Source organism: Salmo trutta, chromosome 39 (genome assembly GCF_901001165.1).
Source record: "Salmo trutta chromosome 39, fSalTru1.1, whole genome shotgun sequence".
In the NCBI taxonomy this organism is placed as follows: domain Eukaryota; kingdom Metazoa; phylum Chordata; class Actinopteri; order Salmoniformes; family Salmonidae; genus Salmo; species Salmo trutta.
The window spans coordinates 21,379,969-21,452,057 of NC_042995.1; the positions used below are offsets into that span (position 1 = coordinate 21,379,969).

Consider the following 72,089-nt stretch of genomic DNA (forward strand, 5'->3'; position numbering starts at 1 on the left):
TTTCATTTTTATTAATTTATAAAAATGTCTAAAAACATAATTCCACTGACATTATGGGGTATTGTGTGTAGATCAGTGACACAATCTAAATTGAATAAATTTTAAATTCAGGTTTTAATACAACATAATGTGGAAAAGGTCAAGAGATGTGAATATTTTCTGAAGGCACTGTAATTGTCTTCAGCATTACAAATGAAACAGACACAAACTAGTCTGTAGCTGCAACACTTCCAGTCCATGTTTAGCCACAGACCTGACTGATTGTCTAGCCACCACTCGAAGTGACAAATAACAGTCCATGAAAATAATAACCAATGATCATATAGAAAAAAACTGCAACTCTTAAGCGCTATCCGGCGTAAGACAAGGATATGGTGATATACAGTATCCTGTCACGTCCTGACCATAGAGAGCTCGCATTTTTCTATGGTAGAGTAGGTCAGGGCGTGATTGGGGGGTTTTGTCTAGTTTCATTTTTTCTATGTTGGGGTTTTCGTATGATTCCCAATTAGAGGCAGCTGGTCATCGTTGTCTCTAATTGGGGATCATATTTAAGTAGTTGTTTTTCCCACTTGTGTTTGTGGGAGATTATTTTGAGTTAGTGCATGTTGCACCTCTGTCGTCACGGTTTGTTGTTTTGTTTAATGTATGTCTTGCATAGTTTCACATATTAATAAAGATGTGGAACGATATGCACGCTGCGCCTTGGTCTCCTTCCTACGACGAACGTGACATATCCGCAAAACATCAAAGATATTTGCCGGAGTCTGGTCTAGTGGTAAGGCTGCCGACTCCGAACCACGTATTCCCTTGACGATGCAAATTCGAGTCTTGAGTTCGGTCTCAGCCACTTTCTGTTTGTGGCCCTCATTCCTGTGTATCTCCTGCTCTACCTTCCCTCTGTCCTGTCATTCAAAAAATATAAAACACAATTGTTGTCAGCTGTACATTCCCACTTTCCCTCTACTCTCTCTCTACAGTGTCTCCTCCAAGTCCTCTCCTATACTGTTGGTATTCACCACAGGTAAGGACTCTCGGAGGGAGATGTCGTCCACCTGTTTGGCTCTCTCGTCTGGCTCCTCTAGGATGGATGGGGGCAGGCTATCCACCTCAGAGTTGCTGAACACGTAGCCGGGCAAGGTGGTGTGGGTGCTGACGCTGTGCCTGGCTTGGCTACTGCGGTACACGTGGCTGGAGAAGAGAGAGGAGGTGCCCGAGATCACGGCCAGCGGCTGGGGCTGACTGGTAGTGGTCTGGTTGAGGCCGTACCGGTAGTTGGCACATGCTGCCGGTCCCTTCCCGTCGAACACCAGGTTCCAGCGGGTCCAGGTCTTCTTGATCTCTGCCTGGACCTGAAGAGAACAAGAGGATTTGAATACCTATTTTTGCCAATGCCAAAGTTCCTATTGTGTTGTGGTGCAAACAAATGTCATATTCGCTTTCACCACTTTTTCAGAGGTTTTAAAAGCTATCAAAAATAAACAGCCCAACCCAGAAGCGTCACTTAGCAACGAACATGGACGAGAGTAGGGGTGCTCTCGGAACATTATGTTCTAAATGACCAAACTCTCTAAATATTGTATATAGGACTAATAAATGTAGAAATTATTGGGGGAAAAGTAGCACTTTATTTTACAGTAGCTACTGTTTTTACAGTGGTATTTACCTGGTATTGACCAGCAAGTTATGCGGTAGCAACGATGGGTATTTTCTGGTAGCCTACTTACTTACCCACAAACAGGGTTTGAAGTATTGTATCACGGTTTGAAGTATTGTATCACTGATGGGTACAATGCGTACGCACAGCATGAGTGTTCTATTGTTCTAATAAATTACATCACTAAGTTCCATTAGTTCTAATAACATCTCCCCCCCTCGCTCTCTCATTATGGTTAGTTCCTAGAACACTTATAAATGGGCAACAAATGAGCATGAGACTTTGGTTTAATTAGAGAGTCCAGCATGATAGATTCTTGAACGCAGCAGCTCTAGAGTGGAGAAGACCTTAAACCTTCTGGCCGGGTCTGGTGAACAGTACTCACCTCTCCATTGCAGTAGCAGTAGATAATGGACACGAAGAAACCCTGCGAAGAGATGAAAGTGAGGAAGGTTAGAGGAATGTGTTGAAAGCTCAAATTCCCGCTAACAGTATAAATGACGTGACATTCTCTACGAATGAGAGGTGTCCATGACCTTCGGAGAATAATATCGACAAGATGTGCTCAGGAAAGAGAGCTCTTAAAGAAAAACAAAGACAATGGATTGTATTTTTAGTGTTTTTCAAAGGCAGTGTTAATGTTAAGATAAAACCATGTCCCACGACATCAGTTGTGTTGTGTATATCCAGCTATACACTTCAATCCCAAATGAATGGAAAAGATGAGCACCATCTACTTTCCTGGCTTTATCTGGTGCTCATCTTTTCATTCATTTATTCATAGTTGGATTTGCACATGTCATGAGATTTGGTTTCATCTTGACATAAGACTACATTAGAGGTCAGAAAACATCTGAAAGAATTGAAATGTCCCTTTACGCTATAATGCTCAAATTCTCACATTTAAAATCGTATCAATATTGCTTTCTAGTGCTGAACGATTAACTGAAATTTCGGTTATTTTTTTTAAACAAATAATTGACTAATTAGTTCAATTATTTGAATTTGATTACGTTCCGTTTTTTGTTCTGTGAGCTCAATGCACATTTTCTCACTCTAGTTTCTCGAATAGAGAAAAATTAGATCAAGCCCAAACTGTGCAATGTAGTAGGGAGTTGTAGTTTTCAACAAGCCAATATTCTACATAGTTTAGAGCAGACAAAGTGGTAATTAACTACAATGACCATAATCCATTGTGCGCCTACTTGTCCGGAGACCGAGAGAAGAATGCACAATCAAGAGGGATGGAGCAGTTGCTTCGCGAGGTATCTCTACCTGAAAATACATGATCTAAGTGATTGATAGTATTCAGCATTCATCATTTTTTATTTTTTTTATAATTTAACCGATTTGACCTCAAAAAGCACTAATTGCTCAGCACTATTGCTTTCTACAGTTTTAAAGCTATTAGCAATGGGCTATAAAGTGCATTCGGAAAGTGTTCAGACCTCTTGAATAAAATTGATTACATTTCTTTTTCCCCCTCATCAAGCTACACACAATACCCCATAATGACAAAGCAAAAACAGGTCTAGACATTTTAGCAAATGTATAACATTTAAAAAAAAGATATCACATTTACATAAGTATTCAGACCCTTTACTCAGTACTTTGTTGAAGCACCTTTTGCAGTGATTACAGCCTCGACTCTCCTTGGGTATGACGCTACAAGCTTGGAACACCTGTATTTGGGGAGTTTCTCCCATTCTTCTCTGCAAATCCTCAAGCTCTGTCAAGTTGGATGGAGAGCGTCGCTGCAGAGCTATGTTTGATCGGGATCAAATCCAGGCTCTGGCTGGGCCACTCAAGAACATTGAGTCATGTCCCGTAGCCACTCCTGCGTTGTCGTGGCTGTGTGCTTAGGATCATTGTCCTGTTGAAAGGTGAACCTTCGTTCCAGTCTGAGGTCCTGAGCGCTCTGGAGCAGGTTATCAAGGACTTCTCTGTACTTTGCTCTGTTCATCTTTCCCTTGATCTTGACTAGTGTCAGTCCCTGACCCTGAAAAATCCCCACAGCATGAGTCACATGCGCCGAATACAACAGGTGTAGACTTTACAGTGAAATGCTTACTTACAAGCTCTTAAAAAACAATGCTGTTAAGAAAAGTGTTAAGTAAAAAATATAAAAGTAACAAGTAATTAAAAGAGCAGCAGTAAAATAACAATAGCGAGGCTATGTACAGGGAGTACCGGTACAGAGACAATGTGCGGGGGCACCGGTTAGTCGAGGTAATTGAGGTAATATGTACATGATGTAGGTACAGTGGGGGAAAAAATTATTTGATCCCCTGCTGATTTTGTACGTTTGCCCACTGATAAAGAAAGGATCAGTCTATAATTTTAATGGTAGGTTTATTTGAACAGTGAGAGACAGAATAACAACAAAAATATCCAGAAAAACGCATGTCAAAAATGTTATAAATTGATTTGCATTTTAATGAGGGAAATAAGTATTTGACCCCCTCTCAATCAGAAAGATTTCTGGCTCCCAGGTGTCTTTTATACAGGTAACGAGCTGAGATTAGGAGCACACTCTTAAAGGGAGTGCTCCTATCCGCAGCTTGTTACCTGTATAAAAGACACCTGTCCACAGAAGCAATCAATCAATCAGATTCCAAACTCTCCACCATGGCCAAGATCAAAGAGCTCTCCAAGGATGTCAGGGACAAAATTGTAGACCTACACAAGGCTGGAATGGGCAACAAGACCATCGCCAAGCAGCTTGGTGAGAAGGTGACAACATTTGGTGCGATTATTCGCAAATGGAAGAAACACAAAATAACTGTCAATATCCCTCGGCCTGGTGCTCCATGCAAGATCTCACCTCGTGGGGTTGCAATGATCATGAGAACGGTGAAGAATCAGCCCAGAACTACACGGGAGGATCTTGTCAATGACCTCAAGGCAGCTGGAACCATAGTCACCAAGAAAACAATTGGTGACACACTCCGCCGTGAAGGACTGAAATCCTGCAGCGCCCGCAAGGTCCCCCTGCTCAAGAATACATATACATGCCCGTCTGAAGTTTGCAAATGAACATCTAAATGATTCAGATGACAACTGGTGAAAGTGTTGTGGTCAGATGAGACCAAAATGGAGCTCTTTGGCATCAACTCAACTCGCCGTGTTTGGAGGAGGAATGCTGCCTATGACCCCAAAAACACCATCTCCACCGTCAAACATGGAGCTGGAAACATTATGCTTTGGGGGTGTTTTTCTGCTAAGGGGACAGGACAACTTCACCGCATCAAAGGGACGATGGACGGGGCCATGTACTGCCAAATCGTGGGTGAGAACCTCTTTCCCTCTGCCAGGGCATTGAAAATGGGTCGTGGATGGGTATTCCATCATGACAATGACCCAAAACACACGGCCAAGGCAACAAAGGAGTGGCTCAAGAAGAAGCACATTAAGGTCCTGGAGTGGCCTAGCCAGTCTCCAGACCTTAATCCCATAGAAAATCTGTGGAGGGAACTGAAGGTTCGAGTTGCCAAACGTCAGCCTCGAAACCTTAATGACTTGGAGAAGATCTGCAAAGAGGAGTGGGACAAAATCCCTCCTGAGATGTGTGCAAACCTGGTGGCCAACTACAAGAAACGTCTGACCTCTGTGATTGCCAACAAGGGTTTTGCCACCAAGTACTAAGTCATGTTTTGCAGAGGGGTCAAACACTTATTTCCCTCATTAAAATGCAAATCATTTTATAACATTTTTGACATGCGTTTTTCTAGATTTTTTTGTTGTTATTCTGTCTCTCACTGTTCAAATAAACCTCCCATTAAAATTATAGACTGATCATTTCTTTGTAAGTGGGCAAACGTACAAAATCATCAGGGGATCAAATACTTTTCCCCCCCACTGTAGAGTTAAAGTGACTATGCATAGATAATAAACAGAGAGTAGCAGCAGCGTAAAAGTAGCCATTTGATTAGCTGTTCAGGAGTCTTATGGCTTGGGGGTAGAAGCTGTTAAGGAGCCTTTTGGACCTAGACTTTGCGCTCCGGTACCGCTTGCCGTGCGGTAGCAGAGAGAACAGTCTATGAATAGGGTGGCTGGAGTGTAAGGCCTTTCTCTGACACAGCCTGGTATAGAGGGGGCTCCCAGGGGGCTCCCTGTGGCTTAGTTGGTAGAGCATGGTGTTTGCAACGCCAGGGTTGTGGGTTCGATTCCCACGGGGGGCCAGCACAGGAAAAAAAAAAATGTATGAAATTGTATGAAATGTATGCATTCACTACTGTAAGTCGCTCTGGATAAGAGCGTCTGCTAAATGACTAAAAATGTAAAATGTAAAATGTAAATGTATGCATTCACTACTGTAAGTCGCTCTGGATAAGAGCGTCTGCTAAATGACTAAAATGTAAAAATGTAAAAAAAAATAGAGGTCGTGGATGGTAGGAAGCTTGTCCCCAGTGATGTCCTGGTCCGTATGCACTATGCTCTGTAGTGCCTTGCGGTTGGAGGCCAATCAGTTGCTATATCAGTCAGTGATGTAACCCGTCAGGATGCTCTCGAATGGTGCAGCTGCAACTTTGAGGACCCATGGCAAATCTTTTCAGTCTCCTGGGGGGAATAAGCTTTGTCGTGCCCTCTTCACGACTGTCTTGGTGTATTTGGACACCAAGGAACTTGAAGCTCTCAACTTGCCTGTCGATGAGAATGGGGGCGTGCTCGGTCCTCCTTTTCCTGTAGTCCACAATCATCTCCTTTGTCTTGATCACGTTGAGGGAGAGGTTGTTATCCTGGCACCACACTGCCAGGTCTCTGACCTCCTCCCTATAGGTTGTCTCATCGTTGTCAGTGATCAGGCCTACCACTGTTGTGTCGTCAGCAAACTTAATGATGGTGTTGGAGTTGTCTTTGGCAATGCAGTCATGGGTGAACAGGGAGTACAGGAGGGGACTAAGCACGCATCCCTGAGGGGCCCCCGTGTTGAGGATCAGCGCAGCAGATGTGTTGTTCCTACCCTTCCACCTGGGGTGGCCCAACAGAAAGTCCAGGATTCAGTTGCAGAGGGAAGTGTTAAGTCCCAGGGTCCTTAGCTTAGTGATGAGCTTTGAGGGCACTATGGTGTTGAACGCTGAGCTGTAGTCAATGAATAGCATTCTCACGTAGGTGTTCCTTTTGTCCAGGTGGGAAAGGGCAGTGTGGAGTGCAATAGAGATTGCATCATCTGTGGATCTGTTTGGGCGGTATGCAATTTGGAGTGGGTCTAGGGTTCCTGGGATAATGGTGTTGATATGAGCCAGCCTTTCTAAGCACTTCAAGGCTACAGAGGTGAGCGCTACAGGTCGGTAGTCATTTAGGCAGGTTACCTTAGTGTTCTTGGGCACGGGGACTATGGTGGTCTGCTTGACAAATGTTGGTATTATAGCCTCAGGTCAGGGACAGGTTGAAAATGTCAGTGAAGACACTTGCCAGTTTGTCAGCGCATGCTCGGAGTACACATCCTGGTAATCCTTCTGGCTCTGCTGCCTTGTGAATGTTGACCTGTTTAAAGATCTTACTCACATCGGCTACGGAGAGCGTGATCACACAGTCGTCCGGAACAGTTGATGCATGTTTCAGTGTTACTTGCCTCGAACCGAGCATAGAAGTAATTTAGCTCGCGGCTGTGCTTCCCTTTGTAGTATGTAATAGTTTGCAAACCCTGCCACATCCGATGAGCATCGTAGCCGGTGTAGTACGATTGAATCTTGGTCCTGTATTGATGCTTTGCATGTTTGATGGTTCGTCGGAGGGAATAGCGGGATTTCTTATAAACTTCAGGGTTAGAGTCCCGCTCCTTGAAAGCGACAGCTCTACCCTTTAGCTCAGTGCGTATTTTGCCTGTAATCCATGGCTTCTGGTTGGGGTATGTAAGTACATGTGGTGTGGTGTACTCCTCAATGCCATCAGAAGAATCCCGGAAAATATTCCATTCTGTGTTAGCAAAACAGTCCTGTAGCTTAGCATCTGCTTCATCTGACCCCTTTTTAATTGACCGAGTCACTGGTGCTTCCGGCTTTAGTTTTAGCTTGTAATCAGGAATCAGGAGGATAGAATTATGGTCAGATTTGCCAAATGGAGTGCGACGGAGAGCTTTGTACACGTCTCTGTGTATGGAGTAAAGGCAGTCTAGAGTTTGTTTTCCCTCTGGTTGCACATTTAACATGCTGGTAGAAATGAGGTAAAACAGATTTAAGTTTCCCTGCATTAAAGTTCCCGGCCACTAGGAAAGCTGCTTCTGGATGAGCGTTTTTCTGTTTGCTTATGGCCGTATACAGCTCATTGAGTGTGGTCTTAGTGCCAGCATTGGTTTGTGGTGGTAAATAGACAGCTACGAAGAATATACATAAAAACTCTCTTGGTAAATAGTGTGGTCTACAGCTTATCATGAGATACTCTACCTCAGGCGAGCAAAACCTCGAGACTTCCTTAGATTTCGCGCGCCAGCTGTTGTTTACAACTATACATAGACCATCACCCCTTGTCTTACCAGAGGCACCTGTTCTATATCCTGCCGAAAAAGCGTAAAACCCGCCAGCTATATGTTATTCATGTCGTCGTTCAGCCATGACTCTGTGAAACATAAGATAATACAGTTAATGTCCCGTTGGTAGGATATACGTGCTCGTAGCTCATCTATTTTATTATCAATGATTGTACATTGGCTAATAGGACCGATGGTAAAGGCAGATTACCCACTCGCCGTCAGATCCTTACAAGGCACCCAGACCTATGTCCCCAATATCTCCGTCTCTTTCTCCTGCGAATGACGGGGATGAGGACCTTGTCGGGTATCTGGAGTAAATTCTTCGCGTCTGACTCGTTATTGAAAAAATATTCTTCCAGTACGGGGTAAGTAATCGCTGTCCTGATTTCTAGAAGCTCTTTTCGGTCATAAGAGATGGTGGCAGAAATATGATGTATAAAATAAGTTGCAAATAACGCAAAAAAACACACACAATAGCACAATTGGTTAGGGGACCGTAAAATGGCAGCCATCTCCTCCGGCGCCATTAATGTGAAAGGCATGATGATGCCACCACCATGCTTCACCGTAGAGATGGTGACAGGTTTCCTCCAGATGTGACACTTGGCATTCAGGTCAAAGAGTTCAATCTTGGTTTCATCAGACCAGAGAATCTCATTTCTCATGTCCTTTAGGTGCCTTTTGGCAAACTCCAAGCGGGCTGTCATGTGCCTTTTACTGAGGAGTGGTTTCCATCTTGCCACTCTACCATAAAAGCCTGATTGGTGGAGTGCTGCAGAGATGACTGTCCTTCTGGAAGGTTCTCCCATCTCCACAGAGAATCTCTGGAGCTCTGTCAGAGTGACCATTGGGTTCTTGGTCACCTCCCTGACCAAGGCCCTTCTCCCCGTGATTGCTCAGTTTGGCCGGGGGCCCAGCTCTAGGAAGAGTCTTGGTGGTTCCAAACTTTATCCATTTAAGAATGATGGAGGCCACTGTGTTTTTGGGGATGCTGCAGACATTTTTTGGTACCCTTCCCCAGATCTGTGCCTTGACACAATCCTGTCTTGTAGCTCTACGGACAATTCCTTCGACCTCATGGCTTGGGTTTTGCTCTGACATGCACTGTCAACTGTGGGAGCCAATATAGACAGATGTGCCTTTCCAAATCATGTCCAATCAATTGAACTTACCACATGTGGACTCCAATCAAGTTGTAGAAACACCTTAAGGTTGATCAATGGAAACAAGATGCACCTGAGCTCAATTTCTAGTCTCATAGCAAAGGGTCTGAATACTTATGTAAATGTGTATTTTACATGCAATACAAAGCAGGATCCCCAATTGGGGTGAATGCGAGCACCTGGAAAGAGTTGAAAAAGAGCTCACAGTACATTCGGACCTCCCATCCGACCCCTTTGAACGAGTGTGGCATGCCCACAAACACTATGTAGTGGACCCCGAACACCAGCACCAGCACTAGAGTGGACTTAGCCAGTTTCCTGTGAAAGGGACAGTAGAACACTATTGAGGGAATCCTTTGTGCAGCATCAGACAAAAATCTAATACAATACAAAACATTAGGCCAGGGGTGGCAAAAACAATTTCTGGAGGGCTATGTCTGCTGATTTTTGTTATTTCCATTCGAATTGTGTCCATTTAAGATCAATACAACTGGCTTAGGGGAGTTCTTAATCAATGACCAATGAATGATTGATCAATCAAGTACAAGGGATTGAGTTTGACACCCCTGCATTAGGCTGTATGAGAAAGCGTACTGTCCATGATATGTGTCTGGAAAAGTGCATGTATTTACGTGTCCGGAAAAGTGCGTGCGTTACGTGTCCGGAAAAGTGCGTACGTTACGTGTCCGGAAAAGTGCATGCGTTTCGTGTCTGGAAAAGTGCATGCGTTTCGTGTCTGGAAAAGTGCATGTGGTGGTGATGGGGTTTGAGAGGGACAGGATGGAAAAGACATGGGTCAAGCTAAACCACATGCAGCTGGCATCGAGCTAAAATAATTGAACTTCTTGGCAGCCATCTTTATCTGACAGTCCCTTGCAGTGCTTGACTTGGACTGAGATATATGCTGGTACTCATTTTGGGTGCCGGTATTGTTTACATTTAGGTGCAGGGGTTCCGCATTAAGTTTGAGGTAATATTCTATAAGAGGAAGAGGAGCTCAAGCAGAAGAACATTTGAGGTGCCGGTACTCCGCTCCGGTGAGCTCCGGCCCGAGTCAAGCACTACTCCCTTGAGCACTTTCCAAAAACAATCCCCTCAATAGATTTGTGATACAAATGTCAATAGCCAAGGATGATTACACATTGCAATCTGCACGTTAACATCAATATCGAGCCAACCTTTGCATCTAAATTGTTCAAAGACACTCAGCAGTTTTTTTAAATGGAATAAATCACAGCTAGAGAAAGAGTTAGATGAAGTAGAGAGAGGGAGAGAGCAAGAGGAAAACAGTCTACATCCCAAATGGCACCCTATTCCATATATTGTGCACTACTTTTGACCATAGGACTATCACTGATAATCCTATCTACACCTGTGGGAATGGAACGGCTCAAGAGGCAACCTGGATCTGATGTCATGTCTGTTTACTAATGACTGACAGGAGGGTTATCCCCTCAGCCTTCAGCCTTGGCACAGACCTGCCAACCAACACATTACCCCAGACAGGAGTGGGAATTAAACAAAGACTCAGGCAGCCCTATACGGATGGCTTCACAGCATGTCAAAATGTGTCTTGCACTTAGATATGAGAAGAGCATGTGCAAACACTGCAGCTGGGACACTGAGCTGTCAACCTCTGCAGTGAACAGAGTAGTCAGGAAGTCCAGCAGCATCCCGCAGCATCATCAAGGACCCCACTCACCCCAGCCACGGAATGTTCTCTCCCGAAACAGTTCCTGGCCCAACGCTCTTAACCGCTAGGCTACCCGCCGCCCACAACTGGGTTTAATAGACCAGTGGAGGCTGCTGAGGGGAGGACGTCTCATAATAATGGCTGGAACGGAGTTAATGGAATGGTATCAAACACATCAAACACCTGGTTCAGACTGAGTATTGGCGTAAAAAGCAGCTTTTTGCCTGACCGCAATGCATTATGGGAGTCATGTTCAACTCATCTTTTCCAATACACATATTAGAAAATAAAATATACATTCTCTCATGGCTACGATGCAATACATTTAATAAATCCCAACATTTCAACAGCTAAGCTGCCTTCATCAGGGTGATAACACAGATGAACCTGCTTTAAATTCATAACACAGCCTGTATCCTCAGCCTCAGTAAATGACGTGAAAGGTTTGTGAACACAAACACATGGATCATGAATATAAAAGAAAATGATTCAACTCAAAGGCACATTTAGAATAAGATATTTATATAAAAGGCAAATTTACTGAAAAGCGGTATTTACAGTATCTAATGTTTTTTCCTGCAAAATCACATAAATGAGATTGACTAAAGCAACAAGGCACTAATGAGACATCAACCCTACCTGCATTGCTTCCAAGTGTCATATCTCCCAGCATTTGTCTCTCTGATTTTTGTGGCCAGCACTCTCACAATATTCACAAACAAAATAAAGTTGAGCTGAAAATCAAAACAAAGCAAGCATGATTCAGTGCTCATTGTAGTAGTTCTACCGTTCTGTAGGTGACATGGTCAGATTGTCTCATTGTAGTAGTTCTACCGTTCTGTAGGTGACATGGTCAGATTGTCTCATTGTAGTAGGGCTACAGTTCTGTAGGTGACATGGTCAGATTGTCTCATTGTAGTAGGGCTACAGTTCTGTAGGTGACATGGTCAGATTGTCTCATTGTAGTAGGGCTACCGTTCTGTAGGTGACATGGTCAGATTGTTTCATTGTAGTAGTTCTACCGTTCTGTAGGTGACATGGTCAGATTGTCTCATTGTAGTAGGGCTACAGTTCTGTAGGTGACATGGTCAGATTGTCTCATTGTAGTAGGGCTACAGTTCTGTAGGTGACATGGTCAGATTGTCTCATTGTAGTAGTTCTATCGTTCTGTAGGTGACATGGTCAGATTGTCTCATTGTAGTAGGGCTACAGTTCTGTAGGTGACATGGTCAGATTGTCTCATTGTAGTAGGGCTACCGTTCTGTAGGTGACATGGTCAGATTGTTTCATTGTAGTAGTTCTACCGTTCTGTAGGTGACATGGTCAGATTGTCTCATTGTAGTAGGGCTACAGTTCTGTAGGTGACATGGTCAGATTGTCTCATTGTAGTAGGGCTACAGTTCTGTAGGTGACATGGTCAGATTGTCTCATTGTAGTAGTTCTATCGTTCTGTAGGTGACATGGTCAGATTGTCTCATTGTAGTAGGGCTACAGTTCTGTAGGTGACATGGTCAGATTGTCTCATTGTAGTAGGGCTACAGTTCTGTAGGTGACATGGTCAGATTGTCTCATTGTAGTAGTTCTACCGTTCTGTAGGTGACATGGTCAGATTGTTTCATTGTAGTAGTTCTACCGTTCTGTAGGTGACATGGTCAGATTGTCTCATTGTAGTAGGGCTACAGTTCTGTAGGTGACATGGTCAGATTGTCTCATTGTAGTAGGGCTACAGTTCTGTAGGTGACATGGTCAGATTGTCTCATTGTAGTAGTTCTACCGTTCTGTAGGTGACATGGTCAGATTGTCTCATTGTAGTAGGGCTACAGTTCTGTAGGTGACATGGTCAGATTGTCTCATTGTAGTAGTTCTACCGTTCTGTAGGTGACATGGTCAGATTGTCTCATTGTAGTAGTTCTACCGTTCTGTAGGTGACATGGTCAGATTGTCTCATTGTAGTAGTTCTACCGTTCTGTAGGTGACATGGTCAGATTGTTTCATTGTAGTAGTTCTACCGTTCTGTAGGTGACATGGTCAGATTGTCTCATTGTAGTAGGGCTACAGTTCTGTAGGTGACATGGTCAGATTGTCTCATTGTAGTAGGGCTACAGTTCTGTAGGTGACATGGTCAGATTGTCTCATTGTAGTAGTTCTACAGTTCTGTAGGTGACATGGTCAGATTGTTTCATTGTAGTAGTTCTACCGTTCTGTAGGTGACATGGTCAGATTGTTTCATTGTAGTAGTTCTACCGTTCTGTAGGTGACATGGTCAGATTGTCTCATTGTAGTAGTTCTACCGTTCTGTAGGTGACATGGTCAGATTGTTTCATTGTAGTAGTTCTACCGTTCTGTAGGTGACATGGTCAGATTGTCTCATTGTAGTAGTTCTACCGTTCTGTAGGTGACATGGTCAGATTGTCTCATTGTAGTAGTTCTACCGTTCTGTAGGTGACATGGTCAGATTGTCTCATTGTAGTAGTTCTACCGTTCTGTAGGTGACATGGTCAGATTGTCTCATTGTAGTAGGGCTACAGTTCTGTAGGTGACATGGTCAGATTGTCTCATTGTAGTAGGGCTACAGTTCTGTAGGTGACATGGTCAGATTGTCTCATTGTAGTAGTTCTACCGTTCTGTAGGTGACATGGTCAGATTGTCTCATTGTAGTAGTTCTATCGTTCTGTAGGTGACATGGTCAGATTGTCTCATTGTAGTAGGGCTACAGTTCTGTAGGTGACATGGTCAGATTGTCTCATTGTAGTAGTTCTACCGTTCTGTAGGTGACATGGTCAGATTGTTTCATTGTAGTAGTTCTACAGTTCTGTAGGTGACATGGTCAGATTGTCTCATTGTAGTAGTTCTACCGTTCTGTAGGTGACATAGTCAGATTGATGCAATGAGACAATGTTCTTATGGTCCAAATGTATTGTAATGGGCCAGAACTGACACATGCAGGCATCAAATAACATGAAATCAATGTGAATCTATTACAATTTCACATATTGCATTGTCACTTAATAGGTTGGGAAATAGAGTTACAAAATTCAGATTATTTTCCCAAAATTCCCAGGTTTTCTAGAAATCCTGGTTGGATGATTCCCGAATCACGATGTAATAAGCGGGAAAACCAGAAACCTCCCAACCAGGTTTTTGGGAAAACCAGGGAATATTGGGAAAATTACCAGAATTTTACAACCCTATTGGGGAATCAAATATATTCTCTTTTGCAGCATGAAATATGACAGAGACAGAGGGAACTGAAGGCTTAGCCTGCAGCTGCACTCTGATTCACTCTGGTCCACACAGTCTGACTGTCTGGATCTGCACTGGGTCCCTGAGGAGTAGATGTCCGCCAGTCAGTCTGTCCTCTGAAACTCCTACTTAACTAAACCCACTAATAATACTAGAAGGAGAGGCTCTATCAGCACATCATTTTAAAGGTCTGACTGACTGCTTTGGCATTCTCACTCTCTGGAGTCTGGAGAGAAAAAAGAACTATGCAGTGCCGGTGGTCTTGCTCCCGGCAGTGACACATATTCCTCTCCCCACCAGACACCAGGTTTCAATCCCCACTCCAACCCTCTGTCATTTTGGACTCAATAAAGAAACAAGATTCTGGGCATCGATACACAGATTTTCAAATGTACTCCCTCACCATTATCTCTAATCATGACATTTCTACCATGATATCATTGAACTTGTATCAAAGGTTTGGATGAGATTGCATTTTAATCAAAAGACAGGGCTGTAACCTGTAGTCCACTTTGATTTCATTAGAATAACCTAAGTCCTTGGTCCACCTCATGCGGCTGGTTAATAGCAATAGCATTGAAAGAGATGCAAATGTATTTATCTCTGCTGAGACTGAGCTAGTGGTGTCAGTCAGAGTGTTGGTGGCCAAGTAAGAGCACCTGGGAGTCACTAGGCCACTAGGGAGCAGGGACAGGTATGCTGTACACCAGGGAGTCACTAGGCCACTAGGGAGCAGGGACAGGTATACTGTATACCTGGGAGTTACTAGGCCACTAGGGAGCAGGGACAGGTATACTGTACACCAGGGAGTCACTAGGCCAATAAGTCCATGGAGAATAAGAGCACCTCCTCCCAGCTGCCCACTGCACTAAGGATAGGAAACTCCACCGATCACCACCGATAAATCCACTATAATTGAGAATTTCAATAAGCATTTTTCTACGGCTGGCCATGCTACCCCTACCCCGGTCAACAGCACTGCACCCCCCACAGCAACTCGCCCAAGCCTTCCCCATTTCTCCTTCTCCCAAATCCAGCCAGCTGATGTTCTGAAAGAGCTGCAAAATCTGGACCCTTACAAATCAGCCGGACTAGACAATCTGGAACCTTTCTTTCTAAAATGATCTACCAAAATTGTTGCAACCCCTATTACTAGCCTGTTCAACCTCTCTTTTGTGTCATCTGAGATTCCCAAAGATTGGAAAGCAGCTGCGGTCATCGTCCTCTTCAAAGTGGGGGAAACTCTTGACCCACACTGCTACAGACCTATATCTATCCTACCCTGCCTTTCTAAGGTCTTCGAAAGCCAAGTTAACAAACAGATTACCGACCATTTCGAATCCCACCGTACCTTCTCCACTATGCAATCTGGTTTCAGAGCTGGTCATGGGTGCACCTCAGCCACGCTCAAGGTCCTAAACGATATCTTAACCACCATCGATAAGAAACAATACTGTGCAGCCGTATTCATTGACCTGGCCAAGGCTTTCGACTCTGTCAATCACCACATCCTCATCAGCAGACTCAACAGCCTCGGTTTCTCAAATGATTGCCTTGCCTGGTTCACCAACTACTTTTCCGATAGAGTTCAGTGTGTCAAATCGGAGGGCCTGTTGTCTGGGCCTCTGGCAGTCTCTATGGGGGTGCCACAGGGTTCAATTCTTGGGCCAACTCTTTTCTCTGTATACATCAATGATGTCGCTCTTGCTGCTGGTGAGTCTCTGATCCACCTCTATGCAGACGACACCATTCTGTATACTTCTGGCCCTTCTTTGGACACTGTGTTAACAACCCTCCAGACGAGCTTCAATGCCATACAACTCTCCTTCCGTAGCCTCCAACTGCTCTTAAATACAAGTAAAACTAAATGCATGCTCTTCAACCAATCGCTGCCTACACCTGCCCGCCCGCCCAGCATCACTACTCTGGACGGTTCTGACTTAGAATATGTGGACAACTACAAATACCTAGGTGTCTGGTTAGACTGTAAACTGTGGCACCCCCAAACAATTACCTCATCCCCTACTGTATTTATTTATTTATTTTGCTCCCTTGCACCCCAGTCTTTCTACTTTCTACTTTGCACATTTTTAATTGCTATATTGTATTTACTTCGCCACCGTGGCCTTTTTGATTGCCTTTACCTCCCTTATCTCACCTCATTTGCTCACATAGTATATAGACTTGTTTTTGTACTGTATTATTGACTGTATGTTTGTTTTACTCCATGTGTAACTCTGTGTTGTTGTATGTGTCGAACTGCTTTGCTTTATCTTGGCCAGGTCGCAGTTGTAAAGAAGTTGTTCTCAACTTGCCTACCTGGTTAAACAAAGGTCAAATAAAAAAAATAATAAAAAATAGGCCACTAGGGAGCAGGGACAGGTACACTGTACACCTGGGAGTCACTAGGCCACTAGGGAGCAGGGACAGGTATGCTGTACACCTGGGAGTCACTAGGCCACTAGGGAGCAGGGACAGGTATGCTGTACACCAGGGAGTCACTAGGTCACTAGGGAGCAGGGACAGGTATACTGTACACCTGGGAGTCACTAGGCCACTAGGGAGCAGGGACAGGTATGCTGTACACCTGGGAGTCACTAGGCCACTAGGGAGCAGGGACAGGTATGCTGTACACCAGGGAGTCACTAGGTCACTAGGGAGCAGGGACAGGTATACTGTACACCTGGGAGTCACTAGGCCACTAGGGAGCAGGGACAGGTATGCTGTACACCAGGGAGTCACTAGGTCACTAGGGAGCAGGGACAGGTATACTGTACACCAGGGAGTCACTAGGCTACTAGGGAGCAGGGACAGGTATACTGTACACCAGGGAGTCACTAGGCCACTAGGGAGCAGGGACAGGTATACTGTACACCAGAGAGTCACTAGGTCACTAGGGAGCAGGGACAGGTATACTGTACACCAGGGAGTCACTAGGCCACTAGGGAGCAGGGACAGGTATACTGTACACCAGGGAGTCACTAGGCCACTAGGGAGCAGGGACAGGTATGCTGTACACCTGGGAGTCACTAGGCCACTAGGGAGCAGGGACAGGTATGCTGTACACCAGGGAGTCACTAGGCCACTAGGGAGCAGGGACAGGTATACTGTATACCAGAGAGTCACTAGGCCAATAGGGAGCAGGGACAGGTATGCTGTACACCAGGGAGTCACTAGGTCACTAGGGAGCAGGGACAGGTATACTGTACACCAGGGAGTCACTAGGCCACTAGGGAGCAGGGACAGGTATACTGTACACCAGGGAGTCACAAGGTCACTAGGGAGCAGGGACAGGTATACTGTACACCAGGGAGTCACTAGGCTACTAGGGAGCAGGGACAGGTATACTGTACACCAGGGAGTCACTAGGCCACTAGGGAGCAGGGACAGGTATACTGTACACCAGGGAGTCACTAGGCCACTAGGGAGCAGAGACAGGTATACTGTACACCAGGGAGTCACTAGGTCACTAGGGAGCAGGGACAGGTATACTGTACACCAGGGAGTCACTAGGCCACTAGGGAGCAGGGACAGGTATACCGTACACCAGGGAGTCACTAGGCCACTAGGGAGCAGGGACAGGTATGCTGTACACCAGGGAGTCCCTAGGCCACTAGGGAGCAGGGACAGGTATACTGTACACCAGGGAGTCAATACGCCACTAGGGAGCAGAGACAGGTATACTGTACACCAGGGAGTCACTAGGCCACTAGGGAGCAGGGACAGGTATGCTGTACACCAGGGAGTCACTAGGCCACTAGGGAGCAGGGACAGGTATACTGTACACCAGAGAGTCACTAGGCTACTAGGGAGCAGGGACAGGTATGCTGTACACCAGGGAGTCACTAGGGAGCAGGGACAGGTATACTGTACACCAGGGAGTCACTAGGCCACTAGGGAGCAGGGACAGGTATGCTGTACACCAGGGAGTCACTAGGGAGCAGGGACAGGTATACTGTACACCAGGGAGTAACTAGGCCACTAGGGAGCAGGGACAGGTATACTGTACACCAGGGAGTCACTAGGCCACTAGGGAGCAGGGACAGGTATACTGTACACCAGGGAGTCACTAGGGAGCAGGGACAGGTATACTGTACACCAGGGAGTCACTAGGCCACTAGGGAGAGGGGACAGGTATACTGTACACCTGGGAGTCACTAGGCCACTAGGGAGCAGGGACAGGTATGCTGTACACCAAGGAGTCACTAGGCCACTAGGGAGCAGGGACAGGTATACTGTACACCAGGGAGTCACTAGGCTACTAGGGAGCAGGGACAGGTATACTGTACACCAGGGAGTCACTAGGCCACTAGGGAGCAGGGACAGGTATACTGTACACCAGGGAGTCACTAGGCCAATAGGGAGCAGGGACAGGTATGCTGTACACCAGAGAGTCCCTAGGCCACTAGGGAGCAGGGACAGGTACACTGTACACCAGGGAGTCACTAGGCCACTAGGGAGCAGGGACAGGTATGCTGTACACCAGGGAGTCACTAGGCCACTAGGGAGCAGGGACAGGTATGCTGTACACAAGGGAGTCACTAGGCTACTAGGGAGCAGGGACAGGTATGCTGTACACCAGGGAGTCACTAGGGAGCAGGGACAGGTATACTGTACACCAGGGAGTCACTAGGCCACTTGGGAGCAGGGACAGCTATACTGTACACCAGGGAGTCACTAGGCCACTAGGGAGCAGGGACAGGTATACTGTACACCTGGGAGTCACTAGGCCACTAGGGAGCAGGGACAGGTATACTGTACACCAGGGAGTCACTAGGCCACAGGGACAGGTATACTGTACACCAGGGAGTCACTAGGCCACTAGGGAGCAGGGACAGGTGTACTGTACACCAGGGAGTCACTAGGCCACTAGGGAGCAGGGACAGGTATACTGTACACCTGGGAGTCACTAGGCCACTAGGGAGCAGGGACAGGTATACTGTACACCAGGGAGTCACTAGGCCACTAGGGAGCAGGGACAGGTATACTGTACACCAGGGAGTCACTAGGCCACTAGGGAGCAGGGACAGGTATACTGTACACCAGGGAGTCACTAGGTCACTAGGGAGCAGGGACAGGTATACTGTACACCAGGGAGTCACTAGGCCACTAGGGAGCAGGGACAGGTATACTGTACACCAGGGAGTCACTAGGCCACTAGGGAGCAGGGACAGGTATACTGTACACCTGGGAGTCACTAGGCCACTAGGGAGCAGGGACAGGTATGCTGTACACCAGGGAGTCACTAGGCCACTAGGGAGCAGGGACAGGTATACTGTACACCAGGGAGTCACTAGGCCACTAGGGAGCAGGGACAGGTATACTGTACACCAGGGAGTCACTAGGCCACTAGGGAGCAGGGACAGGTATACTGTACACCAGGGAGTCACTAGGTTACTAGGGAGCAGGGACAGGTATACTGTACACCAGGGAGTCTATAGGCCACTAGGGAGCAGGGACAGGTATACTGTACACCAGGGAGTCACTAGGCCACTAGGGAGCAGGGACAGGTATGCTGTACACCTGGGAGTCACTAGGCCACTAGGGAGCAGGGACAGGTATGCTGTACACCAGGGAGTCACTAGGCCACTAGGGGGCAGGGACAGGTATACTGTATACCAGAGAGTCACTAGGCCAATAGGGAGCAGGGACAGGTATGCTGTACACCAGGGAGTCACTAGGTCACTAGGGAGCAGGGACAGGTATACTGTACACCAGGGAGTCACTAGGCCACTAGGGAGCAGGGACAGGTATACTGTACACCAGGGAGTCACAAGGTCACTAGGGAGCAGGGACAGGTATACTGTACACCAGGGAGTCACTAGGCTACTAGGGAGCAGGGACAGGTATACTGTACACCAGGGAGTCACTAGGCCACTAGGGAGCAGGGACAGGTATACTGTACACCAGGGAGTCACTAGGCCACTAGGGAGCAGAGACAGGTATACTGTACACCAGGGAGTCACTAGGTCACTAGGGAGCAGGGACAGGTATACTGTACACCAGGGAGTCACTAGGCCACTAGGGAGCAGGGACAGGTATACCGTACACCAGGGAGTCACTAGGCCACTAGGGAGCAGGGACAGGTATGCTGTACACCAGGGAGTCCCTAGGCCACTAGGGAGCAGGGACAGGTATACTGTACACCAGGGAGTCAATAGGCCACTAGGGAGCAGAGACAGGTATACTGTACACCAGGGAGTCACTAGGCCACTAGGGAGCAGGGACAGGTATGCTGTACACCAGGGAGTCACTAGGCCACTAGGGAGCAGGGACAGGTATACTGTACACCAGAGAGTCACTAGGCTACTAGGGAGCAGGGACAGGTATGCTGTACACCAGGGAGTCACTAGGGAGAAGGGACAGGTATACTGTACACCAGGGAGTCACTAGGCCACTAGGGAGCAGGGACAGGTATGCTGTACACCAGGGAGTCACTAGGGAGCAGGGACAGGTATACTGTACACCAGGGAGTAACTAGGCCACTAGGGAGCAGGGACAGGTATACTGTACACCAGGGAGTCACTAGGCCACTAGGGAGCAGGGACAGGTATACTGTACACCAGGGAGTCACTAGGGAGCAGGGACAGGTATACTGTACACCAGGGAGTCACTAGGCCACTAGGGAGAAGGGACAGGTATACTGTACACCAAGGAGTCACTAGGCCACTAGGGAGCAGGGACAGGTATGCTGTACACCAAGGAGTCACTAGGCCACTAGGGAGCAGGGACAGGTATACTGTACACCAGGGAGTCACTAGGCTACTAGGGAGCAGGGACAGGTATACTGTACACCAGGGAGTCACTAGGCCACTAGGGAGCAGGGACAGGTATACTGTACACCAGGGAGTCACTAGGCCACTAGGGAGCAGGGACAGGTATGCTGTACACCAGAGAGTCCCTAGGCCACTAGGGAGCAGGGACAGGTACACTGTACACCAGGGAGTCACTAGGCCACTAGGGAGCAGGGACAGGTATGCTGTACACCAGGGAGTCACTAGGCCACTAGGGAGCAGGGACAGGTATGCTGTACACCAGGGAGTCACTAGGCTACTAGGGAGCAGGGACAGGTATGCTGTACACCAGGGAGTCACTAGGGAGCAGGGACAGGTATACTGTACACCAGGGAGTCACTAGGCCACTTGGGAGCAGGGACAGCTATACTGTACACCAGGGAGTCACTAGGCCACTAGGGAGCAGGGACAGGTATACTGTACACCTGGGAGTCACTAGGCCATTAGGGAGCAGGGACAGGTATACTGTACACCAGGGAGTCACTAGGCCACAGGGACAGGTATACTGTACACCAGGGAGTCACTAGGCCACTAGGGAGCAGGGACAGGTGTACTGTACACCAGGGAGTCACGAGGCCACTAGGGAGCAGGGACAGGTATACTGTACACCTGGGAGTCACTAGGCCACTAGGGAGCAGGGACAGGTATACTGTACACCAGGGAGTCACTAGGCCACTAGGGAGCAGGGACAGGTATACTGTACACCAGGGAGTCACTAGGCCACTAGGGAGCAGGGACAGGTATACTGTACACCAGGGAGTCACTAGGCCACTAGGGAGCAGGGACAGGTATACTATACACCAGGGAGTCACTAGGTCACTAGGGAGCAGGGACAGGTATACTGTACACCAGGGAGTCACTAGGCCACTAGGGAGCAGGGACAGGTATACTGTACACCAGGGAGTCACTAGGCCACTTGGGAGCAGGGACAGCTATACTGTACACCAGGGAGTCACTAGGCCACTAGGGAGCAGGGACAGGTATACTGTACACCTGGGAGTCACTAGGCCACTAGGGAGCAGGGACAGGTATACTGTACACCAGGGAGTCACTAGGCCACTAGGGAGCAGGGACAGGTATACTGTACACCAGGGAGTCACTAGGTCACTAGGGAGCAGGGACAAGTATACTGTACACCAGGGAGTCACAAGGTCACTAGGGAGCAGGGACAGGTATACTGTACACCAGGGAGTCACTAGGTCACTAGGGAGCAGGGACAGGTATACTGTACACCAGGGAGTCACTAGGCTACTAGGGAGCAGGGACAGGTATGCTGTACATCAGGGAGTCACTAGGGAGCAGGGACAGGTATACTGTACACCAGGGAGTCACTAGGCTACTACGGAGCAGGGACAGGTATACTGTACACCAGGGAGTCACTAGGCCACTAGGGAGCAGGGACAGGTATACTGTACACCAGGGAGTCACTAGGCCACTAGGGAGCAGGGACAGGTATACTGTACACCAGGGAGTCACTAGGCTACTAGGGAGCAGGGACAGGTATGCTGTACACCAGGGAGTCACTAGGGAGCAGGGACAGGTATACTGTACACCAGGGAGTCACGAGGCTACTAGGGAGCAGGGACAGGTATACTGTACACCAGGGAGTCACTAGGCCACTAGGGAGCAGGGACAGGTATACTGTACACCAGGGAGTCACTAGGCCACTAGGGAGCAGGGACAGGTATACTGTACACCAGGGAGTCACTAGGCCACTAGGGAGCAGGGACAGGTATACTGTACACCAGGGAGTCACTAGGCCACTAGGGAGCAGGGACAGGTATACTGTACACCAGGGAGTCACTAGGCTACTAGGGAGCAGGGACAGGTATACTGTACACCAGGGAGTCACTAGGCCACTAGGGAGCATGGACAGGTATACTGTACACCAGGGAGTCACTAGGCCACTAGGGAGCGGGGACAGGTATACTGTACACCAGGGAGTCACTAGTCCACTAGGGAGCAGGGACAGGTATACTGTACACCAGGGAGTCACTAGGCCACTAGGGAGCAGGGACAGGTATACTGTACACCAGGGAGCCACTAGGCCACTAGGGATCAGGGACAGGTATACTGTACACCAGGGAGCCACTAGGCCACTAGGGAGCAGGGACAGGTATACTGTACACCAGGGAGTCACTAGGCCACTAGGGAGCAGGGACAGGTATACTGTACACCAGGGAGCCACTAGGCCACTAGGGAGCAGGGACAGGTATACTGTACACCAGGGAGCCACTAGGCCACTAGGGAGCAGGGACAGGTATACTGTACACCAGGGAGTCACTAGGCCACTAGGGAGCAGGGACAGGTATACTGTACACCAGGGAGTCACTATGCCACTAGGGAGCAGGGACAGGTATACTGTACACCAGGGAGTCACTAGGCCACTAGGGAGCAGGGACAGGTATACTGTACACCAGGGAGTCACTATGCCACTAGGGAGCAGGGACAGGTATACTGTACACCAGGGAGTCACTATGCCACTAGGGAGCAGGGACAGGTTTACTGTACACCAGGGAGTCACTAGGCCACTAGGGAGCAGGGATAGGTATACTGTACACCAGGGAGCCACTAGGCCACTAGGGAGCAGGGACAGGTATGCTGTACACCAGGGAGTCACTAGGGAGCAGGGACAGGTATACTGTACACCAGGGAGCCACTAGGCCACTAGGGAGCAGGGACAGGTATACACCAGGGAGCAAGGTGTCACTCCACTCTTCCAAGGGGCAGAAGCTTCTGGCCAAGAGAAAAGCAGATTAAATCCTCTCTTCGGATTTGAGTTCTTCAAGAGTATTATACATAACAAGAGTTACAGTCTGGGAGCTACAGCAAGTAGTTTATGCATGATAAAAAGCCACCAGATCTTTGTGAGGACCAGCACTTCTTTTTTGTATGTCAGCATTTCTTGGCACCTGGCTTTCAACTTCTCTCTTATTTGTGTCTTTATTTAATTTCTTTATTTTATCTCCCGAAATAAGAACTTCACCCAGAGACTCCAGTTGTGGAGATGTGCAGAGCAAACTAAGCTATAAGCTTGACCAAAGTTGCTAAAACTTGAACATGAATTCAGCTGTACTAAGAATAAAACGCTTTTTTTAAACCAAGATAGGAGTCAGCAATGTAACCTTCTAGTAATGGATGCAAACGACCGGATTCTCGCCTCATTGGCAATGATTGATGAATTGGGGAGAGGCATTATCATGTATTATACTGCAATTGAAGTCACTTACACCAATGGCTGTAAGGATGGGAACTTGATAGATCCATTTAATGTTACCCGCACTTAACTCCCAGCATCTGTAGAGAGAGAGAGAGAGAGAGAGAGAGAGAGAGAGAGAGAGAGAGAGAGAGAGAGAGAGATTCGAGTACATTTGTACTGCAGAAGTTCTTTACTGCTCTCAAAACAGTGCATGCCGAGGTGCAACAAAAGTGTCGTCTCTGGTTGCCAGACTCAAGGCGCTCCGCACGCACAGCAACTGTGAGGAAGAGGCAAAGGTGTGCAGCTGCAACAATAAGGCAAGCAGGCCGCTGAAAATGAGAACAAGAGTTCTGCAACCCCTCGGGAGATCCTGTTTCCAAACCAGATGTTTGCGGGGAGCCTAGACTGCTGATGCACCGAGTTCATCTCAGCAGGCTCCTGCATGCTGCCATGGGCTCCACCACTTAAAGTGTGTTGCTGGAGGTGTATGTGGAACACGGATATGGTAGGTGAATCAGGGGGCGGCGTGTCACTCTCACCCACCGTGCATCTGCCAGCGTTGCCCGGACAACAGCCCAGGCGGCGACGAAGAGAGCAGGGACACCTGTAATTAGAGAGGACAGTGATTGCTTATTGCGGTCTTAAGATCTTCAGTACGCTGAATACATTAAATTGATAAATGGCAAGAGCAGTGAGATTTTTGTTTCTTCTTTTAAGATATAAAATTAGCCCCACACACCTGCAACAAGCAAACTCATATGTCGTTGTGCTTTTCCTATTTTGAATAGCAGCCATAGTAACAGGTGGCCGTCAACAACATGAGCGCTGTTGTGATTGGGTGACCGCATGCGTTTCTAAGACGGCAGAGCAGCTCACCCCATCCAATCAGGGTAAAGCCCCACAGGTATTTGGTGTCCGAGTAGAAGGCCATGAAGATGAGGCTGTGGAGGAACAGCCCCTCTACCAGGATCCAGTAGTAGTTGGTTGCCAGGAAGTAAATGAAGAGCAACACAGTGATCTTGCATCCAACCTGGTAAAATCAACAGCTTGTTAAAAACATCCTGTAGTGCAAAGATCTGTGGTCCGGTGGTAACACTTTCAGCTCCATACACATATGCAGCTCCCTGCCGGCGACCAGGGTTCAATCCCTGCGTGCTCCCTTCTCACTGTCTCCTCCTCACTTATCTCCCACTCTAATCTATTTGTCGATAAAGCACAAATGAAAAAAAGGGATTGTTAGTCCCACCAGCTGAACCACGCAGAATGCTTTGTGACCACAAAACAGATCCTGACTGATTGAAGTATTAGTCACAGTAGGGATATCAGATGTGTTGGTGCCTACAGTTTTAGCTGGAAACAGAAGTTTGTTTATCTATGCACAAATTGTCACATTTGTCATGATTTACCTGCAGAGGGAATAGTCTTTTTTTTATAGAAATGCAAACTAGATAGTTAACTAAATAGTATGTTTTTCTAGTAATAAAAATCTAGTAATAAAAATGTATTTTCCTGGGAAAATAAAAACCTTTGAATGTTATTCTCTTTCCCTGATGTTTGTCTGTCATGATAGAGATATTTGAATAGAGGAAATTGCCGCCTGCCTGGGGATATCCTGACAGAGGAAAAACTGGAACAACAAGATGGCGCCGACAGAGATGGTCGCCTCGCTTCGAGTCCTATTTAGTTTTTTTTATGTATTATTTCTTACATTGTTACCCCAGGAAATCTTAAGTCTTATTACATACAGACGGGAATAACTATTGGATATAAAAGCGACGTCAACTTACCAACATTACGACCAGGAATACAACTTTCCCGAAGCGGATCCTCTGGACCAACACTCAGGACAATGGATCTAATCCCAGAAGCCGAGCTAAAACAACGGCACCACAGAAGGGGCGGACGGAGCTGCCTGCTGGTCAGGCTCCGTAGACCTGCACATCGCCCACTGCTCCCAAGTATACTACTCGCCAATGTCCAGTCTCTAGACAACAAGGTAGATGAAATTCGAGCAAGGGTTATCTTCCAGACAGACATCAGAGATCGTAACATCCTCTGTTTCATGGAAACATGGCTCTCAGGATATGTTGTCGGAATCGGTTCAGCCACCGGGCTTCTCCATACATCGCGCCGATAGAGATAAACTCCTCTCTGGCAAGAGGAAGGGCGGAGGTGTATCTTCATGATTAATGACTTGTGTAATCATAACATACAGGAACTCAAGTCCTTCTGCTTACCCGACCTAGAATTCCTTACAATCAAGTGCCGGCCATATTATCTCCCAAGAGAATTCTGGTCAGTTATCGTCACAGCTGTGTACATCCCCCCCCCTCAAGCAGACACCAAGACTGCCCTCAAGGAACTTCACTGGACTCTATGTAAACTGGAAACTATATATCCTGAGGCTGCATTTAGTGTAGCTGGAGATTTTAACAAAGCAAATTTGAGAATAGGGCAACCTAAATTCTATCAGCATATTGACTGCACTACGCACGGGTGTAATACACTCGATCACTGCTACTCTAACTTCCGAGATGCATACAAAGCCCTCCCCCGCCCTTCCTTCGGCAAATCCGACCACAACGCCATCTTGCTCCTACCGTCTTATAAGCAGAAACTCAAACAGGATGTACCAGTGACTAGAACCATTCAACGCTGGTCTGACCAATCGGAATCCACGCTTCAAGATTGTTTTCATCACGCGGACTGGGATATGTTCCGGTCAGTCTCAGATATCATCGATCTATACGCTGACTCTGTGAGTGAGTTTATAAGGAAGTGCATATGAGATGTTGTACCCACTGTGACTATTAAAACTTATCCTAACCAGAAACCGTGGATGGATGGCAGCATTCGTGCAAAACTGAAAGCGCAAACCACTGCATTTAACCACGGAAAGAGGTCTGGGAATATGGCTGAATATAAACAGTGTAGTTATTCCCTCCGCAAGGCAATCAAAATGCCGGTTCAGGGACAAAGTGGGGCCGGAATTCAACGGCTCAGACACGAGACGTATGTGGCAGGGTCTACAGTAAATAACGGACTACAAAAAGAAAACTAGCCATGTCACGGACATCACGCTTCCAGACAAACTAAACACCTTCTTTGCCCGCTTTGAGGATAATACAGTGCCACCGTCGCGGCCCACTAACAAGGACTGCACACCCCCCCCCCCCCCCTCTCCTTCTCCGTGGCCGACGTGAGTAAAACATTTAAATGTGTTAACCCTCACAAGGCTGCTGGCCCAGACGGCATCCCTAACCGCATCCTCAGAGCATGCGCGGACCAGCTGGCTGGTGTGTTTACGGACATATTCAATCACTCCCTATCACAGTCTGCTGTCCCCACATGCTTCAAGATGGCCACCATTGTTCCTGTATCCAAGAAGGCAAAGATAACTGAACTAAATTAAAACTACCCCGTAGCAGTCACCTCTGTCATCATGAAGTGCTTTGAGAGACTAGTCAAGGATCATATCACCTCCACCTTACCGGCCACCCTAGACCCACTTTGCATACCGCCCCAATAGGTCCACAGACGATGCAATCGCCATCACACTGCCCTATCTCATCTGGACAAGAGGAATACCTACAGTATGTAAGAATGCTGTTCATTGACTACAGCTCAGCATTCAACACCATAGTACCCTCCAAGCTCATCATTAAGCTTGAGTCCCTGGGTCTCAACCCCACCCTGTGTAATTGGGTCCTGGACTTTCTGACGAGCCGCCCCCAGGTGGTGAAGGTAGGAAACAACATCTCCACTTCGCTGACCCTCAACACTGGGGCCCCACAAGGGTGTGAGCTCAGCCCCCTCCTGTACTCCCTGTTCACCCACGACTGTGTGGCCATGCATGCTTCCAACTCAATCATCAAGTTTGCAGACGACACAACAGTAATGGGCTTGATTACCAATAACAACGAGACAGCCTATAGGGAGGAGGTGAGGGCACTCGGAGTGTGGTGCCAGGCAAATAACCTAACATAACCTCAACATAACAAAGGAGATGATCTGGACTTCAGGAAATAGCAGAGGGAGCACCCCCCATCCACATCAAAGAGACAGCAGTGGAGAAGGTGGAAAGTTAAGTTCACCCAAAACCCTGACAAATCAAGAGCATCCTGTCGGGCTGTATCAACTGCAAGGCTCTCCAGAGGGTGGTGCGATCTGCACAACGCATCACCGGGGGCAAACTACCTGCCCTCCATGATATCTTACATTACTCATATCATATGTATATACTGTATTTTATACCATCTATTGCACCTTGCCTATGCCGCTCGGCCATCGCTCATCCATATATTTATATGTACATATTCTCATTCACCCCTTTAGATTTGTGTGTATTAGGTAGTTGTTGGGAAATTGTTAGATTACTTGTTAGATGTTAGTGCACTGTCGGAACTAGAAGCACGAGCATTTCGCTACACTCGCATTATCTGCTAACCATGTATATGTGACCAATAAAATTTGATTTGAGGTCTTCAGGTACATGACATTCTCAACTGTTGATCCTCTTTTCCCAGTAATTTCCCACTGCGGCTAAGCTTAGACTCACAGTATGACAAACAGTACGAAGAGACTGTTGATAAAGTTCAGTTCAAGGTGAGGAATATGAGGACACAGAAAATGACTGATGCAGTGTTGTTTTCCAATGAAGTCACATGGCGTTGCCACCGCAAGGTCATCAACATTATCAAAGACGTTGGTTACGTGTGGCAGCGGTAGTGCTGCAATCCACCATGCACACATAGAAGTGACATGGATTTGAATCCCCAGCCACTTTCTCCCATCCACAAACTATACATCCACAGTAGATCTACATTCTGAACTGTCTAAATAAAGAGAAAAATATGGAAAAGATCTCTGGGCCTGTCTGAATACCCCTACCTGCGATCTAAATAGTACTCTGACTGGGTATGCAAAAACAAAGATTTACAGTATGTGACACTTCTAAAATGTATGCTGTAAACACCAGGATTTCATATATCTAGTATACATTCGCTAGGATGAATTCACTGCACACTGAAGAGACACTGTTTGACTACAGCTGATAATCAGAGTACCAAAATTAACAAATGGCGGGAAACAACACAATTGACTATCGCCCTGTAGCACTCACTCCTGCCATTATAAAGTGCAGTCTAGTTAAGGAACACAAATCACCTCCACATTACCTAGGTTTGCATACCACCCCAATAGATCCATGGATGACGCAATCGCCTGCACACTGCCCTATGCCATGTGGACAAGAGGAATACCTATGTAAGAATACTGTTCATTGACTACAGCTGAGCCTTCAACACCATAGTACTCTCCAAGCTAATCATTAAGATTGGGGCCCTGGGTCTGAACCCTGTGCAATTGGGTCCAGGACTTCTTGACGTTAGGCAACAACACCTCCACTACATTGATCCTCAACACAGGGGCTCCACAAGGGTGCGTGCTCAGCCCCCTCCTGTACTGTTCACCCATGACTGCGTGGCCACGCACATCTCCAACTTAATCATCAAGTTTGCTGATGACAACAGTGGTAGGCCTGATTACCAACAACGACGAGACAGTGTACATGGAGGTGAGGACCATGGTGGAGTGGTGCCTGGAAAATAACCTCTCCATCAACGTCAACAAAACGAAGGAGATGATCGTGGACTTTAGGAAACAGCAAAGGGCGCACACCGCCATTCACTGGGCCGCAGTGGAGAAGGTGAAAAGCTTCAGGTTCCTCGCCGTACACATCACTAACAATCTTAAATGGTCCACCCACACAGACAGCCAGTTCTTCAGGAGGCTGAAGAACCCGGTTACTCAACCCTGCACCTTAGAGGCTGATGCCCTATGTACAGTACATAGAAATTGAACACTGGTCACTTGAATAATGTTTATATACTGTTTTACCCACTTCATATGTTATATTTTGTGGGCTCCCGAGTGGTGCAGCGGTCTAAGGCACTGCATCTCAGTGCAAGAGGTGTCACTATAATACAGTTTGAATCCAGGCTTTATCACATTCAGCCGTGATTGGGAGTCCCATAGGGTGGCGCAAAAACTGGCCCGGCGTCGTCCGGGTTTGGCCCGGGGTAGGCCGTCATTGTAAATAGGAATTTGTTCTTAACTGACTTGCCTAGTTACATTTAAAAAAAATTATATACACTGCGTGCACAATTATTAGGCAAATTGTATTCCTCGGGATTAATTTTATTATTGAACAAACACAATGCTCTCAGTCAATCCAAAATGTTATTGAACCTCAAACCTGAATGTTTAACAAAGGAAAAGTGAGTTTTGTCTTTCTCAGGGAAATATATATGTGTGCACAATTATTAGGCAACTAAATTACAAAAATAATTTCTCAACTCACTTGTTTATTGTCAATTTTTAGAGTAAGTATAACAGATAAGTAACACAAAATGACAATTATATAACATTTTTGGCCTTTCAAAAATATTCAGTGACCAATATAGCCACCCTTATTTTCAATAACTGCCATGAGCCTTCCATCCATGGAGTCTGTCAGTTTCTTGATCTGTTCACAATCAATTTTTGCTGAAGCAGCAACCACAGCCTCCCAAATGCTGTTCAAAAAGGTGTATTGTCTTCCATCACTGTAAATCTCACATTTGAGAAGGGCCCACAAGTTCTCAATATGATTTAAGTCAGGTGAGGAAGGGGGCCAGGTCATTATTAAGGCATCTTTGAGGCCCTTGCTGGCTAGCCAAGCAGTGGAGTACTTGGATGCATGTGATGGAGCATTGTCCTGCATAAAGATCATGGCCTTCTAGAATGCTGAGGACTTCTTCCTGCACCACTGCTTGACGAAAGAATCTTCCAGAAACTGGCAGTAGGTTTGGGAGTTGAGTTTCAGTCCATCTTCAACCCGAAAAGGTCCAACTACCTCATCCTCAATGATAGCAGCCCATACCAGTACCCCTCCTTCACCTTGCTGGCACCTGACTCAAAGTGGTGCCCTGTGTCCATTACTGATCCAGCCACGGGCCAATCCATTTGGTCCATCAAGAGTCACTTTCATTTCATCTGTCCATAAAACCTTTGAAAAATCTGTCTTCAGGTATTTCTTTGCCCAATCTTGACGCTTCAACTTGTTTATTTTATTTTATTTTTTATTTTTTATTTCACCTTTATTTAACCAGGTAGGCAAGTTGAGAACAAGTTCTCATTTACAATTGCGACCTGGCCAAGATAAAGCAAAGCAGTTCGACAACATACAAAAACACAGAGTTACACATGGAGTAAAACAACATACAATCAATGATGCAGTAGAAAAAAATAAGACTATATACAATGTGAGCAAATGATGTGAGATAAGGGAGGTAAAGGCAAAAAAATGCCATGGTGGCAAAGTAAATAAAGTATGGCAAGAAAAACACTGGAATGGTAGATTTGTAGTTTGAAGAAAGTTAAAAGTTAAAATATAAATAATATGGTGCAAAGGAGCAAAATAAATAAAATAAATAAATACAGTAGGGGAAGAGGTAGTAGTTTGGGCTAAATTAAAGATGGGCTATGTACAGGTGCAGAGATCTGTGAGCTGCTCTGACAGCTGGTGCTTAAAGCTAGTGAGGGAGATAAGTGTTTCCAGTTTTAGAGATTTTTGTAGTTCGTTCCAGTCATTGGCAGCTGAGAACTGGAAGGAGAGACGACCAAAGGAGGAGTTGGCTTTAGGGGTGACCAGAGAGATATACCTGCTGGAGCGCGTGCTACAGGTGGGTGCTGCTATGGTGACCAGTGAGCGGAGATAAGGGGGGACTTTACCTAGCAGGGTCTTGTAGATGACCTGGAGCCAATGTGTTTGGCGACGATTATGAAGTGAAGGCCAGCCAACGAGAGCATACAGGTCGCAGTGGTGGGTTGTATATGGGGCTTTGGTGACAAAACGGATGGCAATGTGATAGACTGCATCCAGCTTGTTGAGTAGGGTATTGGAGGCTATTTTGTAAATGACATCGCCGAAGTCGAGGATTGGTAGGATGGTCAGTTTTACGAGGGTATGTTTGGCAGCATGAGTGAAGGATGCTTTGTTGCGAAATAGGAAGCCAATTCTAGATTTAACTTTGGATTGGAGATGATTGATGTGAGTCTGGAAGGAGAGTTTACAGTCTAACCAGACACCTAGGTATTTGTAGTTGTCCACAAATTCTAAGTTAGAACCGTCCAGAGAAGTTATGCTGGATGGGCGGGCAGGTGCAGGCAGCGATCAGTTGAAGAGCATGCATTTAGTTTTACTTGTGTTTAGGAGCAGTTGGAGACCACGGAAGGAGAGTTGAATGGCATTGAAGCTCGTCTGGAGGGTTGTTAACACAGTGTCCAAAGAAGGGCCAGAAGTATACAGAATGGTGTCGTCTGCGTAGAGGTGGATCAGAGATTCACCAGCAGCAAGAGCGACATCATTTATGTATACAGAGAAAAGAGTTGGCCCAAGAATTGAACCCTGTGGTACCCCCATAGAGACTGCCAGAGGTCCAGACAGTAGGCCCTCCGATTTGACACACTGAACTCTGTCAGAGAAGTAGTTGGTGAACCAGGCGACGCAATCGTTTGAGAAACCAAGGCTACTAAGTCTGCCGATGAGGATGTGGTGATTAACAGAGTCAAAAGCTTTGGCCAGGTCAATGAATACGGCAGCACAGTATTGTTTCTTATCGATGGCGGTTACGATGTCGTTTAGGACCTTGAGCGTGGCTGAGGTGCACCCATGACCAGCTCTGAAACCAGATTGCATAGCGGAGAGGGTGCGGATGGATTCGAAATAGTCGGTAATCTGTTTGTTGACTTGGCTTTCGAAGACCTTAGAAAGGCAGGGTAGGATGGATATAGGTCTGTAGCAATTTGGGTCAAGAGTGTCACCTCCTTTGAAGAGGGGGATGACAGCAGCTGCTTTCCAATCTATGGGAATCTCAGACGACACGAAAGAGAGGTTGAACAGGCTAGTAATAGGGGTTGCAATAATTTCGGCAGATAATTTTAGAAAGAAAGGGTCCAGATTGTCAAGCCCAGCTGATTTGTAGGGGTCCAGATTTTGCAGCTCTTTCAGAACATCAGCTGAATGGATTTGGGAGAAGGAGAAATGGGGGAGGCTTGGGCGAGTAGCTGTGGGGGGTGCAGTGCTGTTGAATGCAGTAGGGGTAGTTAGGTGGAAAGCATGGCCAGCCGTAGAAAAATGCTTATTGAAATTCTCAATTATAGTGGGCTTATCGGTGGTGACAGAGTTTCCTATCCTCAGTGCAGTGGGCAGTTGGGAGGAGGTGTTCTTATTCTCCATGGACTTTACAATGTCCCAGAACTTTTTAGAGTTGGAGTTGCACGAAGCAAATTTCTGTTTGAAAAAGCTAGCCTTGGCGTTTCTAACTGCCTGTGTGTATTGGTTTCTAACTTCCCTAAAAAGTTGCATATCGCGGGGGCAGTTCGATGCTAATGCAGAACGCCACAGGATATTTTTGTGTTGGTTAAGGGCAGTCAGGTCTGGGGAGAACCAAGGGCTATATCTGTTCCTGGTTCTAAATTTCTTGAAAGGGGCATGCTTATTTAAGATGGAGAGGAAGGCATTTAAAAAAAATAACCAGGCATCCTCTACTGACGGGATGAGGTCAATATCCTTCCAGGATAGCAGGGCCAGGTCGATTAGAAAGGCTTGCTCGTTGAAATGTTTCAGGGAGCGTTTGACAGTGATAAGTGGAGGTCGTTTGACCGCTGACCCATTACGGGTGCAGGCAATGAGGCAGTGATCGCTGAGATCTTGGTTGAAAACAGCAGAGGTGTAATTAGAGGGCACATTGGTTAGGATGATATCTATGAGGGTGCCAGTGTTTGCGGCTTTGGGGTTGTACCTGGTGGGTTCATTAATAATTTGTGTGAGATTGAGGGCATCAAGCTTGGATTGTAGAATGGCTGGGGTGTTAAGCATGTCCCAGTTTAGGTCGCCTAGTAGCACGAGCTCTGAAGATAGATGGGGGGCAATCAGTTCACATATGGTGTCCAGAGCACAGCTAGGGGCCGAGGGGGGTCTATAGCAGGCGGCAACGGTGAGAGACTTGTTTTTGGAGAGGTGGATTTTTAAAAGTAGAAGATCAAATTGTTTGGGTACAGACCTGGATAGCAGGACAGAACTCTGCAAGCTATCTCTGCAGTAGATTGCAACACCGCCCCCTTTGGTCGTTCTATCTTGTCTGAAAACGTTGTAGTTAGGGATGAAGATTTCACAGTTTTTGGTGGACTTCCTAAGCCAAGATTCAGACACAGCTAGGACATCCGGGTTGGCAGAGTGTGCTAAAGCAGTGAATAAAACAAACTTAGGGAGGAGGCTTCTAATGTTAACATGCATGAAACCAAGGCTATTACGGTTACAGAAGTCATCAAAAGAGAGCGCCTGGGGAGTAGGTGTGGAGCCAGGCACTGCAGGGCCTGGATTCACCTCTACATCCCCAGCGGAGCAGAGAAGAATAAGTATGAGGGTACGGCTAAAAGCTATAAGAATTGGTCGTCTGTGACGTCCAGAATAGAGAGAAAAAGGAGCAGGTATCTGGGGGCGATAAAATAGCTTGTGAATCTTATTCAGTGGTGGTTTTGTTTCAGTCTTCTTGACCTTGGCCATGTCTCTGAGCACTTTACACCTTGTACTTCTGAACACTCCAGGTAGGTTGCAGTTCTGGAATATGGTGGCACTGGAGGATAATGGGTTCCTGGTAGTTTGACGTTTAATTTTTCTCAAGTTTTTTGCAGTTCATTTGCGCCTTTTCTTCCCCATGCGATTTTTGCGCCCCAGTTGACTATTCGCAACAAAATGTTTGAATGTCCGGTGGTCACACCTCAATAGTTTAGCTATTTAAAGAGTGTCGCATCCGTCTGAAAGGCATTTTACATTTTTGGCTTTTCAGTGTCAGTTAAATTTCTTTTTTGGCCCATTTTACCTGAGGTAATGAGGCAGCCTAATAATTATGCACTCCTTGATGCTCAATGGGTGACATGTCTGGTGAGTATGCAGGCCATGGAAGTACTGGGTCATTTTCAGCTTTCAGGAATTATGTACAGATCCTTGCGACATGGGGCCGTGTATTACAATGCTGAAACATGAGGCGATGGCGGCGGATGAATGGCACGACAATGGGCCTTAGTATCTCGTCATGATATCTCTGTGCATTGAAATTGCCATCTATAAAATGCAATCGTGTTCCGTTATCTGTAGCTTATGCCTGCCCATACCATAACCCCACCGCCACCATGGAGCACTCTGTTCACAACGTTGACATGAGCAAAGAATAAAGTTAAAACAGGTGTACCAGTGTCCATCGAAGGTCAACATTTGCCCACTGAAGTCGGTTACGACGCCGAACTGCAGTCAGGTCAAGACCCAGGTGAGGATGACGGGCACGCAGATGAGCTTCCCTGAGATGGTTTCTGACATTCTTTGGTTGTACAAACGCGCAGTTACATCAGCTGTCTGGGTGGCTGGTCTCAGATGATCCTGCAGGTGAAGAAGCATGATGTGGAGGTCCTCGGCTGGCGTGTTTACACGTGGTCTGCGGTTGAAAAAGCCTTCCAAGTGAAGCTGGTTGAGAGAATGCCAAGAGTATGCAAAGCGGTCATCAAGGCAAAGGGTTGCTACTTTGAAGAATCTAAAAATGATTTGTTTAACACTTTTTTGGTTACTACATGATTCCATATCTGTGGGACTCCCAGGGTCAAGGGGTCTGAATACTTTCTGAAGGTATATATATATTATATTTTATATTATATGTATATTTATACTCCGGACTCCGATATTGACCACCCTAATATTTCTATATTCCTTACTTCCATTCTTTTACTTTTAAATGTGTGTGTATTGTTGTGTATTGTCAGATATTACTACACTGTTGGAGCTAGGAACACAAGCATTTCGCTACACCCACAATAACATCTGCTAAATATGTGAATGCGACCAATATCATTTTGTTTGATTTAGATTTGATTGTATTCAATGTGTATTCATCAACCCCCCCTATGTTGTGCTGTTATTTATGCGAAGACACTTGAGAGCAAGCATTTAAGTGCACTTCGTACAACAAACAAACTGACCTTGAAGTTAAAAGGAAGAACATTACAGTACTCACAAACTGGGAGTTGTCAAGGGGCATAGCAGAGATGGTCTTGTAGTTGTCCATGAGCGCTGTGTCAAACTCCTGCAGACCTCCGTTGGTGTGGACCACCTTGTCTTTGACAAAGATGCTGACGGCACGCAGCATGAAGGACACAAACAGGTGCATGTGGATGTAGTTCCTGGTGCAGTGGAGGCGTCTGCATGGCAGGCAGACATGTGTAAAACACTCAAGGCTCAACAATCACTATAGTCAATCAATGAAATGTATTTTAGAAAACCCTTTTACATCAGCAGTTGTCACAAAGTGCTTTACCCAGCATGAACCTCAAAGGGCAGGCAAAGCAGTCACTTTAACCATACCCACATGTACATACTACCTCAATCAGCCTGACTAACCGGTGTCTGTATGTAGCCTCGCTACTCTTATTTTCAAATGTCTTTTTACTGTCGTTTTATTTCTTTACTTACCTACACACACACCTTTTTTTCCCGCACTATTGGTTAGAGCCTGTAAGTAAGCATTTCACTGTTGTATTCGGCGCACGTGACAAATAAACTTTGATTTGAAAAGGACAGTGGCTAAGAAAAACTCCCTAGAAGGAAGAAACCTAAGTAGAAACCTAGAGAGAAATTCTAATTCTAATTCTACATTTTGGTTTTGGCATTCAAACCTAGTTTATTGTGTTGAGAGGAATTTGGAAGTGTACAGTTAATACACACACATTATAAAACCTAACTGCATTGAAAACAATAACCCGAATTGAGTAAAATACACTAAATACCACATTTTTTTAATCAAATTGGTTCACCGCAAATCAGCTTCCTCAGATCATTTGAGTTTGTTTTACAGTGTACGGTGGTTTTTTCAACAGCATCGGTGTTGAAATACTGAGGGAAGATGCTTGAGAGTAATACGTCTCTAGCTGCATTCATGATACTGACAACTCATAACGAAAAGCATTGATATGTTGGATTCACGTCTCCAACTCAACCAACTAAATCTAGTCTAATTCAACTTTAAATGGTCCTATTCTTTAACTTGTACAAAGGGTGTTTCACTCTGTTATTAGGGAATCATGGCAGTCCTATTCTTTACCTTTGATTCTAGGTTGAGTTGGAGACATGAATCCATGTCAAGTCAACGATTCATCATGTTCATTTCCCAGACAAATTGGAGATGAGTCAAGAGGATTGGCCAGGATACTTATTTTTACTTCTCATTTAACGTGAGACTGTTTTTGGAAAATAGTGATGAACAGATGAGGCCTAGTACTGTATGACCTCTGTGGCATTTACACAGGTGGATAGTGCAGCAAAGGCTTTTCTTTGAAGTGAACATAGAAATATACTGCTCAAAAAAATAAAGGGAACACTTAAACAACACAATGTAACTCCAAGTCAATCACACTTCTGTGAAATCAAACTGTCCACTTAGGAAGCAACACTGATTGACAATACATTTCACATGCTGTTGTGCAAATGGAATAGACAACAGGTGGAAATTATAGGCAATTAGCAAGACACCCCCAATAAAGGAGTGGTTCTGCAGGTGGTAACCACAGACCACTTCTCAGTTCCTATGCTTCCTGGCTGATGTTTTGGTCACTTTTGAATGCTGGCGGTGCTTTCACTCTAGTGGTAGCATGAGACGGAGTCTACAACCCACACAAGTGGCTCAGGTAGTGCAGCTCATCCAGGATGGCACATCAATGCGAGCTGTGGCAAGAAGGTTTGCTGTGTCTGTCAGCGTAGTGTCCAGAGCATGGAGGCGCTACCAGGAGACAGGCCAGTACATCAGGAGACGTGGAGGAGGCCGTAGGAGGGCAACAACCCAGCAGCAGGACCGCTACCTCCGTCTTTGTGCAAGGAGGAGCAGGAGAAGCACTGCCAGAGCCCTGCAAAATAATCTCCAGCAGGCCACAAATGTGCATGTGTCTGCTCAAACGGTCAGAAACAGACTTCATGAGGGTGGTATGAGGGCCCGACGTCCACAGGTGGGGGTTGTGCTTACAGCCCAACACCGTGCAGGACGTTTGGCATTTGCCAGAGAGCACCAAGATTGGCAAATTCGCCACTGGCGCCCTGTGCTCTTCACAGATGAAAGCAGGTTCACACTGAGCACGTGACAGACGTGACAGAGTCTGGAGAAGCCGTGGAGAACGTTCTGCTGCCTGCAACATCCTCCAGCATGACCGGTTTGGCGGTGGGTCAATCATGGTGTGGGGTGGCATTTCTTTGGTGGGCCGCACAGCCCTCCATGTGCTCGCCAGAGGTAGCCTGACTGCCATTAGGTACCGAGCTGAGATCCTCAGACCCCTTGTGAGACCATATACTGGTGCGGTTGGCCCTGGGTTCCTCCAAATGCAAGACAATGCTAGACCTCATGTGGCTGGAGTGTGTCAGCAGTTCCTGCAAGAGGAAGGCATTGATGCTATGGACTGGCCCGCCCGTTCCCCAGACCTGAATCCAATTGAGCACATCTGGGACATCATGTCTCGCTCCATCCACCAACGCCACGTTGCACCACAGACTGTCCAGGAGTTGGCGGATGCTTTAGTCCAGGTCTGGGAGGAGATCCCTCAGGAGACCATCCGCCACCTCATCAGGAGAATGCCCAGGTGTTGTAGGGAGGTCATACAGGCACGTGGAGGCCACACACACTACTGAGCCTCATTTTGACTTGTTTTAAGGACATTACATCAAAGTTGGATCAGCCTGTAGTGTGGTTTTCCACTTTAATTTTGAGTGTGACTCCAAATCCAGACCTCCATGGGTTGATAAATTGGATTTCCATTGATTATTTTTGTGTGATTTTGTTGTCAGCATATTCAACTATGTAAAGAAAAAAGTATTTAATAAGATTATTTCATTCATTCAGATCTAGGATGTGTTATTTTAGTGTTCCCTTTATTTTTTTGAGCAGTGTATATGGATGAGCAAAACCGAGCGGCATACATCTGCGTCCCAATAATGTCCTTTCTCCCAAAGTCTGCACTTGTTCACTTCCTTTCATAGACTGAAAGGAAATGACTGGTGTAAGAAAAACTATATTTGTGAGAAGGAGCGCACAACTGCACACTTCTGGAGAAAGGACCAGTTGTTGGGACACAAGGCTGTCTTACCTGAAGTAGCCTATGATGACAATGGCCCCTAGAAGAGAGATGAAGGACAGTGCATATCCAATGGTGTACATGACGTACAGCCGGTCAAAGAAGTCCCGCTAGGGAGAAATGGATATGTTAACAGCCTGCTACAATGTTTACGCTGGGAAAAAGTTAGGTTTCTAGCTTCTATGCTAGCTGCCTGTGCTCCTAACGCCCCAGTGTAGCTCCGCTGTTAGCATGAGTCAGAGCAACTCAAGTGTTGTCATGAGTCAAGTCTGCAACCACAACAATGTTAATTGGAATCTTAGGTGTGACTGAAGTGGTGATTGGGGTTACCTTTTCCTCCTCTTGACCAGGTAAAAGGAATTTTAAGCAGTCGGAATAATTGGACCATGTTCGGTTCAACCCCTCCACAGAAACCCAGGAACCGTTGACATCACACTTCCTGTATGCATGACCTGGACATACACAGACACAGGCACAGACACCACACACACACACACACACACACACACACACACGGTCTGGTCATTAACATTGTAACATACAGTTAACTGCCAAAACAAAGGAAACACCCTATTATGTCTTAATAGGGTGTTTTGCCCCCATGAGCCAGAACAGCTTCAATGCACCTTGGAATGGATTCTACAAGTGTCTGGAACTATATTGTAGGGATGCGACACCATTCTTCAATGAGATATTCTATAATTTGGTGTTTTGTGGATGGTGGTGGAAAACGCTGTCTCAGGCACTGGTCCAGAATCTCCTTTAAGTGTTAAATTGGGTTGAAGTCTGGTGACTGAGACGGCCATGGGATATGGTTTACATCGTTTTCATGCTCATCAAACCATTCAATACGTCAAATCCATTACATGTACATTGCTTGTCTCCATATAATGACCACATGATGCAAACACATGATTTTAACACAATGGTACTACAGTTAAAAAGGTATTCAATATATTCAATTGATACCATGGGGCAGATTTACTAAGGGTTTGCACCAGCTCAGAAATAAAACATTGAAGCTAGAATCCTTATTTGAAACAATAACAAGGTGGGTCACCCCGCCTCTGTTTTGGTGAAAAGCTTTTGGATATCAAAATTATAAATTTCCCTCAGAAAAGCCTCAATAAGTTGGAGCATGGACTCTACAAGGGGTCGAAAGCGTTCCACAAGGAAGCTGGTCCATGTTGACTCCAATGCTTCCCAAAGTTGTGTCAAGTTGGCTGGATGTCCTTTGAGTGGTGGACCATTCTTGATACACACGGGAAACTGTTGAGCTTGAAAAACCCAGCAGCATTGCAGTTCTTGACACAAACTGGCACCTACTACCATACCCCGTTCAAAGGCAATTACATTTTTTGTCGTGCCCATTCACCCTATCAATGGCACACATACACAATCCAGGTCTCAATTGTCCCAAGGCTTAAATCTTTATTTAATCTGTCTCCTCCCCTTCATCTACACCGATTGAAGTGGATTTAACAAGTTACATAAATAAGGGATCAAAGCTTTCACCTGGATTCACCTGGTAATGTCATGGAAAGAGCGGGTGTTCTTCATGTTCTGTATACTCAGTGTATACTCTTCAAGAGTCACTGGGTATATATATATCATTCATTTATAAGTCCAAAAATGGATAGAGCAACTAAATATTATAGTGTAAACAAAGATTTGTTTTGGGGTTTTATACCTTTCCAAAAAAAAAAAAGGTGCAAACTTTGCACCCAGTGCAAACACTTAATAAATATGGCCCCATGAGTATAGCCTATCTATACCCCAATACCTTGATGGTTGAAGTCATAGATGTAGCTGGGGCAGGGGACCTTGGTTAGCTCTCCTGGGGATCCCTGGGGCCAACAGATCAGACCATCCCAGCCAGGGGCACAAAGGTCATCTGGATACATAGTGGGAAAGGGGAGTTAGGTAATATTGGTGGAGGGGACCAATATTGATAATTAAATATGATATAGATTTGACTTGATACCGATATGAGCAATTCATATCGTGATATTGGTTTATTTGTGTTTAATATCGATATATGGAAGGCATATTATGATATTGGTTTATCCTTCCTGTTATTTTACACTATTATGTAAAAACCCATACTGTACATGACTGTTCCTGCATGCACAAACCCCTCTCACAGACCTTCTCACTGGCTCTCAACTTAGTGACTTAATTGCCTGTTGTGAATGGGCTTATTTAAACTGTAGGTTTAGGCTCCCAGAACATTCATATATGGACCAATGAGTAATCAGCAAGCACTTGTCTGGACTTCACAGAGCCGTGGAAGTGAACAGAAAAAAACAAGGTTTTTATAAAACCAATATATATATATTGATATCGAAAAAATTCAAGGGATATATTAGTATGGATTGTCCATATTAGTGCCCATCACTAGATAATATACTATGGTAATATGCCAAATATGTAACATTTACTGACATATTGCCATTATACGTCAAATCTTCACAATTACAAAACGCCAATATGTGTGATGTAGATATTTTAGGCTTTTACGTTCATAAGTGACATTATTTGGACATTGTGTTGGAGGCTATCGTCATCAGAGGAACGGAGGCTCCCAGGCCAAATACCATGGCCACTCCTTCGGATAAATCTGAACTTAAAAGAAATCATTGCTACTGAACTCAAGGCATTATCATTGAAAGGTTTCATTGACTTGTCGCTTTTGTGCCTGTCAATGGTAAGTGCTGGTGATCTTGCAGACACTTGACATTGATCCATTCAATTTAAGAAAGGGCAAATATCCAGCAGTGTGCACTCAGTCCACATCATCAATGAAACAAGCTGAAGAATCAATTTACTACATATCGGCTCCACGGACAAAAACTCTTTCTCCCACTATGTATATTTAAAACTCCGCTCCCTTGATTAAACACATTTCTAATATTAATCTATATTCCATGATGAGAGTGTGAGATGGAAAGACAAAGCTTATGAGTCACTCATTAGCGACAAGTGCAAAAACATTGCTCATAGTCATTACAGCTATATATACACACACACCATCTGTCCACCAGATGAGTAGGCAAGTGAGGGAGCACTAGGAGTAATAGGTTGTCGTCTTTTGTCAGCTAGCCCTCCTGATGGTTCAGTGAAACAAGTGACTAGGGTGGGATGTGTCACAAATGGCACCCTATTCCCTTTATAGTACACTACCTTTAGTGCCATTTGGGATGCAAGCTGAGACTGAGTAATAAAGACCTAAAGACGGAGAGAAAAAAACAAGAGTAAATAGATTTAAATAAATTAAATCTATTTTATGATTGCAATTAGGGTTGCACATTTTGGGGAATATTCAGAGGTGGAAACTTTCCGGGGGAATTAACGGGAATATATGGGAATTAATATCAATACCATTGCAATGTAGATGTATTTTGCATTGGATATATTTACCATCTCGTATGGAGACAGAAACAGAAACCTTTTACCTTATCATAAGTAGACATAATTGCAAATTATTAAATCCTTCCAATAGAAATAAAAACAATTTAGTTACGAATTGAACTTTAATTAAATGAGTTGACTCTTCACATGGGATGATTTCACTGAACAACAAAATAAAGAGAAAATTGAATGACCCCCAATGATCCATCGCATCTCCCAAAAACGTTTTCAAAATACATCTGTGAAATGATAGTTTACATCTTTGGTTGTCTTCCTCTCATGCTTCCATGTCTTCTCCCTGGACCTCAATGTCCACCTCATCTTCACTGTCACTTTCCAACCTTGTTGAGGATGGCTCGTCGTCAGGCTCAAAAAGCCTCAAACCCCACCAACACCAATTTTTCAACCCCTGTATTGGTCAGCTTGTTGCGTGCTTTGGTGTGTGTGTTCCCAAACAAGGACCAGTTGCGCTCTGAGGCGGCTGATGTTGGTGGGATTTGGAGGACGATGGAGGCAACAGGGGAAAGAGCCTCAGATCCACAAAGTCCCTTCTACCAGGTGGCTGATGAGATATGTTGGCACAACTGCCATATTGCATCTTCATCCCAAAGCCCTTGCTTGAAAGTGTACTTCACCAGACTGCCAAGAACCTTGCCCTCATCCAGGCCAAGGTTGCGAGACACAGTAGTGATGACACCATAGGCCTTGTTGATCTCTGCACCAGACAGGATGCTCTTGCCAGCATACTTGGGACTCAGGCAGAAATCTTCATGCTTTTTGATGCATTTCAGAACGGCAGCTTCCTCTGCTTGGAGCACGGTGAAGTGGGCAGGGCAGTACGGATTTCTCCTCTTACATCTGCAAGCAGAGTCTGAACATCAGACAGGATGGCGTTGTCTCCCTCAATCCGTGCAATGGCTACTGCTATAGGTTTCAGGAGTTTCAGGCTGCTTACCACTCTCTCGCAAAATACATCATCCAGGAGGCTGTCCATATCGGCAGACTGGGGCTGTCCATATCGGCAGACTGTGATATGGTCATTTCTTGGAGACTCCTTCCCCTCCAGGAGGGTGTTGCTGGGCAGCTCAATGTGGTGCTCTTATTCTTCTCACTTTGCTTGGTGAGGTAGCTGCTATAACTTGATGACCCTTTACATACCTAACCATTTCCTTGGCTCTCTTGTAGAGTGTATACATTGTTTTCAGTGCCATGATGTCCTTGAGGAGCAGATTCAATGCATGAGCAGCACAGCCAATGGGTGTGCTGTGAGGTTAGGACTCCACTTTAGACCAAGCAGCCTTCATGTTCGCAGCATTGTCTGTCACCAGTGCAAATACCTTCTGTGGTCCAAGGTCATTGATGACTGCCTTCAGCTCATCTGCAATGTAGAGATGGGTGTGTCTGTTGTCCCTGGTGTCTGTGCTCTTGTAGAATACTGGTTGAGGGGAGGAGATGATGTAGTTAATTATTCCTTGCCCACGAACATTCGACCACCCATCAGAGAAGTTTGCAATACAGTCTGCTTTCTCTATAATTTGCTTGACCTTCACTTGAACTCTGCATCCAGCAAATGAGTAGATAAAGCATGTCTGGTTGGAGGGCTGTATGCTGGGCGAAGAACATCCAGAAATATCTTCCAATACACATTGCCTGTGAGCATCAGAGGTGAACCACTTCCATACACAGCTCGAGCAAGACATTCATCAGAATTTCTCTGACTACGTTCCTCCATTGAGTCAAAAACAATTCTGATTCCAGGAGGACCATGATCTGTTGCTATCGATAAGGTGTCTAATTCATCATTTTCAACTTGAATATAAGTCGAGGGACTTTTGTCAGAGGTTGCTTGTTGTGAGCACTGAGGGAACTTTATGCACTTGCCCAGATATTCTGCATCTTTGTTGTATTCTTCACATGTGATTTGGCACAGTATTTGCAAATGTACACAGCTTTTCCTTCTACATTAGCTGCAGTGAAATGTCTCCACACATCAGATAGTGCCCGTGGCATTTTCCTGTAAAGATTAGGAAAAAATGAGTAAAAAAAACCCAAATACAATTCCATGTACAAATAGTTAAGCAGTTAGATTAAACAACTCCTGTGTAAGATAAATGTTTTCAAATGAAACATGTATGAAAACAGGTGAATTAACACTCAGTTAGTAGGCTCAAGAAAGCTAAAACCCACATGGCAGCAAAAACTAACTAGCAGAAATTGTTAACAAGTTAGAAATTATTTAAAACACACCTTGCTGTAGGCTACAATTTAATAGTTAACAAAAAAAATCATGCATGTCATATAAAATATATTCACCCCACCCAAAGTTGTAATCTAAACTTACCAGAAAGACAGTGTAGTAGTGTGGGCTCAATAGCATCTCATTAGTGTGCAAGATCTTGAGAATCAGCTGCACATGTGATGGAAGAATGCACTGTGATAATATCAGTCAGAAATATCAAATTCCCAGTTGATGCTTCAATACCAATTTGATGAGGTTTTAAAAATAGATTCTATTTGACTCAAAATTCCATGAAGGCATTCCTTAACTCCATAAGGCATTGTTGGCAGAATAAATGGATGCGGTTCAAAGCATGATTAATATAATTTACAAATACATTTATTTGTAGTTCCAAAAATATTGCTATCTGGTTGTAAATCACAGATGGCCTGGTACACTGTTTGTTGCCTCCACCCAGTCGGGATGCACTGTTTCAGTTTCAATGACCCAATATTTTGAACAAAAACAGATGACTAACTAAGACTGGGAATGTCAATACAATCAAACTAGCAAGGGCAATGATCACAAGTCAGTCATAATGTGGCTAATAGGCTAGCACACGTGTCAAACAAGGCCCGCAGACCGAATAGGACACGCAAGCAAGTATAAATGAGTCAACAGTTGAGACATCTACTTTATGAAATTATGCCATGATGCGCTCAAATCGGTGAATTCAACTTCAATATTTGATTTCCCTCTTGAAATGTCCATAGGCCTACTGTATTAAACCAAGTTATAATTAATGGATTGCATAAATTAGAAACAAAAAAAATGTTTTTACTCATGTACACCAACATGAGTTTTCAGTACATAAAATGTGTCGGGAAAATTGCCACTGTATATTTGTCCTGGTAAATGAGGAAATGCTGTATTTCAGATGTACAGAATGATTCTCAAATACTGTAGATACATCCGTCCTTAGTCTGCTCAATTAGCAGGCTTGAAGTGAACAGTGACCTTGTTAACACCCCGGGAGTGGTAACAGGATGGCTAATAATGGAACTGAGATCAGGTGTGTGAGTGATCTTAGCCCGTATTGATTGAACGAGAGATCACCGGGCAGTAATACGGTGGTCAATAATGGTTAGAATTGGGCCATTGCCTTTAAAAAGGGACAATCTCGGAATCAATACAACAAAGCTATATAATACAGTGGGGGGGGAAAGTATTTGATCCCCTGCTGATTTTGTACGTTTGTCCACTGATAAAGAAAGGATCAGTCTATAATTTTAATGGTAGGTTTATTTGAACAGTGAGAGACAGAATAACAACAAAAATATCCAGAAAAACACATGTCAAAAATGTTATAAATTGATTTGCATTTTAATGAGGGAAATAAGTATTTGACCCTCTCTCAATCAGAAAGATTTCTGGCTCCCAGGTGTCTTTTATACAGGTAACGAGCTGAGATTAGGAGCACACTCTTAAAGGGAGTGCTCCTAACCGCAGCTTGTTACCTGTAAATTAGACATCTGTCCACAGAAGCAATCAATCAATCAGATTCCAAACTCTCCACCATGGCCAAGACCAAAGAGCTCTCCAAGGATGTCAGGGACAAGATTGTAGACCTACACAAGGCTGGAATGGGCTACAAGACCATCGCCAAGCAGCTTGGTGAGAAGGTGACGACATTTGGTGCGATTATTCGCAAATGGAAGAAACACAAAAGAACTGTCAGTATCCCTCGGCCTGGGGCTCCATGCAAGATCTCACCTCGTGGGGTTGCAACGATCATGAGAACGGTGAGGAATCAGCCCAGAACAACACGGGAGGATCTTGTCAATGATCTCAAGGCAGCTGGGACCATAGTCACCAAGAAAACAATTGGTAACACTACGCCGTGAAGGACTGAAATCCTGCAGCGCCCGCAAGATCCCCCTGCTCAAGAATTCAAATACATGCCCGTCTGAAGTTTGCCAATGAACATCTGAATGATTCAGAGGACAACTGGTGAAAGTGTTGTGGTCAGATGAGACCAAAATGGAGCTCTTTGGCATCAACTCAACTCGCCGTGTTTGGAGGAGGAGGAATGCTGCCTATGACCCCAAAAACACCATCTCCACCGTCAAACATGGAGGTGGAAACATTATGCTTTGGGGGTGTTTTTCTGCTAAGGGGACAGGACAACTTCACCGCATCAAAGGGACGATGGATGGGGCCATGTACCGTCAATTCTTGGGTGAGAACCTCCTTCCCTCAGCCAGGGCATTGAAACTGGGTCGTGGATGGGTATTCCAGCATGACAATGACCCAAAACACACGGCCAAGGCAACAAAGGAGTGGCTCAAGAAGAAGCACATTAAGGTCCTGAAGTGGTCTAGCCAGTCTCCAGACCTTAATCCCATAGAAAATCTGTGGAGGGAGCTGAAGGTTCGAGTTGCCAAACGTCAGCCTCAAAACCTTAATGACTTGGAGAAGATCTGCAAAGAGGAGTGGGACAAAATCCCTCCTGAGATGTGTGCAAACCTGGTGGCCAACTACAAGAAACGTCTGACCTCTGTGATTGCCAACAAGGGTTTTGCCACCAAGTACTAAGTCATGTTTTACAGAGGGGTCAAATACTTATTTCCCTCATTAAAATGCAAATCATTTTATAACATTATTGACATGCGTTTTTCTGGATTTTTGTGTTGTTATTCTGTCTCTCACTGTTCAAATAAACCTACCATTAAAATTATAGACTGATCATTTCTTTGTAAGTGGGCAAACGTACAAAATCAGCAGGGGATCAAATACTTTTTTCCCCCCACTGTACATCCTACATTTAAAGACTCAAATGGATGACCCAATCCCAGATTGCCCCATCAATTAAAATTTAAAAGGGAACACAATCTTACAGGGGAACAGGATGATCTGTTATCATTTAGATATGGATTAAATTATCTGGAAAAACCAAATACAACAGACAAACACCACTGATTGAGGGGAAGTGGGGTTATATAATTTTTGTAATTTGTATTTATTTTACTCTTATGAAAGGCAGAATATCATTTAGCCAATAAGTGGTTTCACTGATGTCATTTCGGTAACATTTTAAGGGTCCATAATAAACAATTTATTCAGCATTTATAAAAATTGTATGTTCACCATTTATTAGTCATAAAAAGACTGTATTTTATTCATGTGCTGTTCTAATAGCCAATTTCTGTGTTCATGCAAGTGGCTGACTGTACTAATCCTCCCTATCAGTAGCTGCAATTTGGCAGTACGCCCAGACTGTGTTTTGAGAACAAACTAAATATATCTCCGTTTCAAGGTCTCAGCTAAGAGAGAAAGAAGCCTCGTGGGGTATTGGTCTGTAACTCGTTTGGAACCAGTATTGGTCGGTCACATGAATGATACAAAACGGTAATGATTCATTAATTATACTAAATCATGCAAATATAACTTGTCTGTTTATAGCCGTATATAAGACAACTGCTGGGTCTGCCCAGGGAGAGCTCCTGATTGATATGTGTATTATGGTGCATTGAGTTGGGTCTGCCCAGGGAGAGCTCCTGATTGATATGTGTATTATGGTGCATTGAGTTGGGTCTGCCCAGGGAGAGCTCCTGATTGATATGTGTATTATGGTGCATTGAGTTGGGTCTGCCCAGGGAGAGCTCCTGATTGATATGTGTATTATGGTGCATTGAGTTGGGTCTGCCCAGGGAGAGCTCCTGATTGATATGTGTATTATGGTGCATTGAGTTGGGTCTGCCCAGGGAGAGCTGCTGATTGATATGTGTATTATGGTGCATTGAGTTGGGTCTGCCCAGGGAGAGCTCCTGATTGATATGTGTATTATGGTGCATTGAGTTGGGTCTGCCCAGGGAGAGCTCCTGATTGATATGTGTATTATGGTGCATTGAGTTGGGTCTGCCCAGGGAGAGCTCCTGATTGATATGTGTATTATGGTGCATTGAGTTGGGTCTACCCAGGGAGAGATCCTGATTGATATGTGTATTATGGTGCATTGAGTTGGGTCTGCCCAGGGAGAGCTCCTGATTGATATGTGTATTATGGTGCATTGAGTTGGGTCTGCCCAGGGAGAGCTCCTGATTGATATGTGTATTATGGTGCATTGAGTTGGGTCTGCCCAGGGAGAGATCCTGATTGATATGTGTATTATGGTGCATTGAGTTGGGTCTGCCCAGGGAGAGCTCCTGATTGATATGTGTATTATGGTGCATTGAGTTGGGTCTACCCAGGGAGAGATCCTGATTGATATGTGTATTATGGTGCATTGGGTTGGGTCTGCCCAGGGAGAGCTCCTGATTGATATGTGTATTATGGTGCATTGAGTTGGGTCTGCCCAGGGAGAGCTCCTGATTGATATGTGTATTATGGTGCATTGAGTTGGGTCTGCCCAGGGAGAGCTCCTGATTGATATGTGTATTATGGTGCATTGAGTTGGGTCTGCCCAGGGAGAGATCCTGATTGATATGTGTATTATGGTGCATTGAGTTGGGTCTGCCCAGGGAGAGCTCCTGATTGATATGTGTATTATGGTGCATTGAGTTGGGTCTGCCCAGGTAGAGCTCCTGATTGATGTGTATTATGGTGCATTGAGTTGGTTGGAACCGCTCCAGCACGCTGACAATAAACAATGATTCATTTAAGATTGACTTTGATTGTCCCTGTGTAAGAATTTCCAAACAAAACCATTTACTAATGGTTTAGTAAAGTCCTTTTGCAGTTCCTAATCTAAAGTGAGCACTATTTATACTTTATAAATGTTGAGAGACCAGTGTAATTTCCCACAAATAGTTGCTTGCCATTGGTAAACATTCCAGCAGTACCTGTAAAAGAATAAGCACGCAACACAGGATGTTTAAGGAAATACACACATATACACATACATTATATATATATATATATATATATATATATATATATATATATACACACACATATATATATATACACACACATATATATTACACACATATATATATTACACACATACACACAAAAGTATGTGGACACCCCTTCAAATTAGTGGATTCGGCTATTTCAGCAACACCCATTGCTGACAGGTGTATAAAATCGAGCACAAAGCCATGCAATCGCCATAGACAAACATTTGAAGTAGAATGGCCTTACTATAGTATGCCACCTTTCCAACAAGTCAGTTCGTCAAATTTCTGCCCTGCTAGAGCTGCCTGGGTCAACTGTAAGTGCTGATATTGTGAAGTGGAAACGTCTAAGAGCAACAACGGCTCAGCAGCAAAGTGGTAGGCTACACAAGTTCACAGAACGGGACCGCCAAGTGCTGAAGCGCGTAGCACGTAAAAATCATCTGTCCTCGGTTGCAACACTCACTACCGAGATCCAAACTGCCTCTGGAAGCAATGTCAGCACAAGAACTGTTCGTGCAGCCGCACACAAGCCTAAGATCCCCATGCGCAATGCCAAGTGTCAGCTGGAGTGGTGTAAAGCTCACCGCCATTGGACTCTGAAGCGTTGAAACGCGTTCTCTGGAGTGATGAATCATGCTTCACCATCTGGCAGTCGGGCGGACGAAGCTGGCGGCTACCAGGAGAACACTACCTGCCCGAATGCATAGTGACAACTGTAAAGTTTGGTGAAGGAGGAATAATGGTCTGGGGCTGTTTTTCATGGTTCGGGCTAGGCCCTTTAGTTCCAGTGAAGGGAAATCTTAACGCCACAACATACAATGACATTTTAGACGATTCTATGCTTCCAACTTTGTGGCGAACAGTTTGTCGACGGCCTTTTCCTGTTCCAGCATGACAAGTGTGGTCCATACGGAAATGGTTTGTCGAGATCAGTGTGGAAGAACTTGACTGGCCTGCACAGAGCCCTGACCTCAACCCCATCGAACACCATTGGGATGAATTGGAACTCCGACTGCAAGCCAGGCCTAATCGCCCAACATCAGTGCCCGACATCACTAATGCTCTTGTGGCTGAATGGAAGCAAGTCCACATACTTTTGGTCATGTTGTGTACACACACACACACACACACACACACACACACACACACACACACACACACACACACACACACGTGTGAATAACTAGCTAACTAACATTTACAAATGTGGGAATAATGATTAATAAGTGGTGGGCAAACTGTTTGTAAATGCCGTATAAATGTTTTATAATGGACCCTTAAAATAAAGTGTTAGTCATTTCTCCATCTCTCCGAGTATATGGCAAACTGTATTTTCATTATGCCTCCCAGTGAAACCGTAAGACTTCCGTCATGACTAAATTTGGATGGGTATCAGAAGCCGGTCTGTTTTTTAAGTAGCCAGGATTTACTGTAGACAGTCACCAAACAATAAACACACTAATTATCCATTATGCTCCAATATCTGTTTACGTTCGGATATTTCTATTCTCCCACCTGGTTTTAACGACTGGTTGATTCGGGATCAAACACACAAAGCGGTTTGTTTTTATCCAGCTCTCACACTGCTACAGAATGTGGGCGGACACATGGAGGATAATAATATGGAGTGCAGCAGCCAGAAAGAGAAACAACCGCAGGGTTGGGGCTGGTAAATTGGCACAGATTGAAATGAATGGAATAAATCCTCATTTCAGCACCCACAGATTCCGTGGCTAGGGAGAGACACAGCATAATATCTGTGATCTTAAGTCATCTTTGTCTAATCAAACTGCAGTGGTAGTCCAAGTAAATAAAGGCTTTTCAAGAAGCTCTTCAAGAGTCCCTATATGACAAAAATAAGATACATTTTTCTAAATGTTTTTAGTGGTTGCCATCATCTCAGTTATTTTCCCCCTGCCCAAGACCACTTCTGTAAATTGTAGTTTTCATCCATGCTGTATTGAAAGTTGTCTCAAGTTACCGCAATTAAAAATCTAATAATTTGGGGGGGGTAATACATATTTTTTGCATGAAGCATTACTCAATTCAGTAAATCTCATGTTGAGCATTGACTGACAATGTGAGAAATGCAAGGAGTTCAGTGTGTCAGTGTTCGTGCAACAGCAGTCTCTTTTACCAACCCCAATCTCTGACTGAGTGAAGCCTGGGAGAACGTGGGCAGACGTGGAGCAGGCTAGTATTTGCCCGTCTCTCAAAACCCAACCCCTTTTCCAGACGAAAACACGGAAAGTTATGGGATTTGCTTTCTCCAGACAGGATGAAGCATGGTGGGCTGCTACGGTTACCATAAAGGTCTGTCTGGATCCACCCGGAAACACGCTGGCCAATGGGGCTCTGCTAAAGCTAGGTAGACCAATCATCAGCTTAGTGGGTACCGATTACAGAAGCAGAAAAGTTTGTAAATGACCTATGCTGCCCAAAGAGTAATATGATGTATGTAAGTCCGTGTTTGCCCACCTGCAGGGTTGTGTGTGGAGATGTTCTGATGACACTCAACTTTGACGTCATACAGCAGGTACATCTGCTCCTGTGCTGTGAGGCCGACCTCTGGATGAACCTACAGAGTAGATTGCGGCATTGATTCAAAAAAAGTTGCCCCTAGATGCTGATCTTTGGTCAGTTTAGCATTTCCCCCACTAATAGTTAAGGTTAGGATTGGGGAGGGTAAGCTGATTCTAGATCTGCACCTAGGGGAATATTCACCCCGGAGATAATTTTGATCTCAAACATGACAAGCAGAAACGGTAAAGTGGCTTTGATATAAACTAATGTCATAATTACAATTGCATATACTGTAGCATAACACACTTCATAAATAAAACATGTCATATACATTTGGCACACAGTAAGCAATCACCACACACAAGCTGATGCATTGTGCTCATATTTCCACCTCATTTAAATGCATTCAAGGAGAAAGTGGATGTTGAGTACTAGTCAACAATGAATATGCAAACATTGATGAGTACAGCACTGGGCATGTCAGAATAGCATACATAACAGAATACATTCCCACATGAAATAGCACCAATATAAGAAACATAATATGGAGGAGGGGGGGACAGGGATCCATCTTAGCTTTACCATTATTAACAGAAGAAGTATTTTAAAAGATAGACAGAGAGGAATGGGTATAGTAGAGGAATAGGGAATTGTAGATGCAAAGCAAAAGCAACCAAATTCATTATGCCAAGAACTTTGTCAACTAGACTTGCAATAGCCTGCCTAAACATAGGCCAATAAATGTTTTACTAGTTGAATGGTACATTTCTAACATCCCTTCTCATTTAACCTTGCCATCACCCAATACCTACACCCTAATATACACTGAGTGCACAAAACATTAGGAACATTTACTGTAATTCAGCAGACGCTCTTATCCGGAGCGATTTACAGGAGCAATTACGGTTAACACCTTCCTAATATTGATTTGCACCCCCCTTTGCCGCCAGAACAGCCTCAAATCGTCGTGGCAGGGACTCTACCATGTGTCAAAAGCGTTCCACATGGATGCTGGCCAATGTTGACTCCAATGCTTCCATCGTTTTGTCAACTTGGCTGGATATCCTTTTGGTGTTGGACCATTTTTGATACACACGGGAAACTGTTGAGCGTGAACAATCCAACAGCGTTGCAGTTCTTGACACACACAAACGGGCACCTACTACCATACCCCGTTCAAAGGAATTTACAAATGTTGTCTTGCTAATTCACCCTCTGAATGGCACACATACACAATCCATGTCTCATTTATTTAATGGCCCGTTAATTAACCTGTCTCCTCCCCTTCATCTACACTGTTTGACATCAATAAGAGATCATAGCTTTCACCTGGATTCACCTGGTCAGTCTGTCGTGGAAAGAGCAGGTGTTCCTAATGTTTTGTACACTCAGTGTATATAATTTTAACATTTAACATTTAAGTCATTTAGCAGACGCTCTTATCCAGAGCGATTTATAATCTAGCATCACGTTGCTGGCAGCCTATGTAAAATGGTCATGCACATTCCGTATGTGTGTGGATTATTATATACACAGTGTAGGCTCCTGTAACAAAACAGGGGTAAACCCTATGGAGGAATTATTCCACAAAAAAATACAAACAATATTACTCTATCGTCTAGCCTACTTACCTGTGCGTAAACGTGTAGGTGAATTACATTCCAGCATAAAAAAAACTTCGCAAAGTTACGCAGAAGTATTGTATTCATGCTGCAGATCATTGGTGGACAGCGTTGCACATAGAGGGTTCGATCAAGTCCAAAATCAGCTGTGTTTCTGAAGCACGCAGTAGTTCAGGTGTCGCGTCAAACTCGTTCGACTGGACGTGGTTCTCCTTCCTGTAGCCTAGTCTACTCTGTGTGCATTTCCACCCGACGCTCTTGAAGTCTGTTGAAAGAGGATGTCAGGAGAAAGGGCGCAGGAATAGTGTAGGCTTGGTCAGAGTTTTGATGTCCATCTGTCTGATATAAGGATGTACCATAAACTTGTTCAAAACGTTTACTGATCACTTGTGGACCTTAAAATAGATAGGCTATATGACTGGCCTTTCGGGCTACTTGTGTCCTGTAGTTTTTCTCTGAAACACACAATTTTAGTAGGCGAAATTTGCTTTACAGAGACAATTTGGGCATGTTGTCTCTTCTGTGGGCCATGAGCGTTAAATGCCATAAATGTTTTTTGTTTTTTTAAACACGAATAGTCATTACGGTCAAAAAGTCTCAAGAAAATTCCAACCAGAATTATCCATAGACTAGACGTGTAAAATCGAGTTTGCACCTGACAACCAGAGTTTGCACCTGACAACCAACTATTAGTCTCTACTGTAGCCTAGCTAACCTATAACTGCATTTCCCGTCTGTACGTGCGTAATGTCGCTATCTGTCCGTAGTCCTGAAATGTTGTCCGCAGCGGTCTGCACGATTCAGTGTGTGTGTTCAGTTCGCTCATGAGTGTCTTAAAAACGAATTTTCAAATTAAAAATGAATGCATTTTGAGAAATGTTGAGTGTCTTAACGAAATTACACAAATAAAAAATGTATGCATTTAGAGAAAAATATTGTTTGCAATATTGTTCATGTTGAATCTTGGTCAGACTCAGAGTTTGTGTGAACAGGTCACAGCGTTCAGAAATCTTAAAGCTACAGACTGTAACTGGCATTACATCAATTGTTTTCATTTGAAATGAATGATAAAGCCATTGATTCTTGACGAATATAACTTAGAAATGCCTCATGATCTTAGAGCAGCTGTTTTACCCCATCAGAACCCAAATTTTTATGTAATGACCTGACTAGATCATAAAGGAACGATTGTCCAGACAGAGGTTTGAGTTTACGAATGTACGGTTTATTAACCCAACTTCACACAGGCTACTGTTTGGCCGTAGCCCACGCCAAATAAATGAAGGATACCCTATAAAACAACCATCTCTTGTGAAGACCAGACGTAAGAGAGAGAACACTGGCTAAACCTGGTCTTAGCTTCCAATGTTCCATCCCACTGCCCAACCCCCCTCCACGCCACTCCGCCAACCACCAGGCTGCCCGGCATCCAGAACGTTCCAGGCATTCCCGTGATTGGCAGATAGCAGGTTGATTGACATGTCGGACCACACGAACACTCGGTACTGGTAAGTACAACACAACCAACTAATAGCCTAACACATAACACACAGCTGTCTGTGCAGGTCGCTGCAATAAGCTTGTTTTACTCCATTTAAAAAAAAATGTATTAAAACACTGTATACCTTCAAAACATGGTTTAATCTATCATTTTGATCTCATGGATGGTCAGTCCTTGCATTCCTATCTCTGTCACAGTCATTTCCATGCAGAATGACCCATGAGCACCCTAGACCTTAACCGGCACCCTAGACCCGCTACAATTTCATGATCGCTCCAGCAGATCCACGGACAACACAATCGTCATTGCTCTAAACACTGCCCTATTCCAGCTGGACAAGAGAAATACCTATGCAAGAATGCTGTTCATTGACCACAGCTCAGTCTTAAACGCCATAGTGCTCATCACTAAGCTCAGGGCTCTGGGTCTGAACCCCTCCCTGTGCAACTAGGTCCCGGACTTCCTAATGGGCCAATTTATTCTAGATACTCCTTGCTCTTTTGTTTGGGTTTCAACCCTGTGTTTTGTATACGTGTTTGTTTGGTCTTCGTTCCCATGCCTTTACATGGCACACTGTAATTTTGGTCAATAAAAACTCCTATTATGCATTACTGCACCTGTCTCCTGATCCCTTTATACCAATGTGACACACACCTGTTAATTGAAATGCATTCCAGGTGACTACCTTGTGAAGCTGGTTGAGAGAATGCCAAGAGTGTGCAAAGCTGTCATCAAGGCAAAGGTTGGCTACTTTGAAGAATCTAAAATATATTTTGATTTGTTTAACACTTTTTTGGTTAATACATGATTCCATATTTGTTATTTCATTGTTTCAGTGTCTTCACTATTATTCTACAATGTAGAAAATAGTCCAAATAAAGAAAAACCCTTGAATGAGTAGGTGTGTCCAAACTTTTGACTGGTACTGTATATAAATGTATATTCCAGTTTCTGACATTGTTATTTCTGATATTTCTATTTATTTTTCTGGAAGACGTGTGTATGGTTTCTTAATGACATTTTTATTGCTAGGTATTACTTCACGGTTGGAGCTAGAAACACAAGCATTTCGCTGCACCTGCGATATCTGCAAATCTGTGTATTCGACCAATAAAATTTGATTTGAGCACCAACGTGTGAAGTTTAGAAGAGCATATAACATTTGGTGTCAAATGAAAGCTAAGGTTCTATATTTGGGGGAAATGAAGGCATAGATACGTTTTTCAACCATTTCCCATCTTAAAAATGTCTGGTTACAAAAACGGAAAAGGAGTCTTAGAAATCATCTAATAGAAATACATAAAAACACAAGAATCTTGAAGTAAAGGGCCCTGCATACTAATATCATCATTTATACTTCATTTTGCAGAAATGATTTGCCTTCTGTAGGTTTAGGAAATATTGTCTGGTGTCTTCTGTTACCTTCATTCTGTTACTGGGTGTTGAGTCAACTTCACTTACTGTAGTTCAACAAGCAAAATAGATTTTTTCAAACTCAAGGTGTTATATCATAGCTGACACTCCACTTTTTCTGCAGACGTCTTTGAATCTTTATTCAGAGTAGATATTTAAGAGTTTTTGGAAAATGTGGCCAGGTAAAAAACAGGGATATTTTACTGTCATTCTGTTGCCAAGCTTTGCATGTGCACTGTTCCTCAAGTAAATGTGTTAAGTAAAATTGTTAAAGTAGACTTCTGCATACGGTCTACAATGCTTTCAGAAAGTATTCAAACACCTTGACTTTTTCAAAATGTTGTTGTGCTATAGCCTGAATTTAAAATTGATACAATTTTGATTTTGTGTCACTGGCCTACACACAAACCCCATAATGTCTAATTGGAAATATGTTTTTACAAATTTTTACAAATTAATTAAAAAAGAAAAGCTGAAATGTCTTGAGTCAATAAGTATTTAACCCCTTTGTTATGGCAAGCCTAAATAAGTTCAGGAGTAAAAATGTGCTTAACCAGTCACATAATAAATTGCATGGACTCACTCTGTGTGCAATAATAGTGTTAAACATGATTTTTGAATGACTACCTCATCTCTGAACACATACAATGTTCTGTAAGGTCCCTCAGCCGAGCAGTGAATTTCAAACACAGATTTAACGACAAAGACCAGGGAAGTTTTCCAATGCCTCACAAGGAAGGGCACCTATTGGTAGATGGGTAAACATTTAAAAAACATCCATTGCATATCCCTTTGGGCATAGTGAAGTTATTCATTACACTTTGGATGATATATCAATAAACCCAGTCACTACAAAGATACAGGCGTCTTTCCTAACTCAGTTGCAGGAGATTAAAGAAACCGCTCAGGAATTTCCCCATGAGGCCAATGGTGACTTTAAAACAGTTACAGAGTTTAATGGCTGTGATAGGAGAAAACTGAGGATGGATCAACAACATTGTAGTTACTCCTCAATACTAACCCAAATGACAGAGTGAAAAGAAGGAAGCCTGTACAGAGTAAAAATATTCCAAAACATGCCTCCTGTTTGCAATAAGGCACAAAAGTAAAATAGCAAAAAATGTGGCAAAGAAATTAACTTTATGTCCTGAATACAAAATATTATGTTTGGGGCAAATCCAACACAACACGTCACTGAGTACCACTCTTCATATTTTCAAGCATGGTGGTGGCTGCATCATGTTATGGGTATGCCTGTCATCGGCAAGGACTAGGGAGTTTGTTTTTGTTGAATACAAATAAATGGAATAGAGCTAAGCACAGGCAAAATCTGCGAGGAAAAGCTGGTTGAGTGCTTTCCAACAGACTGGGAGACAAATACACCTTTCAGCAGGACAATAGCCTAAAACACAAATCAAAATATACACTGGAGTTGCTTACCAAGGCGACTTTGAATGTTCCTGAGTGGCCTAGTTAGTTTTGACTTAAATTGGCTGGAACATCTATGGTATGTCTGTCTAGCAATGATCAACAACCAACTTGACAGACCTTATTCTAACATGTATTGATTCAGGGGAGTAAATTAGATATTTCTGTATTTCATTTTCAATAAATTTGCTAACATTTAGATGTCAAAGTGAGGAATACTTTTAAACTCTGCGATCAATGGTTTTTGCATGGCATACATTTTAGAGTGAAAAGGGGAGTCTCAGCTTCACTGTTACCGTGGAGTTGCCCTCTATATTTTGAGAGCGGTTAAATTTCCCCAGCTCCACAGATGTTTACCAAAACAAGTGTTCGGAGCATTTATACAACTGACAACATCTGAACCAGTCCAGCAGAGATTACTCAAGATTTTTATGATGGTGTTTTTTTAAAAACTTTGTTAGCCAGCTACAGACCTCAGAGTACAGGAAACCTTGGTTAATTCCGTTTTTTTTACAGTTCACCTTTAGATCTGGGAGGCCAGGTAGGTATATTCAATTCAACTGCATTTATCCCTCCAGGGGCACTTAATAAAGGTAAACCAGTTACAAGTACAGTATCACAATCAACACCACACCCTCAAAATGAAAAATGCAATACACAACAGACCTCATTCCCCAATACAATACATCCCCCCCAAACAATAAATAATATACAATACAATAACGTATTAATAAGTGGAATTCAGCCTGGAGGGAACTAAACACTGCCGTATCTGTGGTACTCCAGGACCAGGGTTGTCTATAGGCAAATTAGAGGCAAATCATCTAAAATCTGTGACACAACTGTTTGCCAGAAGACAGTTTTTTGGTAAGGGTACCTCTGCGCTACAGCACACATCAGGTTAATTTGACATGATGACTTGACCTGCTCCTCTGATGTCATATCCATTTCCTGGAACCTGTCTTTTGTGGAAAATAGAATCCAAAGAGACAGTGCACTCAAACCATAAAAATGAAAAACCAAGTAGGCAGAGATGCCAAAAATATTCTTCATTTAATTACATGCTCGAAAAAATACATAGAAGTTCCAGTGCAATGAAGTGAAAAACAAAAAGAGAACATACATTTCAGCGTCTATGCCATCTTCCGTGCAATCACCGATTATGGCATAGAAGCATAAACAATGCTCTATTTTTTAATTTTGTTCAGCACTTTATTGCACTTTGCGCTGGCACTTTTTGTATTCTTTCGAGCATGACATTAAATTAAGAATATTTTTTGGCATCTCTGTCTCCTTGGTTTTTCCTTTTTATGGTTTGAGTGCAAAAAGTTGCAGCTCCCGAGTAGCGCAGTGGTCTAATGCACTGCATCTCAGTGCTTGAGGCGTCACATTTACATTTAAGTCATTTAGCTGACGCTCTTATCCAGAGCGACTTACAAATTGGTGCATTCACCTTATGATATCCAGTGGAACAACCACTTTACAATAGTGCATCTAAATCTTTTAGGGGGGGGGGTTAGAAGGATTGCTTTATCCTATCCCAGGTATTCTTTAAAGAGGTGGGGTTTCAGGTGTCTCCGGAAGGTGGTGATTGACTCTGCTGTCCTGGCGTCGTGAGGGAGCTTGTTCCACCATTGGGGTGCCAGAGCAGCGAACAGTTTTGACTGGGCTGAGCGGGAACTGTGCTTCCTCAGAGGAAGGGAGGCGAGCAGGCCAGAGGTGGATGAACAGACACTACAGACACCCTGGTTTGAATCCAGGCTGTATCACAACTGGCCGTGATTGGGTGTCCCGTAGGGTTTGGCCGGTGTAGGCCGTCATTGTAAATAAGAATTTGTTCTTAACTGACTTGCTTAGTTAAATGCCAGCAGCATACCACCCTGCATCCAACTGCTGGCTTGCTTCTGATGCTAAGCAGGGTTGGTCCTGGTCAGTCCCTGGATGGGAGACCAGATGCTGCTGGAAGTGGTATTGGAGGGCCAGTAGGAGGCAATCTTTCATCTGGTCTAAAAAATATCCCAATGCCCCAGGGCAGTGATTGGGGACACTGCCCTGTGTAGGGTGCCGTCTTTCGGATGGGACGTTAAACGGGTGTCCTGACTCTCTGAGGTCATTAAAGATCCCATTGCACTTATCGTAAGAGTAGGGGTGTTAACCCCGGTGTCCTGGCTAAATTCCCAATATGGCACTCATACCATCACGGCTGTCTAATCATCCCCAGCTTACAATTGGCTCATTCATCCCCCTCCTCTCCCCTGTAACTATTCCCCAGGTCGTTGCTGTAAATGAGAATGTGTTCTCAGTCAACTTACCTGGTAAAATAAAATAAAAAAATAAAGGTTAAATATATATTTTTTAAAGCAGTGCATTCAGAAAAACTTCAAACCCCTTGACTTTCTCCACATTTTACTACGTTAAAGCCTTATTCTAAACTTGATTAAATAAAAAAAAAATCCTCATCAATCTACACACAATACCCCATAATGATAAAGCAAAAACAGGTTTTTACAAATTTTTGCAAATGTATTAAAAATAAGAAACAGAAATTCCTTATTTACATAAGACCCTTTGCTATGAGACTCGAAATTGAGCTCAGGTGCATCCTGTTTCCATTGATCATCCTTGAGATGTTTCTACAACTTCATTGGAGTCCACTGTGGTAAATTCAATTGATTGGACATGATTTGGAAAGGCACACACATGTCTATTGTATATACGGCCCACAGGTGACAGGGCATGTCAGAGCAAAAACCAAGCCCTGAGGTAGAAGGAATTCTTCGTAGAGCTCCGAGATAGGATTGTGTCAAGGTACAGATCTCGGGAAGGGTACCAAAAAATGTTTGCACCATTGAGGGTCCCCAAGAACACAGTGGCCTCCATCATTCTTTAATGGAAGAAGTTTGGAACCACCCAGAATCTTCCTAGAGCTGTCCGCCCTGCCAAACTGAGCATTCAGGGGAGAAGGGCCTTAGTCAGGGAGGTGACCAAGAACCCAATGGCCACTGACACAGCTCCAGAGTTGCTCTGTGGAGATGGGAGAACCTTCCAGAAGGACAACCATCTCTGCAGCACTCCACCAATCAGACCTTTATGGTAGAATAGCCAGACGGAAGCCACTTCTCAGTAAAATGTACATGACAACCCTCTTGGAGTTTGCCAAAAGTCACCTAAAGACTCTTAGACCATGAGAACCAAGATTATCTGGTATGATGAAACCAAGATTGAACTCTTTGGCCTGAATGCCAAGCGTCACGTCTGGAGGAAATCTGGCACCATCCCTACAGTGAAGCATGGTGGTGGCCGCATCATGCTGTGGGGATGTTTTTCAGCGGCAGGGACTGGGAGACTAGTCAGGATCGAGGGAATGATAAACAGAGCAAAGTACAGAGAGATCCTTGGTGAAAACCTGCTCCAGAGCACACAGGACCTCAGACTGGGGTGAAGGTTCACCTTCCAACAGGACAACAATCCTAAGCACACAACCAAGACAACGCAGGAGGGGCTTCGGCGCAAGTCTGAATGTCCTTGAGTGACCCAGCCTGAGCACGGACTTGAACCAGATCTAACATCTCTGGAGAGACCTGAAAATAGCTGTGCAGCGACACTCCCCATCCAACCTGACAGAGTTTGAGAGGATCTAGAGAAGAATGAGTTTGAGAGGATCCAGAGAAGAATGGGAGAAGTATGCCAAGTTTGTAGTGTCGTACCAAATAAGACTCAAGGCTGTAATCTCTGCTTCAACAAAGTACTGAGAAAAGGGTCTCAATACTTATGTAAATGTGATGTTTCATATATATATATTTTTCTTCTAAAAAACTATTTTTTCTTTGTCATTATGAGGTATTGTGTGTAGATTGATATGTTTTTTTATCCATTTAAGAATAAGGCTGTAACGTAACAAAATGTGGAAAAAGTCAAGGGGTCCGAATACTTTCCGAATGCACTGTACATTCAGAACTATATAGTACTTGCTGTAAGCATTAGCCATCTATCATCTAAGCCTGGGCGCAGACCCTCATACTGGTTCTTCTTGATGGTCTGGTTTCCCAAATAATTGCTTGGGACAATTTGTGCAACTACGGTTGAAGTCGGAAGTTTACATAAACCTTAGCCAAATACATTTAAACTCAGTTTTTCACAATTCCTGACATTCAATCATAGTTAAAATTCCCTGTCTTAGGTCAGTTAGGATCACCACTTTAAGAATGTCAGAATAATAGTAGAGAGAATGATTTATTTCAGCTTTTATTTCTTTCATCACATTCCCAGTGGGTCAGAAGTTTACATACACTCAATTAGTATTTGGTAGTATTGCCTTTAAATTGTTTAACTTGGGTCAAACGTTTTGCGTAGCCTTCCACAAGCTTCCCACAATAAGTTAGGTGCATTTTGATGTTGCTTCAATATATCCACATAATTTTCCACCCTCATGATGCCATCTAATTTGTGAAGTGCACCAGTCCCTCCTGCAGCAAAGCACCCCCACAACATGATGCTGCCACCCCCGTGCTTCACGGTTGGGATGGTTCCTCTCTAGGTTTCTTCTTCCTAGGTTCTGCCCTTTCCAGGGAGTTTTTCCAAGCTACCGTGCTTCTTCACCTGCATTGCTTGCTGTTTGGGGTTTTAGGCTGGGTTTCTGTACAGCACTTTGTGACATCAACTGATGTAAGAAGGGCTTTATAAATAAATTTGATTGATTGAGCTTCGGTTTGCAAGCCTCACCCTTTTTCCTCCAAACATAACGATGCTCATTATGGCCAAACAGTTCTATTTTGTTTCATCAGACCAGAGGACATTTCCCCAAAAAGTACAATCTTTGTCCCCATGCGCAGTTGCAAACCGTAGTCTGGTGGTTTTTGGAGCAGTGGCTTCTTCCTTGCCGAGCGGCCTTTCAAGTTATGTCGTTATAGTACTTGTTTTACTGTGGATATAGATACTTTTGTACCTGTTTCCTCCAGCATCTTCACAAGGTCCTTTGCTGTTGTTCTGGGATTGATTTGCACTTTTCGCACCAAAGTACGTTCATCTCTAGGAGACAGAATGCGTCTCCTTCCTGAGCGGTATGACGGCTGCGTGATCCCATCACGTTTATACGTGCATACTATTGTTTGTACAGATGAACATGGTACCTTTAGGCGTTTGGAAATTGCTCCCAAGGATAAACCAGACTTGTGGAGGTCTACAATTTTTTTCTGAGATCTTGGCTGATTTCTTTAGATTTTCCCATAATGTCAAGCAAAGAGGCACTAAGTTTGAAGGTAGGCCTTGAAATACATCCACAGGTACACCTCCAATTGACTCAAATTATGTCAATTAGCCTATCAGAAGCTTCTAAAGCCATGACATAATTTTCTGGAATTTTCCAAGCTGTTTAAAGGCAAGGTCAATTTAGTGTATGTAAACTTCTGACCCACTGGAATTGTGATACAGTGAATTATAAGTGAAATAATCTGTCTGTAATTACTTGTATCATGCACAAATTAGATGTCCTAACCGACTTGCCAAAACTATAGTTTGTTAACAAGAAATTTGTGGAGGGGTTGCAAAATGAGTTTTAAAACTTCTTATGGATCAAATCCCGTTAACGGGATCGATTTGACAACATCCGGTGAAAATACAGAGCGCGAAATTAAATTTTTGGGGGAAATATTTAACTTTCATACATTCACAAGTGCAATACACCAAATTAAAGCTTAACTTCTTGTTAATGTAGCCACGGTGTCAGATTTCAAAAAGGCTTTATGGCAAAAGCAAACCATGCGATTATCTGAGGACAGCGCCCAGCATAACAACACATGAAAATCAGATTTCAACCCGCCAGGCGCGACACAAAACTCAGAAATAACGATATAATTCATGCCTTACCTTTGAAGAACGTCTTCTGTTGGCACTCCAATATGTCCCATAAACATCACAAATGGTCCTTTTGTTCGATTAATTCCGTCGTTATATCTCCAAAATGTCCATTTATTTGGCGCGTTTGATTCAGAAAAACATCGGTTCCAACTCGCCCAGCATGACCACAAAATATCTAATAAGTTACCTGTAATCGCTGTCCAAACATTTCAAACAACTTTCCTAATCCAACTTTAGGTATTTTAAAATGTAAATAATCGATCAAATTTAAGACAGGATAAACTGTGTTCAATACCGGATAAAAACAACGGGAAGCGCATCAAAACAGTAGAGTCCACTCGGCTGGACCCACGTTCTGAAAAGCCGTACTTATTCATTTCTCTAAAGAAAAACATCAACCAATTTCTAGACTGTTGACATCTAGTGGAAACTATAGGAACTGCAAGCATATTTCTATTAAAACGGGCTTACCATAGAAAACCAATGGAAAACAGATTGACCTCAAAACAAAAATTCCCTGGATGGATTGTGCTCGGGGCTTCGCCTGTCAAATTAGTTCTATAATACTCACAGACATTATTCAAACAGTTTTAGAAACGTTAGAGTGTTGTCTATCCAAATTATATGCATATTCTAGCTTCTGGGCCTGAGTAGCAGGCAGTTTACTTTGGGCACGCTTTTCATCCGGACGTCAAAATACCACCCCCTATCCCAAAGAAGTTTTAATGACTCCAACCTAAGTGTATGTAATCTTCCGAATTCAACTGTAGATGCCATGGACTGTCTAGTATCAATGTTTGTTATCAACACAGTATACAAAAATGTATGCTTAAAATACTAATTTCATGCAAGAGTCATGTAAAATTAAATCAAGAACAAGTTGGAAAGAATGCTCAGGAAAAGTAATTTACCCAGAACAAAATAAACACAAAGTCTCATGACGGAATGCTCAGTAGAGCAGTAACATTACATTCTGAGGACACCACAGAAAAGGCTCATGTGACTCCCAGTGCTGTTGGAGTCAGACAAGCCTCCCACTCCTCCACTTTATGCATACTTTATGTAACCATCCTCTCATCACTCTGCATCGAACCACGGGCACAACTGCTTGACATTACAGTTGCCCTGTAATGTGCTGTGAGCTTTTAGAGGTGCTCATTTCCCCCAAAATGGATAATGTAGCAATCATCCTGTGTGGCTCAATTGGTTGTGTTTTCAATTCCAATTCCTGCATGGATCACATATACTGTAACTACAAAGTCTCTTTGGATAAAAGCATAGGCTAAATGGCATAAATTACTATTACTACTATCAGATTGCCAAATAGTCTGTATGTTGTTCTAAAAGAGACATGTCCATCATTGTGATTCAAAGTGAATGTGTAAGATCCCAGTTTATATATAGAGTTGGTGAACTCATTACGTCATTCTGTGAGAGTAATAATGTGCCTTTGTACGTCAATGCAGCGAGCAAGTCTTTCATCTGACTGATCTTTCATTTCAAAGAGCCCTAATCCCACCTCTGCCATCTGTTAGCCCCTATAGCTGACAAGGAGAAGGCTTCTTGGGTCTCCTTCCTGTTTTGTTCCTCTGATAGGGCGCTTGGTTGCTCTGTTCTCACATCGGAATATGCTAGTGCATGTGACAGCATTTGTTTGCCAGGGGAGAAATCAAAGGTGTCACGTGTGACCTCCAGATGTTAGTTTCACACTTTTATAAATCACATTATGCCTGAAGCTGTGTAAAAAATATATTTTACATGGTCATAAGCATGTTATAACAGTTCTCAAATATGAGTACATTTAAATTCCAACTGTATATTTGACACTAAAACACTTTAAAAAAAAAACACTTTAGTCATGAGAATGTTATAAAGTTAATTTCCAACTGTTTATTTGACCCACTATGTTCAAAACACTGAATAAGCCATTCACTTAGTAAGTATGTTAAAACTGACCGATTTGCAAAGTATGATTACAGTTTCGGGGGGAAATTAGCTAAGATATGAGCCAGTCGTGGGATGCTGTATGAAAGAAAGCAACCCGTGTAAGGGGTACGTAACTGGTGGCAGTGAAGTCAGACGCAGGAGAGCAGAACTAGATAAATAGCCGGAGCAGTTTAATTCCAAAACCAACGGCATAAAGAAATAATCGACATGGGTACAAAACCCGACACGCACCAGTACACATATGCACAAGCACTTACAAACAAACAATACCGGACAAGGACATGTTCGGAACAGAGGGTTAAATACACATGTAATTGATGGGATTGAAACCAGGTGTGTGGGAAGACAAGGGCGAGGCGCAGGGCGATCCTGACGAAGACGGTGGAACTCCTGCAGCATTGAAGGGTCCAACACGTCCTCGACCGGAACCCAGCATCTCTCCTCCGGACCATACCCCTCCCACCCCGAGATACTGAAGACCCCTCGCCTCGAATCTAGTATGTAGCGAACGGAGTACGAACCTCCCGCACCTCAGACTCCTGGAGCAGACCAGCCACCTGAGGAGAGACACATGGAACGAGGGGTTAATATAGTAATCAGGTGGAAGTTGTAACCTATAACAAACCTCGTTAACTCTCCTCAGGACTTTAATTGGCCCCACAAACCGCGGACCCAGCTTCTGGCAGAGCAGGCGGAGGGGCAGGTTTCAGGTCGAGAGCCAGACCTGGTCCCCTCACTGCGGTGGCGATCTGCGTTCTCCTTTTGGCGCATCACGGCCTGCTGAAGGTGAACACGGACAGCCTCCCATGTCTCCTCCGCGCACCTTAACCACCCGTCCACCGCAGGAACCTCGGTCTGACTGATGCCAAGGCTGGTACCCCAGTACGCACTGGAAGGGAGAGAGGTTAGTAGAGGAGTGGCGAAGCGAGTTCTGTGCCATCTCAGCCCAGGGCACGAACGCCGCCCACTCCTCCGGCCGGTCCTGGCAATATCCTGGTTTACTCTCTCCACCTGCCCATTACTCTCGGGTGAAACCCTGAAGGCTGATCGAGACCCCCAGACGTTCCATGAACGCCTTCCAGACCCTAGGCGTGAACTGGGGACCTCGATCAGACACTATATCCTCAGGCACTGATCCTCAGGCACCCCGTAGTGCCGGAAGACGTGCGTAAACAAGGCCTCCGCAGTCTGTAGGGCCGTAGGGAGACCGGGCAAAGGGAGGAGACGACAGGACTTAGAGAAACGATCCACAACGACCAGGATCGCGGTGTTACCCTGTGAGAGTGGAAGATCGGTCAGAAAATCCACTGACAGGTGCGACCAAGGCCGTTATGGAACATGTAAGGGGTGTAACTTACCTCTGGGCAGGTGCCTAGGAGCCTTACACTGGGCGCACACCGAGCAGGAGGAAACATTAACCCTCACGTCCTTAGCCAACCTCCCGCTCAAACAGTGTCCGACCTCTGGTAGTAGTTGACAAACCCTAAGAACCGCTGCACCTCCTTTACCGTGGTGGGAGTCGGACAATTACGCACGGCTGAAATGCGGTCACTCTCCATCTCCACCCCTGAGGTGAAAATGCGATACTCTAGGAAGGAGACGGACTGCTGGAAGAACAGGCATTTCTCAGCCTTGACTTACAGGTCATGCTCCAACAGTCGACCAAGCACCCTGCGCACCAGGGACACATGCAGCGGAGTATATCAGAATGTCATCAATATACACCACTACACCCTGCCCGTGCAGGTCCCTGAAAATCTCGTCTACAAAGGCTTGGAAGACTGATGGCGCATTCATCAACCCGTACGGCATGACGAGGTACTCATAGTGCCCTGAGGTGGTACTGAAAGCCGTCTTCCACTCGTCTCCCTCCCGGATACGCACCAGGTTGTAAGCGCCCGTGCATTAACTCAATCGCTGTGGCTATGAGCGGTAGCGGATAACTATACCTTACAAACTCACCTAGCGCGTGAAAAGCTATTGAGTAATCAGATTTGACTTTGGAAAGATCCATAGACAGTGGGCGCTCACACGAGCTAGCACAGGAACAGTGAAGGACCATGATTAGCGATAACAGAGCTAGCGCTACTACAGCTGGTCAGGCAGTGCATGCTATTTGCCAAAGAGAACACGGAGGACACATACATGACGCAATGCGTCAGAGCTACTGGGACATTGCAAAGAGAACCAAAATATGTGGTACTTGTGGGAGAGAACACAGTGACAATGAGGAATGTAAGAGATTCAATCACTTCTCCAAGTTATGTAGAGCACATACTCAAAACACTGCAGCCACAGCGCAGGATGAGAACTGTGCATGCTGTAGTTGAGGACATGGCCACAGAGCAGATGGACATCGACTGTCACAGGAGAACACATTAGAACAAACAGTGAGCAAGCATTTGCTGAGGTTGAACTTGGACAAGAAAGGCACAAAGTTAGATTTAAACTGGATACAGGTGCCCAGGTGAACCTAATACCAGCAAACAGGTTCAAGGATGTGTTTGGTAGTCCAGTCTTGAAATCTGCAACACGTCAACTCACAGGGTATGGTGGTGAACCACTGGATGTTAAGGGGACATGTAACTTCAAATGTAGACATAAGGACACTGCAGTCATGTTAGGGTTCTACATTTTCAGCACACAAGCACCACCCATCTTAGGGCTGAAAGATTGCCTAGACATGGGTTTAATCAAACTGGTGTTGTCTGTCAATACAAATGCAACACAGGATGTAACTAACATTATTGAGTTCTCTGACATGTTCCAAGGTATCAGAGTTCCCAGGAGAATGCAACCAACACATCGACCCCAAGGCAACACCAGTTGTGTATCCACCACGGAGGATCCCATTCACGCTCCAAGCTCGCCTGAACGTCATGGAGAAGGGCAAAATCATTGTATAGGAGACAGGGTCAATGCACTGGTCGAAGTGGAAAAGCCGTGCACTGGAGAACTGAGGGTATGCCTTGACCCACAAGACCTGAAAAAGGCAATCCAGAGACCACACTACCCACTCCAGACGTTGGATGACGTCACCCCAAAGCTGACTGGAGCACAGTACTTCAGCGTCCTCAATGCAAGATCAGGTTACTGGGCGATTAAGCTAACAGAAGAATCTTCCAAGTTAACCACACTCAACACTGTAGTTGGCCGATACAGGTTCCTGAGGCTCCCCTTTGGCCATATTTCAGTGCAAGATTAGTTTCAGAGAATGAACGATAAGACATACGAAGGCCTCAATGGAGTTTCAGTAACCGTCGACGACATCCTGGTGTATGGCCATACCAAGGCTGAATACGACGCCAACCTAAGAGCCATGCTGGAGAAAACCAGAGAGAGAGGGGTGAAGCTCAACCCAGAGAAAAGCATCATCTGTGTACCAGAGGTGAGGTATTTTGGACACAAGATGACATGAAACCTGATCTGGAGAAGGTGAAAGTGATCAAGGAGATGGAGTCAGAGGAACAAGGCTGAGCTGGAGACCATTCTGGGGATGATCAACTACCTCACCAGGTTTGCTCCCAGACTGTGAGGTCAACGCACCGCTACGTCAGCTCCTGAAACAGAGCAGTGAGTTTGTGTGAGACAACTCTTACGCTGCGTAGCAGCAGATAAAGAGCTTGTCACAAGGCCCTGTACTCACCTACTTTGATCCCCACAATGAGTTGCAGCTCCAAGTTGATGCATCCAAAAGTGGATTAAGAGCAGTCCTCCTACAAGAAGAAAAGCCAATCGCGTATGCTTTATAATTATCAAACCAGACAGAGGAAAACTATGCCCAAATCGAGAGAACTCTATCCACGCTGTCCAGAAAGTCAATCACATACAACAACACACAGTGAGGGCATGGATACACAAGTACACACAGTTATCAACAATGTGCCGGTGAGTGACAGCAAACTAACTGAAATCAGAAAAGCTACAGCTCAAGACAAGCAACTTTCCACACTGAAACAGACTGTTCAGGCAGGTTGGCCTGAATCAAGAAAAAGAAAAACCCAACCACTGTTGAGTACTGAAACCACAGAGACGAGATCTGAGCTGGATGGTACCCTGTTCAAAGGTGAGAAAATCAAGACATGCTCAAACGCATAGACACAGAGCACATGGGCATGGAGAAATGTAAACATTGGCCTAGAGATGTTGTATTTTGGCCAGGCATGGGAAAAGAGAGAGTCAATGGTAGAGGCTTGTAGCACATGCATAGAGCACTGACACTCTAGCCCAAAAGAGCCAATGAAATCACACACACCATCCCTGAGAGGCCATTGCCACAGATCTAGTCATGGAATGGAGAGGACTATGTAGTCACTGTAGGTATTTTGATCTTGAGAGACTATACAGCACCACTTCATCAGAAGTCCTACACAAACGGAAAAACCCATGTATCCAAGGCTAGGAATTGCATAGACTCCTCTTAGCGATAATGGGAATTACAGCTCAGCTGAATTAAAAAAAATGTTGCACAGGCATGGAACTTCAAACACATCACAACCAGCACCCATTACCCACTAAGCAATGGGCTTGTGGAAAAAAACTGAAGTCCAAGAGCAGAGAGGAAGGACCCATGCCTCTCCATGCTGGAGTACAGAAACACTCCAGTGGATAATCTGAAGTCACTTGTACAGCTGTTGATGAGCAGAAGGAAATGCTCCTTCCTCCCTACCACAGGTAAACAGCTGCAGCCACAGGTGGTGTGTCAGACATCCGTGCGTGCCAGGAGAGAACAGTGCTAATGTAAACAAAAACTAGACGAAACGCCAGACCACTGTCTGCTTTGCAGTCAGGAGACATTGTTCGCTACCAACACCATGACACAGGAAACACACAAACATCCAACATGTGGAGCCAGAAACCGTTCAAACAACCACTGGAACAGACAAACACAAGTCTCTCAGGTGAGCCAACACAAGGTCTCACTTCCAGGTTAGGCTGCAGGGTCAAACCAAAGACTATGATTAACCGGTAAATTGTAAAGGGTCAAGGGCAGATCGCTGCCCTAATGGACATTGTTCTACACACACACACACACACACACAAAAAAGAGAGGAAAAGAAAGTGTTATGAAAATGTTTTGTTAAATGTCATCGTCGGTTGTTAAATGTAGTACATGTTGATGTGTTTATCACAGGTTTTACGTACCTGAATGTTTGATTCAGCAAATACAAATGTTTACTAGTTGATCTTGTTGACCGGTATCCGGGAAAATACTTAGTGGTAAAAGTAGTCATAAGAATATTATCAAGGCACAAGGCGAGACCCAGATGCAGACACAGGAGGCAGATGGTTGGAGTCTTACAATGTTTAATAATCCAAAGGGGTAGGCAAGAGAATGGTTGTGGACAGGCAAAAAGGTCAAAACCAGATCAGAGTCCAGGAGGTACAGACAGGCTCGTGGTCAAGGCAGGCAGAATGGTCAGGAAGGCCGGTCCAGAAACAGGCAAGGGTCAAAACCGGGAGGACTAGAAAAAGGAGAATATCAGAAGGAGTATGGGGGGGAAAAAACATGCTGGTTGACTTGACTAAACATTCAAGATGAACTAGCACAGAGAGACAGGAAACACAGGGATAAATACACTGGGGAAAATAAGCGGGGGTGGAGACAATCACAGGAACAGGTGAAACAGATCAGGGCGTGACAAATATGGTTGAATTCAATGCATACTTACTTCATATCTTCGAAAGAATGGAGATGTAATATCCTGCTAGGATATATTATGTTCAGTGTGGTTATGTCTAGCCTATCACATCATTGGCATAAAGGTCACGTAAGTTTATGTCAAGCGCACGCAGGGTTGGGTATGTTACTTTCTAAATGTAATCCGTTACAGTTACTAGTTA

The 72,089-nt window shown here is 44.6% G+C and overlaps 1 protein-coding gene across 1 annotated transcript; it reads right to left on the reverse strand.

Moving 5' to 3' along the window:
• Nucleotides 1-703: 703 nt before the first annotated feature.
• On the reverse strand, nt 704-54,450 carry LOC115179681 (parathyroid hormone 2 receptor-like). Its single transcript, XM_029741356.1, has 13 exons — nt 54,110-54,450; nt 52,434-52,533; nt 41,209-41,319; nt 39,756-39,877; nt 39,438-39,535; nt 36,329-36,512; nt 25,098-25,251; nt 24,765-24,825; nt 24,253-24,319; nt 11,625-11,719; nt 9,472-9,610; nt 2,043-2,084; nt 704-1,352 (listed from the first exon to the last, which is right to left on the reverse strand). Exons 1-13 carry the CDS (start codon nt 54,197-54,199, stop codon nt 975-977), a joined length of 1,641 nt encoding a protein of 546 aa, XP_029597216.1. The 5' UTR covers nt 54,200-54,450; the 3' UTR covers nt 704-974.
• Nucleotides 54,451-72,089: the final 17,639 nt, after the last annotated feature.

Excerpts from the sequence above, each read along its gene's own strand:
- LOC115179681 (XM_029741356.1), bottom strand. The coding sequence starts at position 54,199 with ATGATCTGCAGCATGAATACAATACTTCTGCGTAACTTTGCGAAGTTT. Across the intron at positions 41,320-52,433 it reads CTCCACACACAACCCTGCAG|ATGACCTTTGTGCCCCTGGC; the intron begins GTGGGCAAACAC and ends CTATGTATCCAG. Across the intron at positions 39,878-41,208 it reads CTATGACTTCAACCATCAAG|GTCATGCATACAGGAAGTGT; the intron begins GTATTGGGGTAT and ends GTGTATGTCCAG.